Source organism: Nymphalis io, chromosome 22 (assembly GCF_905147045.1).
Source record: "Nymphalis io chromosome 22, ilAglIoxx1.1, whole genome shotgun sequence".
Lineage (NCBI taxonomy): Eukaryota > Metazoa > Arthropoda > Insecta > Lepidoptera > Nymphalidae > Nymphalis > Nymphalis io.
Genome location: NC_065909.1, coordinates 6,308,829 through 6,365,060, shown reverse-complemented (window position 1 = coordinate 6,365,060; position 56,232 = coordinate 6,308,829). Strand labels below are relative to the sequence as shown.

At 35.2% G+C, this 56,232-nt stretch overlaps 5 protein-coding genes and 1 non-coding gene across 6 annotated transcripts; 3 read left to right on the top strand and 3 right to left on the bottom strand.

The window, feature by feature from the left end:
* Nucleotides 1–621: 621 nt before the first annotated feature.
* LOC126777163 (uncharacterized) lies at nucleotides 622–16,067 on the bottom strand. The gene is made up of 20 exons (XM_050500110.1): nucleotides 15,810–16,067; nucleotides 15,501–15,682; nucleotides 15,332–15,410; nucleotides 15,027–15,257; nucleotides 14,536–14,675; nucleotides 14,240–14,366; nucleotides 13,447–13,555; nucleotides 13,221–13,337; nucleotides 12,986–13,089; nucleotides 10,017–10,133; nucleotides 9,752–9,877; nucleotides 8,353–8,460; nucleotides 7,619–7,765; nucleotides 7,024–7,119; nucleotides 5,351–5,457; nucleotides 3,972–4,119; nucleotides 3,447–3,548; nucleotides 2,984–3,115; nucleotides 2,377–2,529; nucleotides 622–1,251 (listed from the first exon to the last, which is right to left on the bottom strand). The coding sequence occupies exons 1-19, from the start codon at nucleotides 15,957–15,959 to the stop codon at nucleotides 2,389–2,391; spliced, it is 2,463 nt and encodes an 820-aa protein (XP_050356067.1). The 5' UTR covers nucleotides 15,960–16,067; the 3' UTR covers nucleotides 622–1,251; nucleotides 2,377–2,388.
* Nucleotides 4,704–4,774, bottom strand: Trnag-gcc (transfer RNA glycine (anticodon GCC)). Its single transcript has one exon. It is a non-coding gene; the product is annotated as a tRNA-Gly (tRNA).
* A 2,018-nt stretch (nucleotides 16,068–18,085) lies between the features above and the next one.
* Nucleotides 18,086–20,316, top strand: LOC126777255 (peroxisome biogenesis factor 10). Its single transcript, XM_050500258.1, has one exon. It carries the CDS (start codon nucleotides 18,267–18,269, stop codon nucleotides 19,086–19,088), a length of 822 nt encoding a protein of 273 aa, XP_050356215.1. The 5' UTR covers nucleotides 18,086–18,266; the 3' UTR covers nucleotides 19,089–20,316.
* Nucleotides 20,317–20,970: 654 nt separating this feature from the next.
* Nucleotides 20,971–22,155, bottom strand: LOC126777288 (peptidyl-prolyl cis-trans isomerase Fkbp12-like). Its single transcript, XM_050500297.1, has 3 exons — nucleotides 21,996–22,155; nucleotides 21,763–21,923; nucleotides 20,971–21,281 (listed from the first exon to the last, which is right to left on the bottom strand). The coding sequence occupies exons 1-3, from the start codon at nucleotides 22,030–22,032 to the stop codon at nucleotides 21,153–21,155; spliced, it is 327 nt and encodes a 108-aa protein (XP_050356254.1). The 5' UTR covers nucleotides 22,033–22,155; the 3' UTR covers nucleotides 20,971–21,152.
* Nucleotides 22,156–22,686: 531 nt separating this feature from the next.
* Nucleotides 22,687–25,657, top strand: LOC126777261 (MRG/MORF4L-binding protein). The gene is made up of 5 exons (XM_050500265.1): nucleotides 22,687–23,128; nucleotides 23,243–23,323; nucleotides 23,897–24,001; nucleotides 25,000–25,116; nucleotides 25,258–25,657. Exons 1-5 carry the CDS (start codon nucleotides 22,777–22,779, stop codon nucleotides 25,365–25,367), a joined length of 765 nt encoding a protein of 254 aa, XP_050356222.1. The 5' UTR covers nucleotides 22,687–22,776; the 3' UTR covers nucleotides 25,368–25,657.
* Nucleotides 25,658–26,605: 948 nt separating this feature from the next.
* LOC126777238 (nuclear inhibitor of protein phosphatase 1) lies at nucleotides 26,606–35,446 on the top strand. The gene is made up of 9 exons (XM_050500234.1): nucleotides 26,606–26,763; nucleotides 26,988–27,202; nucleotides 27,886–27,994; nucleotides 28,252–28,354; nucleotides 33,118–33,201; nucleotides 33,641–33,851; nucleotides 34,523–34,625; nucleotides 34,751–34,842; nucleotides 35,241–35,446. Exons 1-9 carry the CDS (start codon nucleotides 26,735–26,737, stop codon nucleotides 35,336–35,338), a joined length of 1,044 nt encoding a protein of 347 aa, XP_050356191.1. The 5' UTR covers nucleotides 26,606–26,734; the 3' UTR covers nucleotides 35,339–35,446.
* The last annotated feature ends 20,786 nt before the right edge of the window (nucleotides 35,447–56,232 follow it).

Below are 56,232 nucleotides of genomic sequence, written 5' to 3'. Positions count from 1 at the left end.
TGCAGAGCTGAGTCTATTTGCCAATTCATTAATATGAGGGCCCCATTGAAGCTTAGAATATATGGTGATACCAAGAAATTATGTTGCTTCTACAGCATCTAAAGCTTCCCCATTTAAAAGTACATTCGTTTTTCAATTCGATTTTCGGCCCTTTTTATTATCTCGTATTATGTTGCATGAACTATGCGAATTGGGATTATATTCTATCTATTAAATACTAATAAAAGTACACCAATTCTCATTCAGGTATTAATTTATATTAATTAGGTAAATAATAACAAAATTCAATTCAGTACGTTTATTCGTCACAATTATCAAATTTATATTACAAATTAAACTACATTATTACATTAACAATTTTATCATTTCATATACAAAATATGAAAACAATCGAAAATTAAGTGTCAAAAAATAATATTTATCATTGTAAAAATATAATATTCTATGATGAAAAATGACGGACTTTTTTTATTTAAACATTAATTATATAATTATTTTTAATGATATGGAAACAATTTTAATACTATCATTTTTTAGTTACACGAACTGCTTCTGAAATCCATTTGAACAAAATATTCATTAAAAAAATATTTTTAATTATATAGACGTAAATATAATATTGACATAATTAGATAAGGAATATTCGAACCAATCCATATTGTCATACGAAGATAAAAATAGCCAATTTAGAATTAAATCCATTGAACTAAATGGTTGAGCGATTCCTTAATAAACGTTAGTGCAAATACGTAACGGTAAATGTGAAAAATAAATCCCAATTTTAAAGTACAAAAAGTCCACAAAGTGTTATTTCTTTTTATTTTATTTTTTAGTACTTTACATCATAAGTTGGCGAGGTAGAACCGACACTGCAAACATACCAAGTAGTAAATATACAATTCGATGTTATTTAATGATTATCTTATACTCTGTATTTTGAGTATAAAATAATCATTCAATTTATTTGTTTTAAAATTTCAAAACTAAGTAATAACAATGTATAGCGAGATTGTTGATTACAGATAATCTAATTATTGTAGTGTGCTTGATATTGTGGAGTAATTTTATATTAATAATACATAAAAGTAAGTAACTAAGTAACATTACATAAAAATATTATTAAAATTTGCCCATCAGCTTTTCATAGCTAGATATGTACATGATCAAATCTATAATTTTCATTTGCGTTTCAACGCTGACATAATTATATAATAAAACGTCGTTGAGTTCTTATAAAGTTCTCTGTGTGAGCTGAAACAAAAAATAAGTTTAAATTTTAATCGTAAATTAGCGTCTTCTTTTTTGTCTATTGTTCTACCAGAGAGGCTAACCACAAGATATATTATACTGTAAGAGTAACGGAATAGTTTTTTCACTCTAACAATCCGACACGAACGGAAGGAATTCAGGCAAATATTAATTGGCTTCACGTGTTTTCCGGGGCACGGAAGTGAAATCACCTCCAAATTACTAACTGCTAATGAAAATTTCTTGACATAGACACCCAAAACAAGGATTTACACTCTGTTTTTAACCGGTTAAACATAAATCTAAAGCGTCTCTATTTGAGTTCTTTCACCAAGTATACTTTTATTTTAATTATGCATTATTCATGCGTTAAGACGTTTTTATAATTTATCGTCAAAGGCACGACAAGATTTTATCGGCACGAATCACAGCCAATGAGAGCCAGACACAATAGGAAAGCAATACGTATATAGTTATATAAAGACGCTTTTAATTCTCTACACAACGCTTGACACCGACAATCCATTCCAATGAAACGAAATTAACGAACCTTTAATATAAATCAATAACGTCTACGATATTATATAAATTACATAGAGATTGAGATATCGTATTAGTTCCGTATAACACCGTGCTGGCTTGCTGATGTAAATGATGTATGGGTCTATTCAGAATATTATCATGACCATAAATACGAAATTACCCTAATTCTAAGGGGGGCTATATCTATGTATCCGGGACAGCAGGTATTGTTTGGGTGATGGGGATAGTATATGAACAGCCTAGGTAGCTTTCATAATCGTTACCCAGTTTTTGTCACATTTTAATTTGAATTTTAAGATCACTAAAACTCATTATTGGTCACCTTGTAGTAAGTAACAGCCTGTGAATTTCCCACTGCTGGGCTAAGGCCTCCTCTCCCTATTTGAGGAGAAGGTATGGAGCATATTTTACCACGGTGCTCCAATGCGGGTTGGTGGAAGTCACCTACCTACTCTTAATTATCTATAAATAATCTTTTTCTTTAAATTTAACAGACAGATTATTATTTTGTTCTCGAGACGCCAAATCTTAAAATACGCTTAGATTACTCAAGATCCAGTCTTGAGTAATCTATCAAATCTGTACCTGTAACGTACGCTAGCTGGCAGCTGTTGAAGAACTTTTGCTCATAAGCTTAGCTACCATCTCTTGTACCCTCTTCATTTCTTCCAACTGTGTCGTCACTTGATACAATCGGTTCTCACGCTCAACCACTGTTTTTTCTAACTGTTTTATCATCTGTGGATATAAAGGATACGCTTTATGTCGTCACTATAATAAAAACGTTAAGCCTACCTATTATTAATAATATTATAAATGCGAAAATGAGTTTGTTTATTTATCACGCCTTATCTCCTATAATCTCTCTTGTAATTTGCATACCTTTTTTACAGTGTACAGAAACAGACATGGGGTCCTTAACAGCTAAGCCACTTAAAATCACGCGAACGAAGCTACGTGCGGAAAGCTTAGTAGTCTCCGTCAACAGATAGCAAACCATGCTGATCAAAAATGCAAATATCATAGAATATAAAAGTTTTGTAGAGTTACGTTAGATAACAGAATCAAATTCATAATATACTTCAACATGTAAAGCCTATTCCAAGTTACAAGAGGAGTAAAGATCGTCGATCGACATTAGCCAACCGAGACCAAGCAAGCCGACGAAGCAGTGAATATTTAGTGTGCTCACATTATCCCGCTGTTCCAGCTCTCTCCTCAGCCCGCTGTCGGCTGCGGCCGCTTCTTCCAACTTCTTGTCACGTTGTTTAACGCGCTCCTCAAACTTTATCAATACACCCGCTAGCTCGCTGTTTTTGTTCGTCTGAAAACAATTATTTTACAATCGAATTATATGAAGCATAAATAGACGGCAAAATGGTCGCCACCATACATTGGCACTGGAAAAATTATTACGAATTCCTTACATCGCGAATGCGTCACCAACGTTGGAAACTAAGATGTATCTTGTGCCTGTAGTTACACTGGCTCGCTCATCATTCAAACCGGAAGTCAACGATACTATGTATTGCTGTTTGCCGGTAGAATACATGATGAGTGGGTGATACCCCCCTAGAAGAGCTTTGACAACCAAGTTAACATATAAATCTCATACAAATGCACAAACATCCATTATTACAGATCAGATGGTTAACCTGTTGTTCCAGCTTCTTTTGCAATGTCTTATTATCTGATTCGAGCTGCTTGAGTCGTTCCTCTGCTTCTGTTTCTCGTACTCTCATTTCGTTTTCAATATTCTGAAAAGAATAATATCATCAATACTATACCGAAAACATGTGTTTATATTAATAAATCTTAATTACTGTCGATGACAGGGTGCTGGTTCATTTTTCACCCATAGAATCGGAATTGCGAAACAAATGCCGCTCTAGTATTCTTGTCACAATTCAACATGGTCTGATGAGTACTGTACACATTTTAAAATTTATTTTTTGTATATATTTAATATTATATACATTATTTTATTAATTTTTTTAATATATATATATATATATACAGTACTCATCAGATATCATATATATAGGTATCAAACATAAACATATTAAATTTAAAAATACCCGTATCTATTTTAACATAACATAACAAGTTAGTACAACATTCGTACAACAGATGGCGTTGTTAATTAAAATTACATGAAATTCAAATACAATTGTGCTCACAGTTAACTGTGTTCTGAATTCCTTTTGTAAAATTTCCTTTTGATTTTCCTTATCTAATCTCTCGGCAGCCAACTTCGCTCTGAAACCTCGTAGCGTCGTTTCAGCATCTTCAAGTTGTTTATGAAGATCTTCTATGGATTTTTTGTGCCTAGAAATAAATAATATTATTGTATTGGCACTGTGAGAAATATTACCCATCTCTGACATCGTCAATGCGCCATTAACCTTGGGGACTAAGATTTATGTCCCTTGTGCATGTAGTTACACTGTCTCACTCAACCCTTCAAATCAAAATCAACAACACAAGTATTGGCAAATATTCATCCGACACATGAAAGTTTCCTCACTGCACTCACCTCAAAGCACTGGTGGTAGAGCTTTGTGCAAGCTCGCCTGGATATTCTACCGCAAAACAGCAGTACTTGGTATTGGTATTGTGTTCCGGTTTGAAGGGTGAGTGAGCCAGTGTAATTACAGGCACAAGGGACATAACATCTTAGTTCCCAAGGTCGGTGGCGCATTTCTTACTTGCCAATATCTATGGGCGTTGGTTACAACTTACCATCATATGCTCGTCCGCCTACCTATGCTATAAAAAAAAATGTTTTTCTTCAGTACACAAATTGTTTTTACTTTTGGTATTATAAAGTACTTAATCAAAGTAAAAGATCAATAAAAAAAGTACTATGTATAACAGCAATAATTAAAAAAAAATAAAAACTTAAAAAGTTTTGCATCGGCCGGGAATCGAACCCGGGCCGCCCGCGTGGCAGGCGAGCATTCTACCACTGAACCACCGATGCTTACATTAATTATGATGAAAAACGCATTTAGTACTCACATAGTTTTGATTTCTAGTGAAGTTATATTTATTTCTTTATTGCTATACATTTTAAATAATAGTAACTTCTGAAGCGGTAAAATAAAAAAAATAATATATAAAAACAAAACAATTACTGTTGTATCAATAAATTGTGAGTAATACTTTCATATCGACAATTGTTGTTATTTTTTTTAAATGAAAAGGAAAACTATATTCACCACCACCATTCCCAGACATTTATGAATTGTATAGTAAGTAACAGTCTATGAATGTCCAACTGCTAAGCTAAGGCCTCTCTGTTCTGGGAGAAGGTTTTGCGCAGAGCGCGCTTAGTAGGATTTCATAGAAATTAGATATGTTCCTTTACCCCCGAGTACAAAATTAATTATAAACACAAATTAATCACATGAAAATTAAGTTCTGCCTGACTGGGTTTGAACCCACAATCATCGCTTAATATTCACGCGTTCTAACAACTGCGTTCAACTTCTTATTTTAAAAACTTCTAAATTTCGATCTCAATGTAAATAATTCTTATATACATATATAAACTTACTTCTCATTTTGCATCTGTGTCGTATATAACACATCTTGCTGAGCGGAGTTCGTCGCTTGAAGCAACGCGAGTGCATGTTGTAACGACGCCATGTGTTCTGTTGCACCCTGTACATAACATTATTATAATATTTTTAACATTAATTTTTCTCATCTTTTTTCCATAATATATAAAGCTATGAAAATTAAGTTTCTGACAAAGCGGGACTTATTTAAAATTGTATTTAAAAGTAAAAGTGTGTATTGTAGATTTATGGATATTTTTAAATGTGTTTTGAAACTGTCATGGAGATTTTGAGTACTGTTATTATTTCTGTTTCAATTTCGCGAATCTCCAGTAGATAATCATGGATAATCATGGAGTCCTAAATTAAAGTTTTAAATATTATAATGGCATTATATCATTCTTTTTCTGACTGCATAACTCAAGCGACTGGTGAAGTTGTTGTGGAATAACGCCTGTAGTAGAAAGAATTATCGGCTCTACAGTATAGGGGAAGAGGGGGGAGAGGGGGTCGGTAAGGTCCTGTGTTCAATCTACAAATGTAATCATAAAAAGGGAATAGGTTTTTCTGTCATGAAATACTTTGTACAAGTGTTTTACTTTGTAACACAAAAGTATTAAGATTGACCAAAAATATTATTTCCAGTGTGATTATGAAGTTAATTTCTTTTTTTTTTTTATCAATATTTTTGCAGTAATATTTAATTTTACGCCATTGTTATGTTAAATGTAATTATCACCTCTAGAAAAAGGTAGCATTTAGTCTGTATCTTAATAACTGTTTTTATTTATGTACTAGTTATATTGAGTGCTTACTTTGTTGGTGTTGTATTCCTAAATAAGGTCCTCCAGACCGATTATGTTCACGGCCACGGTCACGACGGCTAATCTCAAGAGAGATTAGCCAACTGCACAGGTCATATTAAAAATATACACATTTCCTCTACTAAACGACATTACAAACGAATCTCCTATTTTATAAGAATCATGGACTTATTTCAACCGACAAACCGATTTTTTAACTAGTATATTGTCTAGTACAAACGCACCATGACTGGATAAAAAGACCATTAATATGCCTGAAATCATATTTATCCATTACTTCACTAACAAAAGGAAATGAAGACGTATGTATATAGAAATAATATAAATAAATGTTCAAGAGAAATTATGTTGATATATGAAGTGAATCGGTTTGGAAGGCGATGGCGCAGAGAAATGTTTTCACGAATGTATATTAATCTTTTCTCATTATTAAATGTTTTGTTAAATGACGTAAACAATATAATGTACTTTTTTATAATGCAAGGTAAGTGCTTTTAGTGGTATATATTGATAACTTCAAGATAGTGCATAAGGGTGTGCGCAAACACAGGTGCACTCTCTCTTCCCTCACTCTCATAATCCGACGGGACGGCCACCCGACACGACCGGAAATAGTTCAGGCGCAGGACCAACGGCTTTACGTGCTTTCCGAGGCACGGGAGTGTACACACATTCAACTTCCAAATTCGGGTTGCTATTGAGAATTTTTCGACAGAAAAACCCAATAAGTTTTTATTGGCCCGACCTGTGATTTTAACCCAGGACCTCCGTCTGCAGCCTTACATCTAGCCACTAGACCAACAAGGCAGTCATGAATAAATAAATACTATCTCGTTGTCGCTCACCTGTAACGCTACAGAATGCGAATGCAACCGCTGCTCAAGACACGTCATCTTGTAGCCGTACAGTTCCATCACACTCGACGTCGCGATGTCTGATATCTATAATTAAAATACAAGAAACACTTTATATTACACATTTCCGTTATCTATTTATATATCATTTTAATATATTATGCAAATCTATATGTTATTTTACCTAAAAAACCGCATCAAAATCGATCAATTCGTTTGGGAGCTACGATGCCACAGGCATACAAAGATCAACACGTTAAATTTATAACATCCCTCTTTTTACATCGGAGTTTAAAAAAAGGTTGACGATGTATAATCTAGGGTTAAACCCGCGCAATGGAGGCCCGCATAGGCACGGCCGGCCAGCAGAGCGCCACGGTAGCATGCGAAAGCGATCCCGTGGCGCTTCTCGTTAAGACGGAAAGGGTACCGCTGGTTTTTTAGTGGGTATTCCTATGTTCGGGGTGCACTCGGCGTCTTGGACACCGGTGAGCCCCACATACCCGCGAAACGCGTAATGCGTTTTTTCCAGCGTTCAAAAAAATAAAAAAAAATTAAAAAAAAAAGCGTTAAACCCGCAGCTCACCTTCCCGGCTTGCAGCGCGTCGGAGAGGCGCGCCACGAGGCGGTCGAGCGCGAGCTCCTGCGCCGGCGACAGGCGCTCCGGCGCGTCGTCGCGCGGGGACGCGTCCGCCTCCCGCTCGGGCGCGCTCTGCAGACTCTCGCCGAATATCTGGCGACACCGTTATATATTCTATTGAAAGTGGCGCGGCTCTTCACAATAGAGACTGTCTGCTAATATTATAGTACAAGGTATACAGTTGTGGTCATATAATTGAGAACGATTGGAATTATCAGATTATTTTATCAAAATCAAAATAAAGACAGTTCCTAGTTCTCTTCATCTTTTATATTATTCATATACATATTATAGCTCTGTTCTTTATTTTCTTTGTTGTTGTTATATTTTTATATATGTGAAAAAAATTATTATCAATTACCGCCTTCACGAATTTCTGCTTAGCCTAAAGGTTGAGAATGCCTTTAGGCATTAAGTCCGCCTTTTGTCCTACTACACAATGTATGGTGTGTCAAAAAAGTATTTAAAGAAATAAATAAATAAATCATGTCCTGTGTAGTTATGTATTCCTTCTTAAAAGTAACTAGTTATGTTATGATATAGCCACATGAATAGAGCAAACGGTATTAGGAGTATAGATTAAACCATTTGGACACAAACAATATACCTTATGTCTTGTTTAAAAAATTGTATTATCTACGTAAATATATTATGTTTAAATAAATACCCAATAATGTTACCTGATTCATTTGATCCGATGGAAAATAGTGATGTTTGACCAGCTGCATGATCTGTCTTCGTCGTAGTCCGTTATTACCTGTAAGCGCCACACATAGGAGCTTGCGAACCTGAAATCCAAAATTTGTTACATAACAAAAAGTGCAGTGAACTTTAGCATCTAGGCTAAAGGTATTATATACCTTAATCCAATAGGAGAAGGAGTTACTTAGATTTATATATTCCGTGCGATTTGCCAGAAGCTCTGCCATATTATGCACTATAAATAGCTTTTTATTTCTAATATATTTTTATTTATAATACGACACTATTCTTTTTTTTTTACAATTAATACTTGCCTGATGTTAAGCATCGACACAGTGTAAGATGTAGCACGCTTGCCTATAAGAAACCTGTTTACTCTGGATTTGAAGACACCAACATTGTACCTATCAGGAAATACGGACTCAGGCAAAGCATTCCATAGTTTCGCAATGCGAATGATGAATGTAGATTCAAAGCGCTTCGTACGTAGGCGGGAAAATTCCACTGTGTACCTATGGCGCTTTGGTCGCGTTTGCCTGGCCGTTCGATGGTAAAAAGGGGCTGGAGGAATCAGTTCATGTAATTCCTGAGCACATTCTCCGAAATTCCACTTAATTATACTTCCAGAGTTCCGAAAACAACTTCGCCGACAATCAAGACCACACATTACTTCAGATTTCGACCAATGATATCGCGTATAACAGTTGAAAGTCAAAGCCGTTTATCTTTTGCTATTGAAATGGTTAAACTAATGTGTTTTTAATTGCCTAATTTTTTATTTCTTTATACCAAAGAAAAGTGACAACTATGCTCCCCCATATTCCACCCAAACAGCAAATACAAATCAAATATAGCTCAAACAATGTTTACTGTTAATTATTATGTTAATTATTACAAAATGGCGTCGATTAATATGGACATTAAATATCGTAATTTGTTATCGAATATATTTTTCTCGTCCAGAGCTAATGTTAATTAAGGCAGCATGCTCGCAACGAAATCAGATTTGTAAAGGAGATCATAAGTAACATAATATTATATGTATTTCTTAACTTACTTCAAAAAGTTTCATCTCCTTGCTTAATGATTGCGATCAAATGAAAGAAAAAGTAAATATATAATTTAAAAATTTGCTATAAATACCTACTAGGAAGCTATAAATATTTAGAACTACACTACGTACTGAACATTATCTTACATTTTTAATTATTTTTAATTAAAAAAAAATCATTATTAAGAAGTAAAATATTCAACACTAAAATGATTTTATATTTTAATTAAAATAAAAAAAATATATGGAAGATTAATAAATATGTATAAGGACATTTAATAGAAAGGTACCAGGAAATCATAAGCAGATAAGACATGTCTACTTACTTGATGATGGGCTAACATCCTATTAAAGGCGGCTTCCCATTGCTTCGAGAGCGGAGCTAAAGATAATCCACTCCGACATGCTAGTACCACACTTTTTTGAGCCGTTTCCATTCCCACAGGGCCATTCTAATAAAAGATAAATATATTAAGGAATTAATTTAATCTTGTGCCGTTATATATCTTCATTTTTGATAAACATACGTGTCTGCCATAAAATAATTGCCAAAATAATATTATATGAATTTCATGCTCCTAAATATTTTACCTGTGAAGTGTATTGTAACACACTGTACAATGTGTCTTCAAAGGAGTCAGGGGTAACCTCTTGTAAAACTCGTTCTTGGGTTTCACTCGACTCGCATAAAGCTCCAACTACTTGCAACTGTAAATAAAATTAAGTAATTGTAGCAGATTTTACGTATACATTACATTATACATGTTTACTTTTTTTTTATATATATTCGCCGGGAGGGCAAATGACTCTACTCCACCTGATGGTAAGTGGTAGTAGAGTCCAAACGCGACGACGGCCAGTACAGACGGGAAAAACGTTCTGCACTAGCCGCCTTCGCCTTGCCGGCCCGCAAGATGCCTCTTCACGCCTCGTTTGAAGGAACCCGGGTTGTAAGAGGAGGGGAACACGTGAGCTGGTAAGGAATTCCATTTTTTGGAAGTGCGACAAAGAAAGTAGTTGCCAAATTTCTTTGTTCGCGATGGAATTGATGTCACAGTTACGCGGTGACATCGAGAACCAGCTCGCGTGGACTTAAGAAGGAAGGGGGAAGCAGGAATTAGAGAGAATAATTCCTCAGAGCACTCGCCGTGATACAGTCGATAGAAAGCGCTCAGTGCTGCTATCTCACGACGCAATTGTAAAGGTTCAAGGGTGTTTGTGACCTTTACGTCGCCAATAATGCGCACGGCACGTCGCTGCAACCGGTCCAAGGCCTCAAGTAGGTACTTAGCGGAGCCATTCCAAAGGTGCGAACAATACTCCACGCAAGACCGTACCTGTGTTTTGTTTATAGAATAGGAAGGTGGACGAGCATATGGGCCACCTGATGGTAAGTGGTCACCAAACGCCCTTAGACATTGGCATTGGAAGAAATGTCAACCATCGCTTATAGCCAATGCGCCACCAACCTTGGGAACTAAGATTTTATGTCCCTTGTGCCTGTAATTGCACTGACTCACTCACCCTTCAAACCGGAACACAACAATATCAAGTATTGCTGTTTTGTTTGTATTATTGTTTTTTTGTATAGCAGGCACAGTTGTTGTGGCGTGAAAAAGCGCCGCACCTTGTTCAGAACTCCGAGTTTCCGTGAAGCTGTTTTTATAACAGCCTCGATGTAATCCCTTGGACTAAGGTCGCAGCGAACGTCAATCCCCAGCATGGCGATTTTGCTTTGCATCACCAGCGGAGTACCACAGAGGGAGGGAAGAGGGGAAAATGTTGACTTTTTCGCCGTGAGAGCGCATACCTGTGTTTTCTTGGCATTAAACTCAACAAGATTATCAGAGCCCCATTTGGCGATGAGCTCTAACGTCCTATCGAGTTCAATGACAAGATCCTTCCGCCTCTCCTCAATTTCCGCTCGCCCAGCCACTGCGCGTCCGTGGTATCCACCATGCACTGTACTATCGTCTGCATAGCAATGTATGTTCCCAAGGGAGAGCATATCATTAATATGCAAAAGAAAGAGTGTGGGAGATAGCACAGATCCCTGGGGGACCCCAGCATTCACTACATAGAATTGTGAAGCGCAACCATCAACTAAAACACGAAGGCTACGCTTGTGTAGGAAGCTGGCAATCCAGGCGCATAGCTGGAGAGAAGACTTCTGTGACAGACCCTGTCGAAAGCCTTGGAGATATCGAGGCTGACAGCCAACGATTCTCCATGCTTGTCGATAGCTTCACCCCAGAGGTGTGTTACGTACGCTAGAAGATCACCTGTGGACCGTTTTGGTCGAAACCCGTACTGACGAGCATTAATTAAACAGTGATTTTCTAGGTAATGGATCAGTTGGTTGTTTAAAATCCGTTCCATCACCTTACAAAGTACTGAGGTGATAGCTATTGGCCGATAATTTGCCGGGTCAGAGCGATCCCCTTTTTTGGGAACCGCTTGCACATTAGCTCTTCTCCAAGCCTCCGGCACACATCCCGAAGAGAGAGAAAGTTAGAACAGGCGCGTTAACACAGGAGACAGCTCCGCTGCGCACTTCTTCAGCACTATGGATGGTATTCCATCGGGACCGCTAGCTTTCCGTACATCAAGTGATTGCAGCTCCGCACGCACATCACGTTGCCTGATTTTAATGTCAGGCATCGTATGGCCACATGAAGGTATTGTAGGTGGCAGCGCACTACAATCATCGATGACGGAATTGTCGGCAAAGAGTTTAGCCAGGAGATCAGCTTGCTCTTGCGGACTGTGAGCTAGCGATCTGTCCGGATTTCTGAGCGGTGGCAGCGAAGGTTGGCAGAAATTGTTTTGCACAGACTTGGTCAGACGCCAGAAGCTACGGGAGCCCCTAGGATGCAAAATATACATTACGTATACATTATACATTTGTATCAAAAATATTTTTTTTTTCAAACTTTAACTAGAGACTAGTGAACTGCACAGAAGATATAATATTGCAGGCATGTGCGCAATTAAAAGTTGTGATGGAATCCGCGCGTATCACATGAAATTCTGCCACATGTGTTTTAATCCACATTTTTTTTTATAGAATAGGAAGGCGGACGAGCATCAGGTGGCCCTGATGGTAAGTGGTCACCAACGCCTATAGACATTGGCATTGTAAGAAATGTTAACCATCGCTTACATCACCAATTCGCCACCAACCTTGGGAACTAATATGGTATGTCCCTTATGCCTGTAATTACACTGGCTCACTCACCCTTCAAACCGGAACACAACAATACCAAGTACTACTGTTTTGCGGTAGAATATCTGATGAGTGCATGGTACTTATCCAGACGAGCTTGCACAAAGCTCTACCACAAGTGCCATTTAAACAAGCATTCTCAATAGGTGACGACCTTAGCCCACCCGTGGGACATTTACGTGTTATTCACTACTACTACAAAACAAGGCCTAGGTTCCAATGTAATAAATATGAAGTCATTAAAAAATCATGACTTAAATTTTAATTTAACAAAACAGCTAAAATATTAGTGCTAACATGTTTATAAACTTTCTTGTCATTTGTAAAAATTTACCCATTGTAATCCAACTTTCCCTGGTTCCAAAGACGGTGGCACCAGAAGTGCCGGTAACCCATCACTAACAACTGCTAGTAACTCTTGAGGTAAAACACCTTCATCTGGAAGAGAGGAAGGAAGTGAGAGGAAAGGAAGTTTTTATCAATAATCTAATTCACAGAAGTAGATACATTAACATAGGATTCCAAATTTGAAATTTGTCTTTTTTTTATTTGAATATTCTGAAGATTACCCTTATATTGAGCAATGATAGCTGCAAACAATTCCAAAGACTCTGGCAGGCAAATTCGACTCGATTTCATGCACAGACATACAAGTTGACAGTGATGACATCTCATTGAGTATAGATCTGAAAATATTATTAGATAAATTCATGACAGTTTCAGGATGTAGCGTTTTGTTAAAATGTTAATGAAATAAATAAAAAAATAAAATTTTTACTATTTGTTTAGACTTACCCAAATTTACCAAAACGGTGAGGAATTTCAATACATTTTGTAAGCAACTCATAGAATTCTCTGGTTCACCCATGTCGTCAGATGCTGTTTTACACAAATCTTCTATTTTCTATAAATAAATGAAATAAATCCAATATAAACGAGATTCATTACATAGCATATATTGTTAATATTTTTATGTTCACTTTAGACAATTTTATTCCGTTGCCAAGGAAAGCTTACTACTAAAAGCCTCTGCTAAAACTAAGTATAGTTAATTTATTTATTATTCTAAAAATTAAAGAAATCACATATCAACAGTTCAAGTCAAGTTTTAGACATTAAAATGTTTACTTTCTTAGAAAGTTACTTGCAAACAAAACTAAGCAAATTTATTTTAATAAATGTCCTATGATCCATAAGTATTTACTGTATTAAATTTATTAGTCAAATAGCTTTTACCAACAGTCATGATCAGTTATGCATTCTGATAAATAATACAAGAATCAAAACTGAATTAATAATATCATAGATTAAAAGTCTAAGCTGAGATGGTCCAGTGTTTGGTAAATGGAACGCTGGAAAAATTGATGGTTGTGGGTTCAAACCCGGGCCAGAACCACTGAGTTTTTATGTGCTTAATTTGTATTCCACCAACCCGCATTGGAGCAGTGCGGTGGAATAAGATCCATACCTTCCCCTCAAGGAGAAGACGCCTTAGACCAGCAGTGGGCCATTCACAGGCTGATACTGTAATTAAAACGCTAAAGATTTTAAAATTAAGGTACACTAAGAATATAAAAATCACACATACCATTAAAGATTCCTGTAGAGCAGTATTAAAATGACTATATGAAAGCACATAGCTCCGTAGATTATTATCTGTGCATAAATCATTTATAAATGTGTATGCGTGTAGAAGTTGAATTGTATCTCTATCACTGGAAACAGAATACAAAATTAGTATTCGTATTAATTATTAATTTTCTCTTTATATTATAGTTTTTAATGCACATAATAAAAATTTGAATAGAAACATCGGCATACTTCAAAGAAATACATAATTCTATGTTATGTAACTTATGACTGATTATTGTTTTTAATAACTACCCGATTGCCTTATTGAATGTGCGCATAGTGCAGCACAGATAGCTATGTATGTCTGACTGTCGAATTGCAGCTGAGCCCCTTGTACCACTGGATAAGCATAAGAGCAGGCGACACACTTCTACACCACCATAGCCACCATCCTGGAATTAGAATACATGTGTAAGTATAATTTGTAAGCTGTTTAAGTGCCCAGTAACAAGGAAAATGTAATACTTGAATGCAAGAATAATGAGTATGAATCCTACTGAAGGTGTACTGAAATTTTGTTAATATTGTTCCTATCACATATTCTAATGCCAACAATAATATGTTTTTATTGTATTCTGGATGGCAAAGTGATTGAACCAGAGTAACTACAGGCACAAGCTATAAAGTTTTCAAGTCATTTAGTTTCCAAGGTTGGTGGTGCATCGGAGATATAAGGGATGATTAGTATTTCTTATACACTCCCTTTGACATAAAAAATAATGTATGTTATACTTAATACTGACCTTTAAACTTATCAAATGTACAACAAAATCCTTTGTATCCACAGTTCTCATGAGTGCATAAATTGCAGGTAAATTACCATAACATACATTTACTAAGACTGTCAGAGACTTGTGACCAATGGTCCGATGCTGTGGTTCAGTCATGGGCTGCAATATCCAATCAGTAAGCTGCTTCATGAGACTGGTTAGGTAGGATTCTTGCCAACTAATTTTTATACCATATGAAATATCCTGTTAAAAGATATAAATGTAAAGTAGTGTAGAATTTTTTAGACATTGAATATATTAAAAATATTTTATTTTACCTGCATCACAGACAGAAGTTTAATTTTTTTATCATTTGATATTGTATCTGATAACAAACGAGACAGGATTGGCATAAATCTGAAAAATTAATTTTTTATTTAACTTTTAAAAATATTAGTAACCAATATTGACTGTTATCTTTTACCTGTTTTGTAACATAAAACTTACTTGTAAGTATGCGTAAGTGCATGTCTAGCACTGGGTTCGACGGAGGCTCTGGCAAGAACCGCGACACCTGCCCAGTGCGGCCCTCTACCATCACACATCACTCGCCATAAAGAGCTGAAGAAGGCGCATACCTCACTACGTCCCGGAGAAAATATTGATAGGTCACAGGACGAAGCAATGAGCTAAAAATATTATTATATTTTTAAAATTACACCAGCAGATTTCAATTAAATAAATTAATTTATTTACAGCAAGTTGTTTAGGTGTTGGTATTTATTACAGAATTTATTTGAAATTGGAGTTACTTACCCCTAAGTATCGAGTCATCACATTAACTGCAGATTCACTGTGTGTAGCTTCAAATTCACGAGCTGCATTTACAAAAGCTTTTAAATTAGCAAATTTAACTCCATCAGGAGGGTTGTTGTTCCAGCCTTCAACACCGTCGACTTCCATCATAATGCAATTTACTTTAAACACTGATTGTTAAAAAACTTAGATACGGTGTATTCACAAATCAAATAAGGACTAAAGTTTATAAATCAGTAGGTAAAACATATATAAAATAGTTAAAATTTTAAAAACTACGGTAATAGCAAGTTGAAAGTTTAACTTCAACTGTTTTTGTGATTTTTACTATTGGTTCTCAAAAGACACATTAAAACACGATCATCGAAACGTTGTTTTAATTGGTCAAAACGCTTTATTTACAAAATGCTCGACTGTGATTGGCTAATGACCACATTTTAGGAAATCTTATTCGGATTAATTTGACAGATAACTAATGTGTGTTATTTATTTATTTGGATCTCCAACAGTTGTAGATAACACACATTCCAAATACTTTTTACATTAACTTAAAACACGATATACAACTTTTTTTTTTTTTTTATAGAATAGGAAGGCGGACGAGCATATGGGCCACCTGATGGTAAGTGGTCACCAACGCTCTTAGACATTGGCATTGTAAGAAATGTCAACCATCGCTTACATATCCAATGCGCCACCAACCTTGGGAACTAAGATTTTATGTCCCTTGTGCCTGTAATTACACTGGCTCACTCACCCTTCAAACCGGAACACAACAATATCAAGTATTGCTGTTTTGCGGTAGAATATCTGATGAGTGGGTGGTACCTACCCAGACGAGCTTGCAACATATAAATACATACATAAATGGTGTTATTTGGAAACCATAATATTATTATTTTGTATATTTATTTATTTAAGCTATACTTTCAACTGAGATAATTAAAGTACCACAAATATCAATAACCATTTCTCATGATTTAATGAAATAATTAGGTTGTTTACTATTTTATATTATTATTTTTAACCTATCTCTTTATATGTACACAAAAAGTATTATGATTTTAGACATTGTATATCCATGTTTTTAAAGAATAATATAAAATTAAACACTTCTTATATTATGTAAAGGCAAGAGAAAGTTTATTGTTTTTATTATTTTTTGCTATGTCAGTTATTAATTATATATCTATTATATATACTCCGTAGACAGAGAAACTAATAGACGCCATGACGATTTCCTTCTCACTTACACAAGAAAGAGAACGAAAATTACGTAACAAATGGTTAAGACAGAGATAGAATTATCAAATCTTTTGTCTCTTATCGCGTAACCAGTTTTGGTGTTTGTTTTGCTACTCAAGTAGCGAAACAAACTTGACAGTTGGTGCGTTCATTGTGTTTTTTGTTCAATTTTCGCTTACTTTTATGTTAGAAAACGATTCTTATCCAGTGAAAAGGCCGAGAAACACGTTATACAATGGTGCATTGTCGTATTATTTCATGTTAAAGTGATAGCAAGAAGAAAATTGCCGGCGTGTGTTTTTACGCGTAAGTACGTCTATTTTGTCCCTAAATATAATTTCTCAGTGATGTTTATTTATGCCATAGCATGACGGAACCTTATATTGCATTAAAATCCTGAAGATAATAAGATTTTTCAGTTTTTATCATTCATAACCTATAATTATTTATGATGTAAGTGCTGCCAGCGTCAGCTAAAAAATGTCCCGATTTTCGATGAAAAACATCGACTCGTCGACAATGTAAGCATATAAATATGGAGTCCAATAATAACCTAAAGTGCTTCTTTATAAGTATATAAATATGTTATTTTAATTTATTCGCTCCCCTATTTATAATTTCCTAACGACAACATTATTTAACATTCTTCATGAATTTATAATATTATTAGATTCCGAGTCAAGAGGTAACATAGAAATATATGTGGCAACCATTCTTTAGTAATAATTTAATTGAGTGTTTTAGATTTCAACTAGAGGATAATAATAATCCAGTACCATATAAAGATGCTGAAGTACTATTGATAACGGAAACAAAAACAAACAATGCAACAGTTTTTGGGTGTAGTTGGAAAACAAAAAAATATTTTAATTAAAAAAAAGTATAATAAATATTAAAAAGTAAAATTTAATAAACTTATTTTGTTTTAATTAAATCCTGAAAATGACTATCTCCCAAAACAGGGAATACAGTTACTATGGCAACATTATACGTACACATTAACAAACTATCTCTGTCTCAATCGTGGTTTCACGGCCCCTTGGTCTGTTTGTTTCTCTGTCTAAGATATACTTTTAACTCTTTGTCTTTGGTTGTTTGTTAAAAAAAGTTTGTTTCTCTGTCGACGGTTCCAATTTTTGACAAATTTGAAACTAAAATAATAACAAGTTGTCATTGAAATTGAATTTGAGGTTTGAACTTTGAAGTCAAGCAATGGCTTTACCAGAAGCACAACCTGCTGAAGTTCTTCGTGCTTGGCAAAAGGATGATCTATATGAAAAACAACTCGCTGGCTCATTAGCAAGACTTGTTCCACCACAACATGCATCCAAAGCTGTTCCTATATCTTCACTACTGTACAAGTCATTTACAACTCTCAAAGATTTACAAACTCTTGGAGAAGAATATTCTGGAATAGTTCAAGTAGACGAAACCTACCACAAACTGCCATCGTTCAGTAGTAGACTTCTAAGCATTTTACTTTCAGCATTTGGTGAAAATTTAACGAGAAGATTGCTAAGCAACATAGAAAAACAAATTGAACACAATGCAACATTAAGACCTGAAGCACAGAATATAATTTTAGTTGTTTTAAAAGCTTTGAATAACATAGTACCTCAAATTGAAAGTATACATAGAGCTTTATCTTATATAACTGGGGGACCGCTGCAAATTGGTAAAACTGTAACAGGAATTAATTATGTTCATGTGAGACCAGCAGCAGCAGCATATTACGCTCATTTAAGGTTGTTAGGTTTTGTGACTTTGTTGCATGCATTTATTTCTTGTGGACAAAGTTTTTATCAAGCTAAGAAACATATGGATGATATGAAAGAATTTCCTAATGAAGTAGATAGTAATAAATCCTGTATAGCATGTTTGGAAGAGATGATTCAACCCTGTGCTTTAATATGTGGTCATTTGTTTTGTATGAATTGTTGTTATGGAGCTCTTGAAAGCTGCCCTTTATGTAGAACTCCCTTTGCAAAGAACACTGTTGTGCCATTGTTGAACTATCATCCAGGAGCTATGTAAACCCCAAGTTAGTAAGACAATATATTTGAGGTTGTATTCAATTGTTATTAATATTTTAGGTAATAAAAGTTTTTCATTGTCTATGGGAACGTATTAAAGTTTACGTCAGAAGGCTGTGCATGAGTAGGGTCTTTGCCAGATGTCCTTACAATAATAAATATGTAAATAGAATATTAAAAGATATATAAAATCGGCTCTGGCTATTTGTAATGCAGTTATTCTTTCATTTGCTGTCTAAATCTAGGACTCCATTTCAGTCATTTTTTTATGCTACTGTTGTTTTGAGGTCATTTATTTTACGTACCACTTCTCGTTGGTCTTATAAGATGGTTGATAGTGTTGTTATCATTGATGTCCAATCGGCTATTACAGCCACTGCCTATGATGGAGTGTCTGATTTTCCTTTCTTTGGATTTAGGATAAGTTTCTATGCAGGGATTTTTTGAGAGATCTGGTTGTGGGTATCATTTCTATGAGTTTCATTCCTATATCAGATGTTGGAATGAGTGTAGTGGCGCTGTCTTCTATATCATTGTTATTGCCATCATTGTTAAATCTTCATCAGTCTTATTATCTGCTGTCTAGGAATAAAATATGCAGGAACATCAAAATTATATGAATCAAAACAATAAAGATACACCAAAGGCAAGCAAAAGGCCCATGGAGAATTGATTATTTATGAAATATATATGTAGTTCTATGAGATATGCATTCTGTTATTATTAACATGAGAATATACAAATAGTGTAATTAGGCCAAGATTATTATCTCAAGGTGCTTCCCACACAGCAGTTACATAACGTTATACAACATTGTGTAGCAGGATAACATGTTATAACAATGTATAACATTTTGTTACATGTTAAGAATGTTATAAACACTCCTACACTGTATATCTCATTGTATAACATTTTGTAACCATTAGTTTGGGTCTGCTTATATATATACAACAAAAGTTAAAATTTGTTGTAAAACATTTTGTTACATGAAGTTGTATAATATCACTAACAATTTATGTTTGTTACAATTTGTTAAAAATAGTTAAAACAAAAAATGTTATGCAACATTTTCTAACATTATATAACTGCTGTGTGAGATCACCTTCAGATACAAGTGAAGATATAAATTGTCTGTTTTATATTTATAATATAGTGTTATAATATTATTAACTTTTTTAGTAGATTTAAAGGATATAAAGGCTGTTAAATAAAAAAAAATATATGCATTAAACATTTAATGATCAAAGATGTTTTAATTTCTAAACATGGTAGTAAAATTTTACAAAGATAAATTATGAATAGCTAATAAACTTTATCTATTTGACAATTAATAGCAAGTTAATTACAAGTAATAAATATTAACAGAAATTAACAACACTTAGTTTGGTTTCAACAAAAATCAGGCAACACATTATCATATTATCATTATCTTGCTAAATAGGATAAATGCAAAAAGAGTGCAGAAAATAATTATTTTTCATACAAAAAATATTAACCATTATATACTGCATATTCCGGTAATAGTGTAATAGAAGTTTTTAATAATTCTATAATAAAAGTAACTCATACTAAGTAAAATAGCAACATTTTATGTGATTTTTATAAGTAAATGCAAAACATTACAGACAGCGTTTATTCACTGACATATGTGTTAACATTAAATACATTAACACCAATAAATGTTACATTTTTTCATAACTCCCAATTTTAATACTCCATTACAATATCTCTTAGTACCAAGATCCTTTTCTTATACTATACTTATAAACATATAATGAATATTACACAAAAATGTTAAAGTACTCTCTTAAATCTCATTTCAATTAAAATTATACGTTTACCGAAAAAGTACTAAAATCATACAAAAAAAGGTTTGCAAAAATTATATTAAAATTATATATGAGTATATTAACAATAATAAACTATGAGGATAAAAACCTAAGTCGCCAACCAAATATACACAGCTTTAAACTAAACAAATATAATAATTTGTGTTCTTTTTAAATAAATAATTTATAATACAATAATAATAATTTAATTACATTTAATAAATATGGCAAGGGATTTATTCGACTCTTAATAATTCTACATCAAACACAAGAGTAGCATTAGGCGGAATGACTCCAGGATGACCTCTAGAACCATAAGCAAAATCAGGAGAACAGGTCAGTTTGGCTCGCTCACCCACTGACATCTGAAGAAGAGAAATATTAAGTTAACAAGCTTAATAATAAAAAAATATGAGTTGGTACGAAACATAAACTCTTTCTGGTCTTGTTGGATTGCCATCCCATCATACATCTCAAAATTACAACACTAGATATTACTTTTTTAATCTAGTTATGTAAAACACGTTTTTTATTTGTATATTTTGACTTGATTTAATGGTATCTACCATTAAATAAAAATAACTAAATCTATCATTTCATTTAAACATAAAAGTATTAACAGTTACTATGTGAGGTCTTCATATATAAGCCTTATTACATACTATATACATACATACTATAAGCCTTATTATATATAAAAATAATACCTATATACAAAAACAACATATCACATATGTAGTCATAGTTTATTTATGTATAGTTTTGCAATCTTTATATGCACACCATTATATATAACTGTTTTTTTTATTAAATAAGTATTCATACGTAATGTTCAAAAACACTTACTTTAGCCAATCCTTGGTCCCAGCCCTTAATCACATCCCCTTTTCCTAAGGTGAATTTAAATGGCTGGCCACGATCTCTAGACGAATCAAACTTTTTGCCATTTTGTAGGGTTCCAGTATAGTGGACGACAACTGTTTGACCGGGTTTCGGATAAGTAGTGCCTAAAAAATAAGCGAACTTTAAATGAATGTGCCTTATAATATAGCAATAATCAAATCTATATAATATTTTACCGTTTCCGGGCGCAAGAGTTTCTATGTCAACACCCATATTATTGTAATAGAAGGTAAACCAACTAATAAACACGTGGAAAAATGTTAGGCGAAATTCTCTTACGGAAATATGCTAATGCTAAATATTAATTGGCAAAATGCAAATGCTGGGTTGAACAACAAATGACATTGACAAAAGAGTAAAGCCAGCAAAAAAAATCAACTTTGAAATTCAAAATTTTTCGAAATTCTTTTGACTATTTTGACATTTTAACATATTATAATTCATATTTCAAAGTTAAGTAAATCATTTGTTTTGTGCATATGGATGATGTGTGATAATATGTTCATTTCATCTTTATATTGATAATCAAAGAGAAGAAATCTTACGTACTTAGTTGACGTTAAACTTTTGTATGTTTAGTTGTTTAAATGAGTATATGGTAGTAAATTCCAATGATAATATAATATTTTCAGAACGATTTCATCTAAAAAAAAATATTCGAAAGTTTTGTGAATTAAATTTTTTGAAATGTGTGTACTTTATTAAAACATGTACATATGTGTTATTTCAATACCTTAATACAAATATATTTTCATCTACGTTAAAACATAGAATAGATCAATCTGATGTATCAAGGACTTAAAATATTCGTATCCAGAACCGTGAAGAAAATGAGAAAATGATTTATGTCACTTGTCAAATCTACACAGTACGCAGTAGCAAAAGCGAAAACATTAAATAATTTTTAGTTAATTGAAAATATCATTTGAACAAACTAAAAAATCTTAAACTGGTAAAATGGTATCTAGTGAGGAAGAGGCGGATGTTAAAACTGGAGACACAGTTGAATGGGATGTCGATATGGAGATTCAATTATTTTACGCGATGGCCAATCACAAGCCGGTTGGAATAAATAAACACTTTCAAATGGCTTGTATTTGGGAGAAATTGTCGAACTCAATAACAAAAGAGATATCAACACATGATATTTGGAGGCATTTAGATACTTTATACGATATGACGATGTTGGACGAAACAGAGCCAATACCATTTCCGAACCACGAAGTTCCGTTTAGTTTACCGGAGAATGAGTTTGGTGCTATGATGAAACAAAAATGTAAAGATAATATTTTAGCTGATGACAGTGAAGGTTACTATAAAAGTAGTTTTTATTGTATTTTAATATTTTGTCATGTTATGTATAAAACATGTAAAATTTAATTAAAAAAGATGCATAGTACCAATGAAATTGTGTTTTGTTTAGACGGTCGGAGTCCATCACCAAAAACATCGACACCCAGGAGCAATTCCAGAGGTACTGCTTCAAAGGATGGTACGCCTAAAGGTAATAAAAATTCCAGTGGGAACTTTATTTTATTATACAGATTAAAATTACATGACACATCATCATATCTTTATTGTTTTTAAATGAAAGAAATATATAGTCTGTATGTAAAAAGCAAAATTTAATATTATGTCCTCCTGACCGATGTCCGTCACGGTGGCCAATCTCAAAACAGATTAGCCAACTGTGCAGAACATATTATAGTACACAAGTGTGTGCGCACGCACAGATACAGATTCTATTCCCTCACTCTCATAATCTGATGGGATGAAATCTGACATCAATGGCTGTATGGGCTTTCCAGGGCTCGGAAGTGTACACTCTTCCAACTTCCAGACTCAGAGTTGCACTGAAAATTTCTCTACAGATAAATCCTAGAACATATTTTTGGCCCGACTTAAACCCAGAACCTCAGGATTAGCGACTTTATTTACCCAAAGCAAAGCAGTCTTAGTTTATAGTTTATTACATTAAATAGTATATTTCTTAGGACATGTTGCTTTGTAAATAGGAACTTTTGATTTTATATTTCAGAACCTTATACTATCTTGTTATTGTTTTCCAATAATGTAGGTCGGAAGGATAGCATAGGTGCACTCGCTACAAAGACAAGAAAGGAAAGCGGCAGCTCTCACGCTTCTACAGACACACCGAGTATCAAATCCGAGAAGGAATATGGTACCATTATTTTTTTTATGTTTATAAGATAATGTACATATTATTAATTTATCCTGTGGGTAAACTTTACAAAGAAGTACAACCAGGAGAAGTAGACGGGTTGGTAGGTTAAGGGGATGGCAAGGGGAGGCTTCTTTTCAACAATTGTTAATAGACTTACTGTACACCCAATCTCTGATCAATCATCAATCAATGAATCAATGTTTCTAGTTTTCTCAGACTGTATGACTTCTTATGAAACTACAATCTTTAAAGACTAAGCCATTTTACTGGTCACTTCTTATTTTTGGTTTTGGTGGTAAAGTTAATGAAGCAGACAAATAAGTATATTTTCATGTCCCAGTGTTGGTGTATTAGCCTATATAAGAAGTGCGTCTCTTGTATCTAGACTGCTTCTGAAACCAGACTAAGGATAATAAGAAGTAAATTTTATTGTGGATTAGTTACAAGAATAGATTGAAAAACGGATTCATGAATGAAATAGTACTGTTGGTATGATGCCATCAAATGTAATTTTCAGCCAGTTTAATGTAAACTTTAATGCTTTTGGAGGACAATGATAATACCACTGTTTACTCGGACGGTCATTTCACCTTGATGGGCTGGTTGGTGTGGTTGGTAAATACTTGCTTTTCACACCGAAGGTTGTGGGTTCGAGTCCCACCCAAGACAGACATTTGTGTTCACGAACATGTCTGTTTGTCCTGAGTCTGGGTGTTAATTATCTATATAAGTATGTATTAACAAAAGAAAAATAGTATATGTAGTATAACAGTTGTCTGGTTTCCATAGTACAAGCTCTCCTTAGTTTGGGATCAGATGGCCGTGTGTGAATAATGAAGTAATCAAACAAATATCAACCATTTTATAATAAAACAAATAAAGTAATTCATTGAGAAGTAATTTATTGAGTTTATCTTAAGTAAATAGGTACATGAAATATATATACTAATTTCTGTAATATGCTTATAAAATGTTATAATATGTTTATCTTAAAGATCGAAGAAGAGACTCAAGAGATTCAAATGCATCAGGACCAAAAGAGAATTCTTCTAGCCGAAAAACAACATCGCAAAGGGATAAGCCGCCCAAATCTAAAGTTAGCTCTGTTGCAGGTAATATAAATCGATAAAAAGTTATTTTATTTTATAAAATATAATTAAGTCATCTTTAATGATTAAATTAATATTTACTTTTGTTGCTTTACGGGAAGTATAAGATGATAAGACCAATAATGTAAAATGTTTTATTAACAGCCTGGGATTCCCCGCTTATCGATGAGGACAGTGGCTCCCGACGCGGGCGTCGCAGAGCAAACACATCAACACCACCAGCCACAACACCAGCGAAACGCCGGCGAATGTGACATTCGCATACACATTCCTACCACCAATTCTTCTGACACACACAACGCCCGTGGTGGGGAAACCGCACCAGCCAGGCGCGGGCGAGACGGAACCACGCTGTCAACGTGTTTTTCTCTTAGTGTTGGTCTATGTCAAAGACTGTTGTGTGCTTATACAGAAATAACTTTATATGGTGTTACTTAAACTTGATACGATTTATTGTAATGTCATGAAATTGGATCTTAAAGTGAATAATGGCGTAGCTAGTGAGAAGCTAGTATTTTTATAAGAATAATGTAAATAGTATGAAATTAATTAAAAAAACATGTTTCTTTTATTTACCTATACTTCACAGTAAACACGAACAGCTTATAATTTCAAATTCACGATAGATGTTTTTTTTTATTATTATATCACAAAACAACTACAGTACCTTACATTCGGTTTGACTGTTGCTGACCGTCTGTCAGATATATCTATAAAAATCTCCAAAACCGAATCTTCACAAATAATAATTTCCAATATCACAGTTAAATAATTCTAGAACGTCCACTAAATAGTCTTATCAGATTCTATTGCCAATAATGTTATATATACATATGTACATATACCATCTTAATGGGAACATCTATTAAGTGATAAATGAGACATATACATATAAAAATTCAAAAGCAATCTGAAAAAGACAGTTTTACAAAAAAGCGGTTTTTCAGAATTTCGTTCTTGTAAAATTAAAATAGCTGCTCCCCCACTGCGGCAGATGCAGGTGAAAATCGCTCCGTGAGTTCTTAACCTAAGATTCTTTTTTAGATTTCAATAAACGACCTATTTCTAGATGGTCAATTTATGGTCGATTTTTTCTTTTTTTTAAATAAAATACACAACTGAAGGAAAATATTTTCCTTCAGTTGTGTATTTTATATATATAGACGAAGAAGTATATACTTCTTCGTCTCATAAGTCTAGTTTTTTTTTTTAATATTTTATTGGTTTAAAGTGAATAACAATAATTATTTTTATATTCTATTATTTAAAAAAATATGTATAACTTTTTATATGCTAAAATATTAAAACAACTAGTTTTTACACTTCACAAGGATATATATGGTTAAAAAAAGGATTTTTAACGTATTTTCATATAAATAATACGTTTTAAAGTTTAAACCTTGTTTTGTATCTAGGCTTTACGGCGTGATACTTCGCCTTTGTCATTTTGCAGAAACATAAAGAAATATGACATTATAGCTGTCAACTTGACAGGGTCTCGAAACCAGTTGTGATCTTAATGCTCAATACCATGTTATTAATTATTTCTATATTCGCAATGAATTTACACAACAAAATATAAATATAACAGTTATAATAAGCACCTAAGTTAGCAATAAACATGGCAAATCATTACGAAGTACCTAACTGGTAGGTTGCATACCACTTCGCGGTAATTTATTTAGTTTACCATGCCGCCATTCGATACTGACTTGACTATTTTATTATGAAAGATATCACGCTTTTTATACTGTTTATAAACGAATAACATAATTTAATATAATTTTAAAAATAGAATAAATCGTTACCATCTATTATTTGGTAAAAATGATATGTATTGTCTTGTTAAAACAGTTTTATTATTCGGTTATCAGGGCCGGAAAACCACCAACGGGACTCCACTTAGATGTTTTAAAAGGAGATAAATTAATACAGAAGTTGATGTTAGATGAAAAGAAATGCTATCTCTTTGGTAGGAACCCACAAATGAATGACTTCTGTATAGACCATGCAAGTTGTTCAAGAGTTCATGCAGCATTTGTATATCATAAACATTTGAACAGAGCATTTTTGGTTGACTTGGGCAGTAGTAAGTATTTATTTTATATCTAGATTAACATAAGTCTTAATGTACGATATATTTCAAGTTATCTTGTGAATGTTTTCAGTGATTATTAAAAAGTATTAATAAAAAGGTTTCAAGTAAAATGATAAAGTATGAAAATGTACATAGAACCTACTGTTATGTTATGTGTGATTGTGTGTATTAATCTTCACTAATATTATACATGAAAAAGTGAATTTGCTTGTTACACATTATTATAATAACTGCTCAACTGATCATAATGAAATTGCATATATAATGTCAGGGGTCCATAAAAGGTTTTGGGGGTTCACAGTGCCCTGGGAACCCTCCCTAGAGAATGGAGGCCCGCATAGGTGGGCCAGCCGTCAGAGCACCACGGTAGCATGCGAAAGCGATCCCGTGGCGCTCCTCGTTAAGACGGAAAGGGTACCGCTGGTTTTTTTAGTGGGTATTCCGATGTTCGGGGCACTCGGCGCCTTGGACACCGGTGAGTCCCACATACCCCCCCACTGTTCCCGTGGGGGAAACGCGTAATGCATTTTTCCAGTGTTAAAAAAAAGGGGTCCATAAAAGGTTATAGGGTACTTAATACCTACCCAACCTAATAAGTAGGCAAAACCATGGCTTGAAAGTAATGTTTTATATATGTAATTGTTTATAATAAAATATTTTTATTTACTTTTCAGCTCATGGCACATATATTGGGCAGATGCGTTTAGAAGCCCACAAACCAACTCAACTACCCATTGATTCAACATTTCACTTTGGGGCTTCCACAAGAAATTATGTAATAAGGTAATAGTATAATAGATTAATTAGTTTTAATATGACACAAGATGTTAGAAACCATTCCCATTATAGCTAATATAAAATGTAATTTCTACTCCAACCACAAGAGGAATAATGACAAATCAAGTCAAATTCCCCTTCTCTTTATCTCATTTATTTGGGTTTGGTGCAATGTTTATTCCAACCTTTGGAATGTGTGTGTGTATGCTTCTAATCACCATACATATTGTACAGTTTTTAAACTTACTATTCTAATTATCCAGAGAACGGCCGACAGGAAATGCTCGAGGTATCATGGAGGATTTACCCAACACTGAGATGGAGGGTGCACTACTTGGATTGCCAGAGACACAGACCGAGTTAGATGTGAGTACTTATAATGGTATAATTTTTATTTTATTAAATAGGAAGCCAACGCTGTATACAATTTTGTTTCTTATTCTAGACTACAATCGTAAATAACTTAAATATAAAAATTGCATACCTCACTTATAGGCTATTATATAAGTACATTCTTTGTTATAAAATTGAAAAAAAGAACTAAATTACATAAGCAAAAAAAAAAGAAAGAAGCACTATTTATAAAAACAAAACAAAACATGCAAAAATTATAACAAAAAAAAAAAGAAGTAAACGTTGTTATAAAAAATTGACAATTAAATTATTATCTTTGTAACGCTCATTCTCTTTGAAAACATTGTCTTTGGAAGCCAGATGATGTAATTTTTTTTGTATTCTTTCAATTCTATCTTTATGTAATTGATAGTGAGGACTCCATGCGACCGAACAATATTCAAGTCTGCTGCTTATCGTTGTGTTAAACAGATTTAATTGACGACCTTTTAAATTCTTTATTAGCTCTTAAAATAAATCCTAATAATTTGAATTATTTTTTAATTATATTATCTTCATGGGATATAAAACTTAATTCATTATCTAGAATAATCCCAAGATCGCGTATTTGATTGACTTTCTTTAAGACATTACCTTTAATACTGTAATCAAAATTTAAGTTTTTTATCTTTCTACTGAAGGTTATACTGTAACATTTTAAATTATTTAATTTTAAATGATTATGATCACACCGTACCAAAAGCCTGTCTAGATCACTTTGAATATTCTTAGAGTCATTGACATCATTTATCCTATTGTATATTTTAAGATCGTCAGCATATAATTGACAGTGCTTGAAGCATTCCACTATGTCATTTACACAAATACCAAATAATATTGGCCCAAGAATAGAACCCTGTGGTACTCCTGAAGTCGCAGTAAATGTGTGCGACTTCAAGTATGATTCAAACCATCTTATAAGGTTACCATTGATACCGTTGTCCATTGCCATTGATAAATCATCAACAATTACAGTCAAATTTGATATGGTGGAACGTTTTTAAAAAAAGCCATGTTGATTTTCTATCATTACTGGCTTTATGTCCCATGTACTTACCGGACAAATCAAAGATTCAAACAGTTGAAAAAACTGACAATATACATATTGACTTGTAATTTTTAATGTCTTTTATATCGCGGCTTTTGAAAATAGGAACTACTCTTGCATTTTTCCATACACTTGGATAATCGCCAACACACAGTGACTTATTAAATATTAGGAACAAAAGCTTTGCCAGTAAATAAGCACAATGTTTAACAAAAAAGAGTAGTATATTATCTGCCCCTTTATTTACATCAAAACATTTTAACTTTTTGATAATATTTTTTTCCAGAATATGTGTACTGCCTAAATCGGAAATGGTTATTGATTTTAAGGTTTTTAGTGACCGTGTGGTTGTTAGGTTGGCTGAAATGTACATATTAGAGAAATGTGTTGCAAATTGATTACAAATATCAGAACCGCAGATTTTTTAAGTATGAGTAAAAGTATTTTGGATTTTTTTTTTTATATTGTACTCCACCCTATCTAAATAATTTTTATAGTCTGCAATCAAAATTTCACATCTGTTTCTTAATAGCTTAAATTCAATGTCATCTATATTTATGATTATTATGATATTTTTTAAACAATATTCTATATTTTTTTCTCCGCTAGTCTTTTAATTAGGTTTTTCGAATACCACATTGTGTAATAAAATAATTAATATTAATTACGACGCAAACCCGAGTTGACGGCGTTGTTAAAAAGTACCGATGGCTTGTGCCTACGCGCCGTCCACGATCGTCGCAGCGGGCAGTGATTTTTTACTTGCATTACCCTCCACAAGTGATATACTTCGATCGCCCTTAATATAATTGTTTTCTCGTCTATGTTAAATTATAGTTAATGCGATTCCGAATATTCTTTCTGTTCTGTTTACCGTGATTGACTTTATATGTATGTTAGTGTTATCCTGACTTTATTGTGTTCAGAATTATATGTGTACGTCTGAATTAATTAGTGACTTATTTCGTCCGGTAATAGGCTATCGAACACATTGGTAAGTATTAGTTGCAATTGAACCGCAATCACAACTAAAGTTCTATGTCAAAATTAATCCCCAAAGGTGGATGAAATTTGTCGACCAAGCACGAGGAGTAATCGCTTTGTTTTACCGTAACATTATTAGTCGTACTAAAAATTAGATCCAGTATGTTACCATATGTATTATTCATGCAATTATACTGAGATAGAGTTGTTAACGCCATGAAATCATTAAGAAGAGATACTACTGAACCATTATTGCGTGGAATTATTTTACTAATGTTATGATCTTCACGCTGCCATTTTATTGAAAGAATATTAAAATCCCCGACTACAATATTAGGTAATTGCTCGTTAATTATTATTCGTCGACCATTCCGCGTAAAACATTCAAAAGTGTCGTATTTAAGCGGTGATGGTATATATACTGCACATAGTGAAATGGTTTTTGAATCTAAAATTATATTAACCCAAATATGTTCACAGTTCGTTTCCCATGAATTAACCCTGTAACACTTATACATTTTTTAAGACTGCTATCAAAACTCCTCCACCATCCTGTTTTTTAGAAGCACTTGATTCACGATCTCGACGAAATACGTAATACCGATCATCAAATAGCTCATTATCTGATATTCCGTCGTTAAGCCACGTCTCTGTGAAAACTATTACATCAAAATATGAACTAAGCAGGGCAAGGTAAACGCTGTTTATTTTGGTTCGTAATCCCCTAACATTCTGATAAAATAGTTTCAAATTATTAACCATTAAACAGTAATTGTTATCTCACAGTAAAATAAATGTAAAAATAATTTGAAAATTTAAAACAATATATATACAAATAATAATAATACAAACAAAAAAGATATATATACGATAAATTTTGTTATGTCAATGTAAGCAAGTGGTCCTTTGATTTCAGCAATATAGTGTCATTAGATATTGTTTTTCGTAGGAATATGTTGCCGTTACGCGACCAGACAAAACGATACTGTTTTTTCTTGGCAAACATACGAGACGCAACGTAGATAACTTTAGCTGTAGAAGATAAATCTTCTGAAACAGTGGTTTCTTCTCTCCAGCTATTCCGAGATGTGCTGTACTTAACTTGTCGTCTTTATTCCGTAACCGTAATCGTAACAGCCTGTGAATGTCCCACTGCTGGGCTAAAGGCCTCCTCTCCTCTCTATTCGCATTATTAAAATTAATCACTCCTGCCAAAAAATTTGTTTCTTAGTACAGAAGAGCTAAATTTCACCATAAAAAACGAGGGCGTGAAGAGTTTTTATTTAATTTTGCTACGCGTGTATATATATACTACATAGGTATATTTGTGCTTATTACTCTTCCAATTTGTTCTACAGTTTTGAGTAACTTATCGCCCCTATCCGGAATACAATGCAATTCAATATTGCTTGCTCTTGCCTCTTTATCTAATATATTGATTGTATTTGCGTGACTGTTTACGATTTCTCAGAGTTCACTATTGAATTTCTTCAATGATTGAACAGCCTTCTTCGCTGCTTCCAATTCTTGTTTTATTGTGTCGAAGAGATCCGATAAATATTCTATAGATGATTGTATGTTTTGTAAACCGCTCAGTTCCTCACGATTTTTTTGCAATTCAACACAAAAAACAACAGTTTGAGTGATAATTTCCTGCAATTCGTTCCTTATTTCTGACAGCCAATCACTTTTAGAAGCAAGTTTCTTCGGTATTTTTAGTCGTATAAGCAATGCTACTTTCTAGTAATACAGGGGGGTACTTATTCTTACAGATCGCACAAATCCACTGTCCTCGTACAACGGGTGTCTTGGTCCCAGGCTTAACGATACAATCGAAGTGGTACTTGGTCTGGCATTTAACGCAGTTAATTCTTTTTTGTGCAAATAGTACATTTAACTTGCAAACATTACATGTATTTGATATTTTAAGAAATATCTAAACTTTATTATAAACTAAAAAAGGACACAGTGCTGAGGTTTGAATCACGATCACAATGTTGAGTGCTAACGTGAATCCGATATCCGCTCGACTAGACCATTGAAGAACTTGTAGGATTGTGTGAATATTTGAAAGTGTATCTTAAGGAGCTGCAGTTATAATTTATGTGGGTAGTTTTATTTCTACTACTTGCACCTTGGTATATTTGGCAATAAAGTATTTCAACACAGTTTTTTAGACTTTTCGTCCACAAGCTTCACAATATTGAAGAAATACGAAATGTTTCTTCAATATGAACTAGTTAAAAACAATATTAACAGTGTCGAGTTGTCGTAGGTCATAAGCACATTGAATTTTAGAATTATTTGATAATATTTTTGTTTATAACATTTGAATTCTTGAGTTACGTTATAATTTTACATCGTTAGTTTACACTTTCCAAAGGTAATAAGTGCATGTCAATTACTCCTTACTAATATATCTATATAAGTGATTTATAAGTGAATAGGTCATTTCTAGCTTAGCTTTATAAATGAATACATATGGTTGTCAGTAGGTAACTAGATAATGTGGAGGGAGAAAACGCTTTGAGCCCTGGTGTCTTTTAAAGTTTTCTCCTTGCATCAAAACAAAAAAGGATCTCAATAGACTAAGAGCAAGAAATGAAAAGTTGATATTGTGAATAAATCCAAAAGTTATTCAATTATTTTCTTTCGAAACAAAAAATTTAAGAAAATTGTTGTATATGAAATTTATTTATTACAGAATCTAACAGAATTCAACACAGCACATAACAGAAGAATATCTATGCTGGGTATTTCTACCGATGATGGCAGTGACGTTATTAAGGTAATTCATATTATTATTATTATTATTATATATCATCTTCTTGAAATGTTTAGAGAATTGCTTACTACATACTCATAATAAATAATAATATGTGTAATGGAAAATGCTACGATTGTATTCTGCCAATTCTTCTAATGTTTAATGCAAACAAGTTCAAAGCTGAACTCTAATTGACTAATAAAATTTAGATTAATTTATAGAAAGATTTCATTTTTTTATCCTCATTTTTAATTCTAATATTATTCTTTTATTTGTAAAAACAAATTCAATTTCATTACTGTTTAGAAAATGTGTATGAGACTTATACAGTACTTATATATTTATTGATGGTGTTAATACAAAGATTGCAATTGAATGTTCAATGGGATGTTTGGGGTTACAGATTTTTGTATTTATTTACTTTAACAATTCTTTATTAAGCGTTTTTTGTCAATCACAGCCACCGACTGGTACAAAAAGATCGGCATCAATGCCAGGGGGGGTTCCGAAGAAACAGAAACGTAATGTCTCTTTCAATGAGGAGGTGGATATCATTAATCCAGAAGACATTGACCCCACTGTGGGTAGATTTAGAAACTTGGTACGATCCACTATAGTACCAAATGCAAATGCTCCATCCAGGAAGCTAAAATTACAAAGTGCTGACGAAAGTGAGTTTAATAACAATAATACTTCATTTATAAATAATAAATAATGTAACTTATTTTATGAAATTAAGATATTATAATTTTTTATTAATTAGTCCGGCAACTATTAGCATAGCTATATTGCAAATGGAATTTTATATTTCTTGTTATTATTGTTGTTCTCTGTTTTAACATTAAAAAAAGGACAATGAAGTGATGATAAATGATCTTTGATCATTTTGTAAAAATTTTTAAAACAAATTTGATATAAAAATATCAAATTCGTTTTACGACATGTAATCATATTTATTATTCTGTGTATGATGTTGCCAGTCAATACAAATTATTATTATAATAATAAAATATTATCAATTTATAAATAAGCAAAAATAAATAAATACTGGAAACATGAAAATTCATATATATATATATATTATATTTATAATTTACAAAATTGCTTGTTTACTGTCATACATGAATTAGTTTTAAGGGGAAACTTGATTGGTGTGTGAACGAGTTAATTATTGTATGATATATGTGGTGTGTACTGTATGTTTCCCAATTATAATAAAGATATAAAATATATATGTTTTCATCAAAATTTCAATAATGAGTATAGTCATATTTCAACAACTGGATGAATATTGGTGAAAATAAAAAAAAATTGTTGAAATTATTGTTATTTTCTATTTCAGATCACCATCACCATTCATTGAGACTGCAAGAAATATCAAGAAGCAATAATCTCTATTCAGACCTTCCAGCACCAAGTTCCCATCTAAGTCTTATTGGTGCAAGGTAATTATAAAATGTCTATATTCAATTTAAATACATTTCTTGAATATTATATTTTAAAATCAAATTATTATTATTATAAAGATGTTGTTTTATATATATTAAACAATATGTTTTTTTGCTTCAAGGTTGGGTCTAATGTTACCAAATCCAGCACCTGATGTAGAGCTAGAAGGACCGGAGCCGCATCTAAATGTTCATCCACCATTACCGAGTGCAGGTTTGTATCGTTCGCGAGACAAAATAAAAATCAACAGATATATCACTTGTGCCTGTAATTACACTGGCTCGCTTACCCTTCAAATCGGAACACAATACCAAATACTGCTGTTTTGCGGTAGAATATCTGATGAGTGGGTGGTACCTACACAGACGGGCTTGCACAAAGCTCTACCACCAGTAATTACAGGCACAAGGGACATAACATCTTAGTTCCCAAGGTTGGTGGCGCATTGGTGATGTAAGCGATGGTTTACATTTCTTACACTGCCAATGTCTATGGGCGTTGGTGACCACTTACCATCAGGTGGCCCATATATTCGTCTGCCTTCCTATTCTATAAAAAAAAATATATTTCAAATTGGTTTTTTATTACAAAATATTTTGATACTCTTTCAGCGTCAGAAGAATCAGGGTCATCAAGTGAACCCAAAAAGAAGAAATACGCAAAGGAGGCCTGGCCGGGGAGGAAACCTGGACTTATACCTGGTGTTTGAGTGTAACTACACTCTTAGAATTAAGTTGTAGATTATAAAACAGACTTTCGTAAAAACCTCTTTTTTTAATTCGTCACAGATAATAAATAAAGAGCTATTTATAACGAATTTATACTGGTTTTATTTATATTGTAAGAAAGTACTGTGTGAAAATTCAATAACTGTAATAATGTGATTCTTTGTGATTTCTTGAAGTATTGTGAACAGTTGCAAATATAAAAATTGTTATTATAGCAAAATATTTTTAATGGCTGCCAGTATGGTTGCAGTTGAATTCAATTTAATCTGCACAGGTAAGTAGTTTCTAAAAACAAAGTTAACAGAACGAAATCCATAATTGAAATTCGTTATAAATAGTTTTTAATTAGGTTTTTTTAAATACTCTTAAATACAAATCCGTTTGTAAAATTAGAATACTTCGTTATATTTTAATAACGATAATTTTATTAATATTAAAGCTAAAGAACCAATAAATTTAGAAGTTTACTATTTTTATTTATAAAGATAAAATGATAAGTTCGTGCGTTACGATAATTTTCCGAATAGAGAGTATTTGGTTTTAAGACGAGAATGTTAATATATTCATGTTTTTGTATTGTAATAATAAATAAAACAGAACCGAATCTATTAGCGGCCGAAATTTTATTGTTTTAACCTTAGGAAAAAGTGAAGTGATATACTAAATTCAATTTTATGATCGAAGTTTTTTTCAGCCAAAGTGCCTCTAACCAAAATTCTCACTAATAATACAAAGGATTGACTTGATTTATTTTGAACAAATTATACATATCATAAACAATATATACGATAGTAACTACAATTGTATAATACTGTGTCGTAGCTACTAACGCCCATTCATTTTTCTTCTTAGGAGCAGGTCTGATCTGGTTTCCTTTTGTAAGGAAATAGTTTTCACAACCATTTGTTAGAAAGAGCTAATCGCCTTATTCGGTAGCAACCAAGCATCAGCTTACACGTCACTTTGTATCGACAAATTTGCCGAATCGGTGAATAAAATTTATATCAAATTTCGCTGCTTTTCCAATCACCTTAAATAACTTAACAGCTGTCAACATTATGGCGCAATTTATTCGCCGTTTTGAATTAAGAATGCCAATATTGCGCGTGAACACCCTTGATGAATATATAATAACATATATATTTATAAATAAATATATAAAAACAATTTTTTTTAAAGTATTTTTTTTTTAATTCGCTTGAAAAAAAAAATGTTTTCATGAGTGCCGAAAAAAGTTAGTGCCTTGTGTGAGGCAATATAGCGTATAGGTTATAGACTAGCAATCGCGTAACGGAAACGGAAACATGGCATAATAGAGAGGTTCAGTTATTTAACTCTAAATGTTATAAGCTAACATTTCTTTTCGTTTGTTCAACGAATGTTTTTTACCCCGTTTCAACTACTTACTAATTCGTGTTGTAATTTTTGAGCTTTGTATCAATGTACTTATTGTCCTTTTTATTTGAATGAAATGAAAGATGAAATTTTGGAATAGAGTCTATTATTATCTTCCCCTCTTACATGTGATCCTAAGTTGTTTGCGAATATGGGTTTTATCAATTGCCTGCTTGCATGTCTGCATTCTTGTTATAAAAATTGTAACAATATAGTTTCCGAATTGGGAACTGTATGATTTATTCTAAATAAATAATTTTTAATATTATTATAGAAATGTTTGTAGATTAGACAAAGCTAGATAGAGAATTGACTAATGTTAAGTAACTATATAAAGTTTTAGATATATTTAGTGAATATTTTATTAGATAATAGGTACGAGTAAGTGTTTTTGTCTGTGAATTATTTCATAATGATATAATTTAGTATAATTGTTTAGTTCCTTGGTTCCAATCCATTTTAATATTTTTTTTAATTTAGTTGTTGTTTTTCTATTCTAGGTATATACACAGTTATCAAAGATAAGTTTTTTTTTATATTGTCTTATGTATAATGATGTTCCCGCGCATTAATTATATCAATAATACTTTGTTCTTACCGATTTTATTGTCACGCATGAAGTTTTCTGGAATATAATCTAAGTGAAGTATTTGTTTTGAAAGCATTAACTAACGAAAACATTATTGAATCAAATTTATTGTAAAAATTTAACGTTAAGTTCCGAAAATAATTTATTAATAAATATGTACATAGTCTGTCCCGCCAGGAACAGTCACGCTTATATTGATTCGTAAAAATTAAACTTTGTCACGTACATTTTGGTTTCATTTTTGAGTGGGTAAAGTGAAAATTTTCTCACTACTTTTTTTCACGCAGTGGAAGCCTTCGAAAGGCTTCCTATTAACCGGGTTATGTGAGATTCTTACCAACTTAAACCACTACGATGGATTTTCTCAGCACGGATCGGAGAGGCGGCGGGATCGTGGCGATATAACGCATCTGCGTCCCCTCCCGTACTGTGTTCGGCTCGTGGCTTGGTGGAGCTCTCCTCAAGGGGCGAAGATAATCTCGCCCACTGCTGGCTTAAGGCCTCCTTCGTTTGCGGATTTAATACACAAATCATGTGGCAGATTTTCATTCTATGTTTCACAGGTTTCCTCACCAATGTTTCCCTTCACCGCCGCGAACGTGATAAGTTATAATCACATCAATTAGCACAGAAAAAAACAGAGGTGTAAGCACCTCAAACCTTTGAACCAAAGGTTTGAACCTACAAACTTCGGTTAACATTCTGGTTTTCTAAGCAGTAGGCCATCTCGAATCCTTTTCTCGACTTTGATTGGGTACTCATCACATATTCTAATGCGACGCGATGCGTGTTCCGATGTGAAAGGAGAGACAAGAAGAACGATGTAAAGAGTTATTAATATTGATTACAGTATTTAAAATTTCGAGAAGTTATATATCTAATACCTATTTGCATTTTGTCGAAACAAAGTTTTTTAGATAATTTGGCTCCTATTTTGACGCGCCGGCTTGTTGATTATCCCCAAACGTATGAATATATAAAAATAAATAGGCGCTCAAATCGTATTATAGAATTTAATGACGAAAAATAAATAACGAAATATGGGTCCAAAACGTAATAATACAATAAAAGATTGACAATTGAAAAGAAAGTTGTACTTTATTACATCAACATAGATAAAAATATCGCTTGGTGTCATTTCAAACTATTGACAGACAGCCTGTAGCCATCTATAGGTATCGCTTATGTACGTTACGATGTTTATTGAGCGGTGGGGTCACTAAGCGCAGATAAAACATACGATTCTTATAATTCTACAAATATATTTTTTAAATTTAGAATAGGTAGGCGGGCTGGCAAACAGACAACTTGATGATAAGTGGTCACCACCGCTCATAGACATTGGCGCTGTGAGAAACGTCAACCAATCCTAAAAACGCCAATGCGCCACCAACTCTGACGACAAAGATGTTTTGTACCATGTGCTTGTAGTTACACTAGCGCACTCATTCTTCAAACTGGAACAAATTGCTATTTGGCGGTAGCAAATGTGATAAATGGATATGATAACTTTCTGGTTTACAAATAGTCTAGCCACCAAGATATGGATGTTTTCAAATGTCATCCGCCATATTTGATATATTATTGTCATTGCTAAATGTTCCGAAACATGTCGAGAAAATTTCGGTTGCCATCGTTGAGCGTACGCGTAAAAATCAGTTGTAATTTATTCTTTAATAAATAATGTACGTAAAATAATTATTTTAACTATCTTAGTTTTAACATATTTTAAATGTAAGAAACAGTCAATAAACGGAATAATTATATGATTTATTATTTATTGCATGTGTTGACGCTCGAAATTAAATAAATATCGAACTATATGATATGCGCTTTACTTGTTCCACTGTATAAAGAATTCACACAACAGAACAGCATGTTAATTAAAATATACAGATATCTTGCAACTCATTGATTTTCTCGTATGTACCGCCTGCCTACTAAATAGTTTAAAACTTCACAGTCGCAACAACAAAATGTACTAAAAAGTAATAAGTATAGTTTGAAACAAACGCACAAATAAAATGACATAAAATTGAAAACAAAAATGTTATAATACAAATTTATAGTAAATTTCATACTAATTACCGTAAAAAAAGCTATATTATATATTTCTACACTTACTTAAGTGTAGAAATATACTAGGTGGTTAGGTCCGAATCCAAATGCATCTGCTACGGGTCATGGGTGGTACCTACACAAACACTTATAAAACAAAAAAATAATGTACCTATCTGCTCTATTCATGGCCCAACCATGTATACGAGCCGTCTGTCAAGCCCAGTGTAGTGTCAGTGCAGTAATATAGTTAGCTAATAGACATCATGTACATAACTAAACAAATAGCAACGTACGCGTGTACAAATTGAATTTTATCGCCACAGTAAGAATTTGTAATACATATTTTGTATAACGTAAAATACACACTAACATATTTTTATAGATTTATAAAACTAGGCGTACTGGTGAGTGGGCCACCTAATGGTAAATGGTCACCACCCATACACATTGGCACTGTAAGAAACATTCACTATTCCCACGCTCTATCTCACATCGCCAATGCGGCACCAATCTTGGTTTCTAAGCAGTTATATCACTTGTGCTTGTTATAAAATAACACTAGCTCGATGACCCTTCAAACCGGAACTCAATAACATGAAGTAGTGCTGCTTAGCGATAGAATATGTAAACATATATGTTAGAATATCATTTTTTATATATAAAACAAGTAGGCGGACAGACAGATGGGCCACTGTTGGTAAGTGGGTACCGACGCCGATAGACATTGGCGCCGTAAGAAATATTAGATTTTGTGTCCCGTGTGCCTGTAGTTACACTGCCTTACTCACTACAAAGTAGAACATATATAATAATACAAATAATTTATTAATAGAGTACATATACATATATATCTTATAATATTCAATGAACAGCTCTTGTAAGTATATCAATTTATCTCAGTAAAGGCTAACATTTTTGTTTCTGATACGCACAGCCAAGGTCTGGAATACCCTCCCGACCTCATTTTCCCTAGCACCTACAATGTGTGTACCTTCAAGTCTAGGGTGAATAGGCATTTTCTAGGCAAGCGCGCTCCATTTTAGACTGTATCTCACTTTCCATCAGGTGTGATAACAGTCAAGCGCTATCCTATACATTTAAAAAAAAAATTGACTAAAACTTAGTATTTAGATAAGGTTTTGATTTATAAGTTTATCTATAAGTACTTTTCATGAAAAAAACAATAATTCCCAAAAACACCTATTTTTTTCGGGTCGGTCACCCACGTACTGTACTGTAAGTATATATTTAATTATGTAATTCTTGCTGTTTAAACTACCTAGCTATAATACTTTCTTAGTACATGTTGCTAAGAAAATACAATATTAAATAATCTTATCACTTTTAACTTAAGATATCACAGCAGTAGGCGTTGGCTCGTGTCGCCCACGCTCGGTCCTTTAGCTCCGAGAAAGATTTAAAAATATAAAAATCATTGTATTAAAAGAATGGTGCCTGCATAGGAAATACTTAGATATTTATGTATTGTAATCTAATGCAAAGATTTATCGTCGTGTTTTATTGAAATTGGAATTCAAAATTACTTTAATTTTAAATTTCAATTCCATGTCACGATACAATCCGCATTGGAGCAGCGGGCTGGAATGGTTATCCTCTTCGCCTAGCATGGGCATTAGCCGTTTTATTCTTCTTAATTATATTTTTATGTATTTTATTTTAAAGTTTTTTCTTCTATAGTTTATATTTTTCAAAGACTATATCGATTAGGTTACAAAATAAAATACATTGATTGCTTTGCAAATGTCTACATGTACATTGTCAATTGTCATATGGAACGATTAAATGTTGTAAAAATATACCTCAATAGTTGTTTATAAAGTGCACGATAGACAGTATTAGCTAGCATAAATAGTCATATCTTATATTTATATACAAAATATACAGCGTCATATGCCCATAACGCAATTTCTACAAGTAATAATGTGTCGAAGTCGTACTATCCGCCGCCATCGATCCATTATATTAAGATCACTTTGGATGAAACCACTGGAATAATGAACATGGCGTTTATAATATTTATTAAAAAATAATACAGAACTCTATTATAAATACTAGCTAGGCAAGTAAATGTTTTTTTTATAGAAAATATTAATTTTCTTTCTGATAATAAGCTACTCCTTACGTTTGCGTGGTGTTTAATATTGAGATACATTTTTTTTAATCCGAAGGACACATTAATATCTTAGGATAAAATTGTTATACATGTTGACTCAAGATTTAAGTTATAACCGAGCTGCTTTTTCATATTAAATTCTTGTTTTTTATCGTAAGCAATGTTGCTTGGAATGCCTTTGTGAACTTCAAAATGTGACAACTACAAACATGAAGTAGAGATTATCATTATGCAAATTGCAAGGTAATTTTAATACAGTGTTATAAACATTGTCGAATCGAGCCATGTAGACATATCCTCTCCTTTTAGGTAGTCTGTCGTTTGTGAAAAAGCCAGGAAAGCGTTAAAACTAATTTGCCGGACCCATAAGCAGTTTACATTGTCTAAATTCCTGGTAAATAAATAAATAAATAAAATAAACAAGTAATAATGCCTATTGATGGGGACATCTCCCCTGGGCGGAATTCCACCGACCGCTAATAATAAAAATGAGTTTTACAAATTTCTATCTATTTCTGTCTAGTCTATTGTACGAGTTGTGTTTGTAATTAAAGTAATTATAATACATAGGTTATATGCTAAGCCCACCCCAGTCTTGAATTATCATTCACAATCACTAACTTTTATTTTTTCCTTACATATGAAATTAGCGTTTTGTCGTACTGACCACTTTGATCTGAAATATCTCCTCTTTGGTTAAGAATTCCAAATTCAAATTTATAAATTCATTTAGGTGGTACATTTGAGTTTTGAAAACAGTCATTCATTTGTTTTTCCTCATTATTTTTTCTTTGGCGTCGCTTATTACCGTACAATGGAAAACATGAAATATATTTACGAGTACGAGTTAGGTACCGTTGCACCAGTGCTGCAGAAACAGTTCGAAGGATTAATGATGTATACGGCCCAGGTGTCGCAAAATAAAGCACGGTACGTTTTTGGTTTCAACGTTTTCATTCTGGAAATAACCTATTTATTATTTATTTTTTAACCTATTTTGGACCTTCAGAACCAACCCCGTGGACGGCTGGAGACCAAAGTGGAAAATGAAGAATTAAAGGCTATTGCAGAAGCGGATCCATCACAAAGCATTTCAGAGATAGCTGCAGGCTTCGGGGTAAGTGATAAAACTGTATTAATCCACTTGAAGCAAATCGAGAAAGTAAAAAAACTTAAACGATGGGTACCTCATGAATTGAGTGAATCGAACTTGCAAACACGCGTCGACAGCTGTGTTACTTTGCTCAACCGACACAATAATGAAAGAAATTTAAATCGAATCATTACTTGTGATCAAAAGTGAATACTGTACGATAATCGGAAGCGCTCGTCGCAATGGCTGAACCCTGGAGACCCAGCCAAATCCTGCCTGCCAAAAAGTTTGGTGGACTAGTGCCGGTGTCGTTCACTACAGCTTGCTAAAATTTGGCTAAACGGTTACGGCAGATATCTATTGTCAGAAACTGCAAACCATGAAGGAAGAACTAGCTGCTAAACAAGCGAGATTGGTCAATCGCTCTAGGCCATACTGGTGGTAGGGCTTTGTGCAAGCCCGTCTGGGTAGGTACCACCCACTCATCAGATATTCTACCGCAAAACAGCAATACTTGATATTGTTGTGTTCCGGTTTGAAGGGTGAGTGAGCCAGTGTAATTACAGGCACAAGGGACATAAAATCTTAGTTCCCAAGGTTGGTGGCGCATTGGCTATAAGCGATGGTTGACATTTCTTACAATGCCAATGTCTAAGGGCGTTTGGTGACCACTTACCATCAGGTGGCCCATATGCTCGTCCACCTTCCTATTCTATAAAAAAAAAAAGGCCACTGCTGCTTCACGACAACGCAAGACCACACAGTGCACAACAAACAACCACTAAGTTAGATGAGCTACAATTGGAATGACTGCGTCATCTACCGTACTCCCATTACCATTTTTTCCGGAATTTAGAAAACTTCTTACAAGGAAAAAAAATTCAACTCCGATGCGGCAGTCCAAACCGTCTTCAAAGAGTTTATTGATTCTCGCCCCCATGGTTTTCTTAGTAAAGGGATCAATGAACTACCTATGAGATGGCAAAAGTGCATAGATAACAACGGTGCATACTTTGATTAATTAAATATATTTCACAAAAAAAAAAAAAAATGACTTTAAGCTCCTCCCATACAAAACGCCAATTTCATATGTAAGGACCTATATTTATTTATGTAAGGGAACTAACCACCGAATTTTGACATATATTTTATTCGGCTGCCGCCGCCGCATGTTCGAGAAGTTTCATCAAGATGGTGCGAAACCATTGTCGTCGTTGATTGGTCAAACGATATCCTAATATAAATAAGGGAGTAAGACAAATATACCTATATTTTGTTATAAGTTAGAGAGAGTAAACATGTATTCCTTGAAATTAGTGTTGCAAGTATTATAAATCAAACACCTATGTTTATATTCGGGAACATTTGGCAATCGTGGCTTTTAACCTTTAGATATTGAAGTACGGACAAAATATAAAAATGCTATTTGTAATTTGAAACAATAAGGATTTATTTAGAAAATTTAAAGCGACAAAGTAATTATTTCTGTAATATACAAATTCAGCAGGCTTCGTACAAACCCACCAAGTATGGCCCCTCGCACCATGACAGATGACAATATGGGTCCACCACAATCCCGGAGCGAGAGATGGAGTTAACCCTCGATAGACTGAGGGCCAGAACCACAGCGCCGGGTCCGGGGTTCGCACGAGCGTTCGCACAGGGCGTTACGCCGAACACGCCCTGGAACACCTAGTAGGCTTCGGGAACTGTTCGACGAGTGTCTATCCAGTAGGCTGTTCCAGAAGCTGTGGAAGGAAAGAAAATAGGCTTCATACAAACAGTATTGGAATCTATACTCGTTCATAAAAATGTATTTTCTTATGAAAGAGGTGACAGGATGATAAAACAAGACAACCAATAACAATAATAATAGTATAAACTTACCTTATGGTTATAATATACAAAGTTCAAAGTTCTTGTTCCCAGATGGGTGGTGGGGGATAAGGGAGAGCACCTGTTGCTTAGAACATAACTCAGTTACGTTCATTAGCTAGCGAGTGTCACTACAACATACAAGCTCCTATAAGCCATCTGTTCGTTCTTTTTATTTCGCTTCATTATCTCCATTGGAAATGTTTTCAACGCTAGAAAAGAACATGGTTTCAAGGAAAATTGTTTTTAAAATCAAGTATCGCAGTTATATAAATGCCTCTTACTTAACGTTTTCCAAACGAAATATTCTTACCTATGCAATTGTTGTTTTATAAAAAATCAAACATTTTTGTTTAATGTACAAGTATGTAATCTTTTAATATGGTGACCAAATACGCATCGTTTACTTCTGTACCTGTCATGTCAATCCATTAAATAGTTGATACTTATTTCAAAAAGCAAATTATGTAAAGTAAGTATGTAAATGTCCCACAGCTGGGCTAACGTCTTCTTTCCTTTTTTTGGTGAGAAGGCTTATAGCTTATTTCACCACGCGGCTCCAATGCGACTTGGTGTGTACAAATGTGGCAGACTTTTATTCGACACATGCAGGTTCCCTTACGATCTGCTTTACCACCGAACATGATATGAATTTTACACACACTACACTACATTAAGCACACACGAACACTTTATATGAAAGTAATTAAAACCATTATGAATAAAATATATTTATTTTCGAACATTTGATTTAATGTCAAGAAACTCATTAAGGTTAAAAACTTTTATTGGAGTCTAGACTCTGGGTTTATATTAATATTGCATATTAGAACATTATATTTACCTTAATGACGTATATAGAAGGTAATACTAAAGAAAGTGCGCCATAAAAGTATTACCTGGCTGAGGGTCTATAGTTTATTATTGTTCTTAATACCTTAGTTGTAGTTTATGTCTATATGGAAAATAAACTACGTCTTGTAATTACGAGATGTTTGTCTTACTCTATTTAATACGAACATACTTTTAAAATAATATTTTTGACATTTTGGCAAAAGTTAAAATTTATAATGCCTTGCATATATTTTTTTAAATAGTTTTCACTATTATATTTATTTATTTATAAATATATGTGATTGTTTTATAGTATGTCACAACTATTCTGTTAAAGAATTGAAACGTCTCATACGATCTGACGTCATAAGTCAACGAACGAAGCGGAAACAGGGCTTTAGTGATAAGGTCCTTTGACGTCACGACACATTTCATATTATTTTAAGTTGTCATAGTTTAATTGTTTGTACTGTATATAATGAGTGCAATTCAAACAATGTTTGTGTTGTACAAGCATTCGAAAAATCAAAGGCTTTGTGGAGTATTACCTAATGGCTACTTAATAAATGCAGTAAAAACCTTAGGAATTATTGTGGTATATGTAATAGTCCCAAATCATTCGCTCGCCTGAATCACCAATGCTTATTTCGTTTTCGTTTTCATTAAATGCCTGTTTAGCATGAAACATCACAAGTAAATTTAACAGGTAAGAGAAAGGTTACATTTAACGGCGTAATCAATTCAAATTTACGCCTCTAGTTTCTATAAATAACGTTTTGAGCTAATATAGAATATGGTATCCGACGAGACTATTGAATTATTAGGTTTTAAGCCTTAGTTTATAAATCTAGAGAAAATTTAACCTACTTAAATCAAAAAGACCTTTTCAAAAAATCAAAATGATTTATTCAACATTTTAGCATTACTATTTTACTATTTTTTACATTATTTTAGCTTATTGATAGTCAAACCAGAAACTACCACCCCTGAATAGAAACACCCAGCCCTGAGAAGAACCAGCGAAAGAAACTCAGCTGGTTTTTTTATATGTATAATACCTAAAATATAGTATATAGTTTCATTTACAAACAAAAAAGAGAAATAAAAATTACATTAAATTTCACGTCTTAATTCAAATAAACATAATATATTTAAATAAAAAACATAATATATTCAAAAACGATAAGTAAAACATAAAGTTCAGAGGAGAATCATATAAATTATTCTTGACATTTCAAATGTTAGCGAACGCTTTTGAAAATGGCACCGAGCTCAGAAAATAAACCCATCGTTGATATTCGAAACTCAATTGCAATTTCGAATAATATCAACGACTGAATTGAACGAGAGGAGATTGAGACACGAGGATAAACTAAATATACGGTTAAATAATATACATAACTTTATTATTATATCCGAGAAATATTTACATAAAGAGTTTTGTTTCGATATTAAATATATTAAGGTGGTTTTCCATGGTGCGTGATTCACGGACAGCCACGCACGGCATCGAGGCCTTCTTTCAACGGTGCGTGTCGGTCTGTAGTGGTCTTGAGGTTCGAAACCATTTTGTCATTCCAAATGCCTAGTGAAAGAAAACGTATCACTGTTGCTCCGGTTCTCCCACCGCACCTTTGAAGTTGAACTCGCACCGGACTTGTCTGTGCTTTCACAGACGGTACTTTTACCACGGTGCGTCAGCTTGGGCTGGCCACGTCCGTCCGTAGTATCATGCACAGTGCGAAGTCACCTTATACTAAGTCACTTATACGGGGGATTCGCCTTTCGGACGTCGTTGAGCGAGGTTGTGTTTCTTACTGCGATAAGATTGTTCGAATTGATGAATAAACGACATCTGGCTTTGTAAACTGGTTTTATTATCTCTAATGCGACATATTCTTGCTTGGTATATGGACTTTTGTTTCGCGTATTGATTGGTTTTGTTGTTTTGAATTAGGTCTTTATAGACCTTGTTTTTTGTTATAGTTGGTTGTTTTTTTTTTTGGGTCGTTCGATTTCGATTTTTGTTTGTTGTTTTCGGCAATGGATGTCGACACTGAGGTGTCGTCAGATGCCTTGGTTAGACGAAAGCGGCCTTATGGCCTATCAATTTTTAATTCCGACTCCGATACGGAGACGGAGTCGAGGTTGACTGCGAAGAGCTATTCTGCTATTCGCGGCAAAACGTCGTCTAAGGGCGTGGTAGTGGCCTCGCTCGGGCTAAGGCAGAGCTGAAGGCAAAAGCCACCGAGGCAAAGGAGGAGGCTTTTGAGCGCTCGCTCCGAAGTCGGGCATTCAAAAAGGACTTGCCTAAAATAGTGCTGGACTCTGAAGAATCTACTTCATCAGAGGCTCAAGTAGAGGATCCCTCTAAGATGGGTGCGGAAGAGCTGCGTGCGAAGGCTGGCTGCAATGCGGCACCTATTTTGGAGGTTGCCCAGAAGTCCAGCAATTTGAAAGGTGGTTTCATCAAGAAGCTGAAGGAATCGGCAGCTTCTCTCCAGAGCATTGTGGATGCTCTGGCTTTAAGAACCGAGGTGGAGGAAACTCGTCGGCTTCGCGCCGACAATAGCCGTCTCCGTAAGGAATTAGAGGGCCTTAGGTCAGAACTGAAGGCCCATCGCCGCGAGTTTAACGAAATAAAGACCACGATGGCAGCAGCAAATGGGTCGGCGAGTAATTTAAGTGACTTGCAGGTTGTGGAGGAGCTCAAAGCCTCGATTATTTCGTCAATCGGGGTTATGCTTAACGCTCGGCTAGCAGGGATTGAGGAGCGCCTCTCCCCTGCAAAGATTCTTTGTCCACCTCTAGCGGCGGATAAAAGGCCTGCTGTGATGCAGAATACAGCACCAACCTATGCACAGGCGGTCCACCTGGCCCAACTGCTGAAACCCGCACCGGCACCTAAGCGGGTGACTCCAGCCACCACGCAGGCATCGATCGTTGCCCCATCGAGCGTTATGATTGTGCCTGACAAATGCCTGAAAAAGGGAAAGAAGGGGAAGAAGACTGCTACTCCGGCAGAAGTCACCGCCTCAGCCACACCGACAGTATCCAAGGTGCCACAGGTGGTCAAACCTAAGCTTGCCAGCTTAGCACGGCTGCAGTAATCGTCACATTGAAGCCGGAGGCGCAGGAAAAGGGCGTGACTTACGCCCACATCCTGGAGCGGGCCGAGCAAGTCGTTAAGCTCCAGGATCTAGGGATCTGCGGTGGACTCAAGGTCAGAAGGTTGGCAACGGGAGCCAGGGTCTTGGAACTCCCGAAGGCACAAACAGAGCAGGCGGAGAAGCTAGCCGAGAAGCTCCGCACTATGCTAGATGGAGTGGCCAACGTTGTGCGGCCGGTGAAGCGGGTGGACGTCAAGGTGACGGGTCTCGATGACTCCGTCACAAAAGAGAAGGTGGTGGCCGCAGTAGCACGCGCAGGGGACTGCTCCCTAGAGGAGGTTAGGTGTGGGGATATGCAAAGTGGTCCCGGTTATATGGGGATGGTCCGGGTGACGTGCCCCATTACAGCAGCGAAAAGGCTGTCCGAAGCTTGTCGCCTCCTGGTTGGGTGGAGCTCGGCCAAGGTGTGCGTGCTGGAGCAGCGTTCTTTGCGCTGCTTCAAATGCATGGGCATGGTCACACTAAGGCGCTCTGCCCATCTAAGGCGGAAAGAGGGGGAAATTGTTACGGGTGTGGTATCGAAGACCACAAGGCAGATACCTGCACCGGAAAGTTGTGCTGCGCTGTATGCACAGATGCCGGTAGGCCTTTCGGGCACGTAATGGGATCAGGGGAGTGTAACCCACCGATCACAAAAGGAAAAATGGTCTTAGGCACCCAGACCACTGATAACGTCGGACGGCGCCAAGCTGAGGTGGAAGCTGCCATGTCATTATGAAAGACAAGCTAAGCTTCCTCCAGACGAATGTCAACCACTGCGCCGGGGCTCAGGACCTGCTACTGCAGTCCATGGCGGAGTGGCAAATTGACCTGGCTGTGGCCTGTGAGCCCTATTTCATCCCTTCCCTACCTCACTGGGTAGGGGATTTGGATGGCACCGTGGCGATCCTCACTCGGAGCGGAATGGGTCCCCCGCTCTCACTCATTGAGAGGGGCTCGGGCTACGTAGTGGCGGGGTGGGGAGAGTACATATTTGTAGGAACGTACTTCTCCCTTAACCGGGGCCTGGCGGAGTTCGAAATCTTTCTTGGCTCTGTCAGAGCTGCGGTGTCCAGGCAGTCACCGAAACCGACAATGGTTCTCGGCGACTTTAACGCAAAATCTGGGGGGTCTGTGGTGGACCTATCGTTCGCCACCCCTGTCGCAGCACGCAGAGTAAAGAACTGGAGGGTAGAGGAGGAGGTGGAGACTCTGTCGGACCATATATACATCCGATTTGAGATCTCCAACTTCTGCAGGCCAGCGGGACCACTGAGGGTGCCAACCACGCTTCCGAGGTGGTCTCTTGGCCATCTAAATCGTGAGCTGGTCAAGGAGGCTGCCATCGTGCAGCGGTGGGTTTCCGCGGGATGGAGGGAGGGCGCTAGCGTCGAAGAGATGGCGGGCAGCATGCGCAGTGCTCTAAAGGAGGTGTGCGATGCGGCCATGCCGAGGACCCGGCAGAGGGTACCGCGCCGTCAGGTGTACTGGTGGTCGCTCGAAATAGCAGAGCTGCGGGCTACATGTAACCGGGCGCGGAGGGCATACGTCCGTTGTCGCAGGCGCAACGGCCTCGACACGGACTTGGAGTTCACTAAGCTCTTCCTCGGCATACAGGCTAATTGTGCTGCTGAATGAGACGGGCAAACTCTTCGAGAAGATTGTCGCTGCCCGTCTTGTTCAGCACCTCGAGGAGATGGGACCGGGTCTTTCAGAGGCTCAGTTCGGGTTCAGGGCGCGTCGATCAACTATCGACGCCCTGAACACCCTGAAGACCCGGACCATGTAGGCGGTGGCCCGAGGGGACGTGGTCCTGGCGGTATCGCTGGACGTGGCGAACGCCTTCAATAGTCTTCCTTTCGGGACAATAAGGGAGGCGCTTCGATATCACGGGGTGCCTTCCTATCTCAGAAGGTTGTTGGGGGCATACCTCCAGGATCGGGTGGTCCTCTGGGAGGGGGGCCATGGGCGACTTGTCGGCGTCGAGTAGGCTGCGGCGTTCCACAGGGGTCGGTTCTCGGCCCAATCCTGTGGAACGTTGGCTTTGACTGGCTCCTGCGAGCACCCGTCCTTCCCGGGATGGGGGTGCTGTGCTATGCGGACGACACCCTCATCACGGTGACGAGACGTACTTTTCAGGAGGCAGCCCGCCTGGCTGAGGTCGGAGTGTCGCTCACGATGGATCGAATCAGGATGCTGGGCTTGAGGGTCTCTGTAACAAAAATGGAGGCCCTCCTATTCCACGGTCCACGTCGAGGTCCCCCTCGAGGAGCGTCTATCACCGTCCAGGGAACGGTGATTAAGGTGCAGGCCCAGATGAGGTATATGGGCCTGATTCTGGATGGAAGATGGAGCTTCGGGCAGCATTTTGTCCAACTCAGCCCGAAGCTCATCAACGCCGCTGCCGTCTTGGGCCGCCTTTTACCCAACGTAGGAGGGCCGGAAACACCTTGCCGGCGATTATACGCTGGTGTGGTGCGCTCCATGGCGCTGTACGGTGCACCCATCTGGGTGGACGCTCTCACTGCTCGTAACAAGGCTCTTCTTCGGAGACCACAGAGAGTCATAGCGGTGAGAGCGATACGTGGTTACCGTACAGTGTCATGGACGGCAGCGACACTTCTCGCGAGCGATCCGCCTTGGGAACTCCAGGCAGAGGTGCTTGTGGAAGTGTACCGGTTCCGGGTGGAAGCGAGGTCGAGTGGCGACCGTCCAGGATTGGCAGAGGTGGAGCGAGTCAGGGCTCTAGCCCAGCGAGCCTTGATTCGCAGGTGGGAGGAGGACCTGGGGTCCCCCTCGGCAAACCTGGCGACAGTGGAGGCGGTCCGTCCCCACTTGAGTCGCTGGATGGAACGGAGTCACGGCACACTCACATTCAGGCTGACGCAGGTACTTACCGGGCACGGTTGCTTCGGTAGGTATCTGCACCGGATAGCGAGGCGGAAGGTCACTTCCTCCTGCCACGAGTGCGGCGCGCCTTCGGACACAGCGCGTCACACCCTAATTGAGTGTACTGCATAGTGTGTGGCATGCCCCAGCGCCATCACCTGGCGGCCATTGTAGGCGGAGACCTCTCGCTGCTGAGCGTGATAAACGCCATGATCGGTAGCGAGAGGGGCTGGAAGGAGATGGTCTCTTTCTGCGAAAACGTCATGTCGCAGAAGGAGGCCGCGGAGCGGGAGCGTGAGAACAGTGCTTCCGCTGACCCGCTTCGCCGAAGAAGACCGGGGAGAAGGCGTCGGCGCTATGCAAACCTTCTCCGCCCGCCGTAAATGTCGCTGGGGCTAGGGGGTGTCTGTAACCCCTTAGAATCTGGAGGCCTGCAGAGGCGGGCCTACCGTCGGGACGTCACGGTAGTATGCGCAAGCGATCCCGTGGCGTCCCCCGAAAAGACGGTGTGGGTATCGCTGGTTTTTTGGTGGGTATTCCGGCGCCTTCAGCGGCGGCGAGCCCCACATACCCCCCCACTTCAAGTGGGGGAAACGCGTAAATGCGTTTTTCCAGCGGAAAAAAAAGTCACTTATACGGCAAAACCTGGCAGAGCATTTATATTATTATTTACTTCTGTATGTAAACTGATAAAAATCGTAGTTTAGCCGTGTATGAATAATATAAACCATAAATAAACAAAAAAAGAATATTATGTTTTTCAAATGTTACCTATATATGCTAATTTTCATTGCGATAGATTGAACTGTAAACACGTTGACATTCTGCAGCAAATGTAGCGCAAGTTTCAATGAAGAGGATTGTGTACACTAACCCCATGGGAAAATACAACTAACTTTTATAGTAATCGCACATATTGAGTCATGATGTCTGCTAATCGGAATTAGATATCATATAATATATACTAATATTATTTTTTTAACACATACAGCATTACTTATAAACGTTGCATAGCTGTTTAGTTAAACATTGGTTTCGCTCTTTTCGTCATTTATGTTTTGACATTCGCAAGAAGAAGACAGCATTGTTTGTTGTCACCCGTTAAGCAACTTTAATAAGTAAGGCCGACGACCCTTAACATCCTTTTACCGTAAGGGATAAATTTTGAAAAATGTCTTAATGTCTGTACATAAAATTCGTTAATTAGTTTTTTTCAATGAAAACAGCTGCACACGTAAAATGACCAAGACCATTATGAGCTCTAGAATGCTTTTAATGTCTTTGAATAAGACATAGTACAAAAGCGATTTTTAACCACAGAGCACTTTATGTATTCAACATGCGTGAAATCACGGGGCATAGCTAGTTTTAAATAAAAAGTAATTATTAGTAGCCAAGATATAATGAAAACGCGTTCATTTAGTTATTAAAGTCTCTTAGTATTTATGCACTGCTATTTTCCTTTTTTTTCATTTCGTTTCTAATAATACGCCAGCAATGTTCGCTTTAAGTAACATCTTGTTTTTCTAGTTTTAGTCATTAACGGGTTTCATTAAGTGGCTGGGTTGCTTTCAGAAGCGCTATAAGTAAAAACGAACAAAGAAACAATGTTCATGATTTCTTGTAAAATGCAACACGAGCTAGAATAATAAAATTTAAGAACTCGGATTTTATAAGACTAATTCAACTTTAGAAAAAACCATTATTTGTTTTAAAATATACTTTTATGATTTTATCTTTACAAAATGCAATATTTAATAAAGGATATCAGAGAAATGGTCTTAAATAATGGTATTTTACAATGATACATTACATATAAACAGATTATCTAATGATATGATGATATACTTGACTTATGAATTTCGGTAAAATCATTGTTAAACTCAAACAAAAATTGAGCTATTTTTAGTAGAAATAGAAAGTTCAAACGTTCAAGAAATACGTAATTAAATTTTTTCGGTTTTCAATTTGTGTTAAAAAATTACATTGTCCACAATGTAATTTTTTAGTGTTTAGTGTAAAATAAGCACATTTAATCTTATATTTTATTATTTAATCCCGTCTTAGTATATAACAAGAAGAGCAGGTAGGTAGCATATTATCGTTCTCTTCGGCCTACAGATGGAAGCTAGGATGGTCTCACGCCGCTGTATAAAACGGTGATTCGGTGCGGGAGGTGAAGATCTCTCTCAATGTCTCTCTTAATGCATGCAAGACAGTATCGAGAACGTTGGGACTAAACAAGTCTGTTCCCTCTCATGAAGAGAACCCATGACGAGGAGTTTGTTGGACTGTTGGAGTTATTCTGTAAGACTATACTCGATATTGACTATAATAGTTAAAACTTTAAAAGAAAAACGCATCAAAATGGCGTATCAACGCAAGTCGGTTTTCAACATTTTAAGTGAGCTAAGAAATGAGTCCTTAGAGAGTAGCAATGCAGTAAAAAATAAATAATATATAGATTGCACTTTGAAATCCGATAGATATAAAATAGAATTCGTTATAATAAGATATTCTGTCGAATTTCGTGGATCGAGAATGAGGGTTGAGAACTGAAGTGTACTCTCTGTGTTGGTACGCCTTTTGTGTGAATAAAATTTATCGTCTTGTAATTTTTGGGTAAAAATATCTAAAAGGTGACAAACGAAAAAATCATGACTTCTAAATGTCAAGAATATACTTTGAGGTTGAATTGTGTTACGTTATAAATCGAAATATAATTTGCGAACTCATATAAGAATCTCATATATTAGCCGCTTTTCTTCGCTCGCCGTGTTTTAGAACGAAGTCCCTTATCGCAAGTTACACTCCAAACACTTGGCGAATGAGAGCTGGGCAAATAAGTATAAAACTTCGATTGTCACGACGCTTTTACTTTAGTATGTTTTGCGTGTTTACAGACGTATGTCTACGTTGGTATATAATCGCAATCTGCGGTATAGACGTGTGGCGTGTGTCAGCTGTATTATATGCGTGTCTTTAGCAAGGCGTGCGCGTCATAATAATTATAATCTTTCTCCAATATTTTCAAACTATTATTATTCTTATTATGAAATAATGACATATTTTATGCCACATCTGCTTATTTCTGATTTCTTATTTCGCAATCGTTATTAATTTATTTAATTTTGCTTTTATTTAATATACATAATATAATATATAGACTTCGTTTCGACCGGGTATCCAATGACATCTTTCGACCTTTGTTTATTTTAATAGGACAGTGCAAATGGATTATCTAATAGTATATCACCCTTGAACTAAAGTTGTAAGCCATTTCTAATACTGGCTGCTTAGGAATGGCTATGAATGAATAAGATGTTATGTTTTTCGTGCTTGTAAAAACTTTGACTTAATTATTCTTTTAACTGTAACATTATAAATTTAATTGTTCGACTTATCCATCAAGGACATCAATTCTCTATTTCTAAAGTATTAACTCTCTGGTAACTTTTATTATTTTATTTTCGAATTAATTTGTTATTTCTGGCTAAAAAGGAAATATCAGAATACGTGAATCTTAAATATTGCAGGTTTAAGCCCGGGCAAACACTTGACAACAAATGTCTAATTTGTGTTTATAAATTATTTCAGATTCGACGGTGATGGAAAACATCGTGAGGAAACGCAATAGTCTGGAACCCTGCCCGCGTGACTCCAACTTGCATTTCACTGGTTTTATGATTCAAGAAGAAGAAAGAAGAAGAGTCAAGAAGAATTGTGAAAGAAATGTGACTTTTTGAATAATATAAGAAATGTTCTTTCATAATTCAGTCTTTATAGAATATCATGATATAACAAAGAAAAATTTTACATAAATTGTTTGACAATGTGCAAACTTATTCCAATACATATTTTTATACGAAACCAGTTCTCTCTAAATCTGAAGTATTGTACGAAAAACTTTGAATTATAATAAATGAAGTTTCATGCGAACATTTTTTTGAATATACATTTTCCCCAAATTGGGGTCGAAAAAAGGTTGATCGTTAATCATCTTTTTTATAAAAATCGTTTTAAGGATCCATACTTACGAGTGTCTAGATATTATCCCTATCCATACGATTCTTGAAAAATTGATGATAGTCCATATTTTTTGTATGTTACTATTTCTATGTTGCTCCATTATTATATGTTTTTTTTTATTCGAAAGTGAGCCGAGATCTAAGTTGTTTGAATACGTGAAACTTACTCGACGATTGCGGGTTCAAGCCGGGGAAAGCACCGCTGAATTTTCATGAGCTTAATTTGTGGTAATTCATCTCGTGCTCAGTGGTGAAAACATGTATCTTTTAGAAGGAGATCTGCTACATGTGTTTCCAAAGTCTAGTTCTTGTAATATTTCGAGTATTCCTCGATGAATAACGTATGTGAGCCCGGGTTATGTAGTTATAATAACGTTACACTAATATTTATCAGCAGTATTCTAACCTAACATACTTTAAAGATTTTTTTTGTGGTTACCACACACATAGGTAGGGTATACCTTTGAATTATTATTAATAATCTCTTAGTATAATTATTTTAAAATATTTAATATACCTTTAAATTTCAACTGAATCTGGAGAATAAAAAGATTATTACCATTCACATTCTTGCAAAACTTAGCAGATGCTTTGATGTAGGACTATAACATATATTGAGCAATAATAAATATATACCTATAAATAAATATTATATATGAAAATGTTATTAATATAGCAAACAATACGAAAACATCGCAAGAAACATCTTTGACTCTTAATATTAGTTATTAATATTACTATGAACTACGATATAGCATAAACATTCTCTTAGTAATAGCAAAATATTTATTCTATAACGTAGTTCATTGACCTCACCGTTTATTTGGA

What these genes read in the sequence shown, in the direction of transcription:
- LOC126777163 (XM_050500110.1), bottom strand. Translation starts at nt 15,959, where the DNA reads ATGATGGAAGTCGACGGTGTTGAAGGCTGGAACAACAACCCTCCTGAT. An exon ending in ACATTCAATAAGGCAATCGG is followed by an intron (nt 14,367 to 14,535) that starts GTAGTTATTAAA and finishes TTCTGTTTCCAG; the next exon opens with TGATAGAGATACAATTCAAC. An exon ending in ACACAGATGCAAAATGAGAA is followed by an intron (nt 4,120 to 5,350) that starts GTAAGTTTATAT and finishes ATTTATTTCTAG; the next exon opens with GCACAAAAAATCCATAGAAG.
- LOC126777255 (XM_050500258.1), top strand. Translation starts at nt 18,267, where the DNA reads ATGGCTTTACCAGAAGCACAACCTGCTGAAGTTCTTCGTGCTTGGCAA.
- LOC126777288 (XM_050500297.1), bottom strand. Translation starts at nt 22,032, where the DNA reads ATGGGTGTTGACATAGAAACTCTTGCGCCCGGAAACG. An exon ending in AACTCTTGCGCCCGGAAACG is followed by an intron (nt 21,924 to 21,995) that starts GTAAAATATTAT and finishes CTTATTTTTTAG; the next exon opens with GCACTACTTATCCGAAACCC. An exon ending in GGGACCAAGGATTGGCTAAA is followed by an intron (nt 21,282 to 21,762) that starts GTAAGTGTTTTT and finishes TCTCTTCTTCAG; the next exon opens with ATGTCAGTGGGTGAGCGAGC.
- LOC126777261 (XM_050500265.1), top strand. Translation starts at nt 22,777, where the DNA reads ATGGTATCTAGTGAGGAAGAGGCGGATGTTAAAACTGGAGACACAGTT. An exon ending in CAAATCCGAGAAGGAATATG is followed by an intron (nt 24,002 to 24,999) that starts GTACCATTATTT and finishes TTTATCTTAAAG; the next exon opens with ATCGAAGAAGAGACTCAAGA. An exon ending in TAAAGTTAGCTCTGTTGCAG is followed by an intron (nt 25,117 to 25,257) that starts GTAATATAAATC and finishes TTTTATTAACAG; the next exon opens with CCTGGGATTCCCCGCTTATC.
- LOC126777238 (XM_050500234.1), top strand. Translation starts at nt 26,735, where the DNA reads ATGGCAAATCATTACGAAGTACCTAACTG. An exon ending in ATGGCAGTGACGTTATTAAG is followed by an intron (nt 33,202 to 33,640) that starts GTAATTCATATT and finishes TGTCAATCACAG; the next exon opens with CCACCGACTGGTACAAAAAG. An exon ending in CTAAGTCTTATTGGTGCAAG is followed by an intron (nt 34,626 to 34,750) that starts GTAATTATAAAA and finishes TTTTGCTTCAAG; the next exon opens with GTTGGGTCTAATGTTACCAA.